Source organism: Oncorhynchus clarkii, unplaced genomic scaffold, assembly GCF_045791955.1.
Source record: "Oncorhynchus clarkii lewisi isolate Uvic-CL-2024 unplaced genomic scaffold, UVic_Ocla_1.0 unplaced_contig_3032_pilon_pilon, whole genome shotgun sequence".
NCBI classification, from domain to species: domain Eukaryota; kingdom Metazoa; phylum Chordata; class Actinopteri; order Salmoniformes; family Salmonidae; genus Oncorhynchus; species Oncorhynchus clarkii.
The window spans coordinates 9,305-64,388 of NW_027260865.1; the positions used below are offsets into that span (position 1 = coordinate 9,305).

Below are 55,084 nucleotides of genomic sequence, written 5' to 3' on the forward strand. Positions count from 1 at the left end.
ATTTAAAGACATTTAGGTAGTTTATATATTACTAAATTTAGCTAAATCTATTAGCTAGTTAATCCAGATATTTTTACTTTTACCTCGATTTGGCAGTCACTTCCAGATTAGCGTGACAATTGTAGTAGTGATGCACCGATATGACTTTTATTTTATTATTATTATTATTTTTACATTTGACCCCTTTTCTCCCAATTTCGTGGTATCCAATTGTTAGTAATTACTATCTTGTCTCATCGCTACAACTCCCGTACGGGCTCGGGAGAGACGAAGGTCGAAAGCCATGCGTCCTCCGAAACACAACCCGACCAAGCCGCACTGCTTCTTAACACAGTGCGCATCCAACCCGGAAGCCAGCCGCACCAATGTGTCGGAGGAAACACCGTGCACCTGGTGACCTTGGTTAGCGTGCACTGCGCCCAGCCCGCCACAGGAGTCGCTGGTGCGCGATGAGACAAGGATACCCCTACCGGCCTAACCCGGACGACGCTAGGCCAATTGTGCATCGCCCAACGGACCTCCCGGTCGCGACGGCTGCGACAGCCTGGGTGCGAACTCAGTCTCTGGTGGCATAGCTAGCGATGCAGTGCCCTAGGCCACCCAGGAGGCCTCGATATGACATGTTTGACCGATATTCTATATTTTCCTTGCCCAAAAATACGATAACCGATATTTAAAAGTTTAGCGGACTTTTAATCATTCTAGTACAGTTAAATAGTTAACACACACATGGACACAGCAGTCTAAGGTACTGCATCTCAGTGCTAGAGGAGTCACTACAGTCCCTGGTTCGAATCCAGGCTGTATCACATCCGGCCTTGATTGGGAGTCCCATAAGGCAGCACACAATTGGCTCAGCGTCGTCCGGGTTTGGTAGGCCGCCATTGTAAATAAAATGTGTTCTTAACTGACTTTCCTAGTTAAATAAAGGTTCAATTAATTAATTACAAAAAATATATACACTGCTCAAAAAAAATAAAGGGAACACTTAAACAACACAATGTTGTGTCAAGTCAATCACACTTCTGTGAAATCAAACTGTCCACTTAGGAAGCAACACTGATTGACAATACATTTCACATGCTGTTGTGCAAATGGAATAGACAACAGGTGGAAATTATAGGCAATTAGCAAGACACCCCTCTATTCTGCCAACAATGCCTTAGTGTTCGTCATGGAATGTTGAGTCAATAATAACCTAATTGTAAAAACCTCTTAGAAAGTTGGTTTCGTAGCATAAACTGGGAATTTTATCATTTTGACTGATTTATGATTGTCTTGTTTGTTTCATATCTGCAAATTGGTTAAAATGCTTTCAGTTCCACTTTAAATAAACTCTCTGTCTTTGACAGCAGAGAGACCAGACTCTGCAGAGGATCCAGAACCAGAGCCAGAGTCTTCCGAACCAGCAAGGCGACATCACTGTTCCTACTGTGGAAAGAGCTTTAACCAGTTAGGGGACCTAAAGAAACATGAGAGGATACATACAGGAGAGAAGCCTCACAAATGCTCCCAGTGTGGACAGTGTTTTACCTGGTTAGCACATCTGAAAGAACATACAATTGTACACACGGGAGAAAAACCTTTCCACTGCTCTCAGTGTGAAAAGCGATTTACCAAGTTAGGGATCCTAAAACAGCACGTGAAAACGCACACAGAAAAAAAGCCCTACCATTGCTCCCAGTGTGAAAAAAGATTTTCCTTAGCAAAGTACCTGAAAGTGCATGAAAAAATACATACAGGAGAAAAACCTGGAGAGAAGCTTTTCCTCTGCTCCCTGTGTGGAAAGAGTTTTACCCAGTCAACCCACCTGAAATCCCACACAAGAACGCACACGGGGGAGAAGCCTTATCAATGCTCCGTTTGTGGAAAGAATTTTTCTCAATCAAGTTGTCTGAATAAACATAAGAGAATACACACCGGAGAGAAGCCTTACCACTGCTCCCTGTGCGGAAAGAATTTTACCCGGTTAGATTACCTGAAATCACATAACAGAACACACACAGTAGAGATGCCTTTAAACACAGGAGAGAAGTCATCATTGTAAATAAGATTTTTTTTTTCTTAATTAACTTGCCTGGTAAAAAAACAAAACATTTTTAAACATTAAAAAAAATATGAATATGAAGTGCATGTAGTTCAGTGATGTTCAGAATGAACCGTTTATATACTGTTTATGCCATTTGATGAAAGTGTAGTTTGTATTTTTTTAAATCTCAAGACATTGAATATGAAATACATTGGTTTGATTATAGACTACCAATATGTCTGTTTGAATGTGTATGCTCTCTGTGATTACATGGTCATTTTTCAACTCCGGCTCTGTGTGTTGGGTGTGTGTCATTACTCACACTTGGAGTATGTTCGTAGATGGTTACAAATGAACTAAACCCCGCCCTTATCAGAAACGCAGTCAAATGACTTTGCGAGTCAGTTTATCAATGAAAGACCACACAATTAATTATTGACTCAAATGGTTTTGTACAACATCACAGATAAGCCCAGCATTATCTTTCAACTGACAAAAGTCACGGTTCTTGTTTTTTTTTCTTCTTCTTCTTCTTGCTAGCTTTAGCTCGAAGCTCGGTGGCTTTTAAAGGCTAGCTAGCTTTAGCTCGAAGCTCGGTGGCTTTTAAAGGCTAGCTAGCTTTAGCTCAAAGCTTGGTGGCTTTTAAAGGCTAGCTAGCTTTAGCTCAAAGCTCCGTGGCTTTTAAAGGCTAGCTAGCTTTAGCTCAAAGCTTGGTGGCTTTTAATATAAGATCCCTGTCTAATGCTACTTGTTGGTGACCCATGGCCCTTAACTAGCCTGGTGAAGGCTAGCTAGCTGGAGCGGTGGTCAGGTAACATTAGCTGGAGCGGTGGCCAGGTAACATTAGCTGGAGCGGTGGTCAGGTAACATTAGCTGGAGCGGTGGTCAGGTAACATTAGCTGGAGCGGTGGTCAGGTAACATTAGCTGGAGTCAGACAGCTTTTACTTTGACAAACTGCAATTTTATGCTTTTTTTTCACCTTTGGGATTTGCCCTTTTTGCCATCTATATCACTTGAATACCGTGCTTCTACATCGATCTGCATTGCTTGCTGTTTGGGGTTTTAGGCTGGGTTTCTGTACAGCACTTTGTAACATCGGCTGATGTAAAAAGGGCTTTATAAATACATATTTGATTGATTGGAACCTGTTTACACCTCACCTGGATTACAATGCTTTCTGTTACCTCTTACGGATAGTAAGAGTCTGGAATCTGTGTGGATAACAATGGACATTTCCATGGTAAAACAACGTTCTGAGAACCATATGTTTCTAAGAGCGTGGTTGCCTTATGGTTATTTTGCATTCAACCTTTCCACAACGTTCAAATCAAATCAAATTGTATTTGTCACATACACATGGTTAGCAGATGTTAATGCGAGTGTAGCGAAATGCTTGTGCTTCTAGTTCCGACAATGCAGTAATAACCAACAAGTAAACTAACTAACAATTCCAAAACTACTGTCTTATACACAGTGTAAGGGGATAAAGAATATGTACATAAAGATATATGGATGAGTGATGGTACAGAGCAGCATAGGCAAGATACAGTAGATGGTATCGAGTACAGTATATACATATGAGATGAGTATGTAAACAAAGTGGCATAGTTAAAGTGGCTAGTGATACATGTATTACATAAGGATACAGTAGATGGTATCGAGTACAGTATATACATATGAGATGAGTATGTAAACAAAGTGACATAGTTAAAGTGGCTAGTGATACATGTATTACATAAGGATACAGTAGATGGTATCGAGTACAGTATATACATATGAGATGAGTATGTAAACAAAGTGGCATAGTTAAAGTGGCCAGTGATACATGTATTACATAAGGATACAGTAGATGGTATCGAGTACAGTATATACATATGAGATGAGTATGTAAACAAAGTGGCATAGTTAAAGTGGCTAGTGATACATGTATTACATAAGGATACAGTCGATGATATAGAGTACAGTATATACATATGAGATGAGTATGTAAACAAAGTGGCATAGTTAAAGAGTACAGTATATACATATGAGATGAGTATGTAAACAAAGTGGCATAGTTAAAGTGGCTAGTGATACATGTATTACGTTCTGGGAATGGTGCAGTATAGTTGATTAGCTTTGGAACATTCTCCGCGTATTTACAGGAACGTGACGAAATACTTTTCTCGGTATTTCATTACTGTAATAGAAAGTCTCCTAAAAGTTCAAACATTATATTGAATTAAATATTTGTTCACGTTCTAGAAACGCATTTGGGAATGTTTTCAAATAGTTCCCGAGAACGTTAACATTATTTTGTGGGAATTTCAATACTTCAACAAGAACAGCTAGTCAACATGACCAAAACATTGTACATCTTTTTTTTGAACGCTTTCCGTATATATTAGCCACTGTGTTTAACACACTTCCAACGTATATATTAGTTACCCCATTAATTTCACATTTACGTTTGTTAGCTAGCTGGCTGTATACATGAGCAGACTCGAATGCTAACTAGCTCACATCCGACCGACCACGAGCTCACTAAACTACCCCTTTTAGCGGTCGCTATCACGTTTAAGGTAAGGACCAAATGCAGGCTGTCGAAGTAACAATGTTTATTTCAGCAACATGGGCAGGCAAACGACAGGTCAAGGCAGGCAGGGGTCGATAATCCAGAGTAGTGTGGCAAAGGTGCAGGCAGGGTCAGTGCGGGTGAAAACAGGAACAATAGGGGCAGAGGGAAAACCACTGGTAAGCTTGAAGAAACAATAAGAACTGGTCAACTTAGAATTATGTGGTCACTCCCAGTAAGGTCAATTTAGAATTATGTGGTCACTCCCAGTAAGGTCAATTTAGAATTATGTGGTCACTCCCAGTAAGGTCAATTTAGAATTATGTGGTCACTCCCAGTAAGGTCAATTTAGAATTATGTGGTCACTCCCAGTAAGGTCAATTTAGAATTATGTGGTCACTCCCAGTAAGGTCAACTTAGAATTATGTGGTAATTCTATGGGACCTACTGAATGATAATAGAGACAGTCAGACTTTTCTATCACACATTTTTTACTGTGTTTTTTTTATTTAAATATGACGCTCAGAAAAGAGTGTTATTGAAATATGACAACAGGAGACATTCCAGACCAGCAATTAATCTCAGATTTTAAAAAAAAGGGTCCGCTTCAAGGGTCCATTGAAAAACTGTTATCATAAAGTGGGTCAATTTAGAAGTGGAGCGCCTGGGACAATCCCAAATCATCCCCCTAAAACCTATACGCCCTAAACACTTATGGAGATCTGAGATGATCCACTTTGACCCCCCCACAGGTTACAGTTACACCATATTGCTTATATAGATCAAATCTCCCTCAGATGTCCACAAGGGCACAGGTTTTAGGGGATGATACTCTACTCTACTTTTAAGATGACCCCCTCCCCACCTCTACACAAACTGTTTTTATTTTTGTCAAGACCCTTTTTAAAATGGCCCCTCCTATGCACTTGTGGAGAGGAGGGTCTCAGCTGAAGTCTAAGAATACTGATGTGTTTCTGTCCAGTTGTACCTCAAACAGGCCTGCAGGAGCACACGGACAGTCTGTGAGTGGAACTGTGAAGACTGTCGAGGTGGGAGAGTCAACAGGCCTGCAGGAGCACACGGACCATCTGTGAGTGGAACTGTGAAGACTGTCGAGGTGGGAGAGTCAACAGGCCTGCAGGAGCACACGGACCATCTGTGAGTGGAACTGTGAAGACTGTTGAGGTGGGAGAATCAACAGGCCTGCAGGAGCACACGGACAGTCTGTGAGTGGAACTGTGAAGACTGTCGAGGTGGGAGAATCAACAGGCCTGCAGGAGCACACGGACAGTCTGTGATTGGAACTGTGAAGACTGTCGAGGTGGGAGAATCAACAGGCCTGCAGGAGCACACGGACCATCTGTGAGTGGAACTGTGAAGACTGTCGAGGTGAGAGAGTCAACTGTTAACTCGTAATTGTTTATTCCACTTTGCTTTGGCAATGCTAACATCAGTAACCTCTACATAATGTACCATCAAATACATATAGAATTATATTCCTGACTCTGACATTGCTCATCCTAATATTTCTATATTTCTTAATTCCATTATTTTACTTTTTAGATGTGCATGTGTTGCTATGTATTGTTAGATATTACTGCACTGTTGAGCTAGGAACATAAGCATTTCACTATGTATTGTTAGATATTACTGCACTGTTGAGCTAGGAACATAAGCATTTCACTATGTATTGTTAGATATTACTGCACTGTTGAGCTAGGAACATAAGCATTTCACTATGTATTGTTAGATATTACTGCACTGTTGAGCTAGGAACATAAGCATTTGGCTACACCAGAAAAAAACATCTGATAAATGTGTGCATTTGACTAATAAAATTAGATTTAATTTGTTGTTGCTGGAGTGTTTTGGTCAGTTTAGCACAGAAAATGCCACCCTCGTCAACCTGTCACCTAATCATGCCTAATGACCTTATTGGCTGTAAGAGAAAACATAACACCTGGTTGTTTTTAAATTACTTATTTTGAAATTGTTTGCCAGAATTAACAATGTTATGAATATTTGTCGAAACTGCGTTACCCACTCCAGTCAACAGATGGCGATGTGAGTCTTTCATGTGGTGCTTCTTGCGTGACGTATAATCTAGTGGACGGGACTGGACGCTTCTTCAATGACCAACAAGGCTACTTATTCAACCATTTCGGTAGCTTGCTAGTCAACATAAAATCGAATCATTGAAGCTCTTTAGACCATTCTTGTGTATATTCATCAGTGTTTAAAAGACAATTATGTGTACGTATTAACGTAACATTAATTTGCGTGTAAAATTTACCAATTTGTCAAAAAAAAGTATACCAGCTAACTAGCTAGCTAGCTAACATCCCCGACCATGAGTTCACTAAGCTACTCCCCCCGTGCTAAAGAACAGAAGGTCTGCTGGATGGAGAAAGAAGCTCTGGGTCTGAACATTGTCGTAAAAGAAGAGGATATTACAGTAAAAGAAGAGGAAGAAGCTTTCAGAGTGAAAAGGGAAGAAGAAGAAGAGGCTATCACATTGAAAGAAGAAAATTATGTTACAGTGAAAGACGAGAACGAACCTTTTGGAGTGAAAGAGGAAGAGGGGATAGAGGCTGTCACAGTGAAAGAGGAAGAGGGGATAGAGGCTGTCACAGTGAAAGAGGAAGAGGGGATAGAGGCTGTCACAGTGGAAGAGGAAGAGGGGATAGAGGCTGTCACAGTGAAAGAGGAAGAGGGGATAGAGGCTGTCACAGTGAAAGAGGAAGAGGGGATAGAGGCTGTCACAGTGGTAGAAGATTTCAGAATAAAAAAGGAGGAAGAGGATGTTACAGTCCAAGAAGTGAACGAGCCTTTTGGGGTGAAAAGGGAAGAGGGGGTAGAGGCTGACACAATGGAAGAGGAGGTGGTAGACGCTTTCAGAATTAAAAAGGAGGAAGAGGAGGCTATCACATTGAAAGAAGAAGAGGATGTTATTACAGTGAAAGAAGAGAAAGAACCCTTTGGAGTAAAAGAGGAAGAGGAGGCTATCACATTAAATGAAAAGGAGGATGTTCTAATGGAAGAAGAGGAAGAACCTGTTGGAGTGGAAGAGAAGATTATCTCAAACGAGGAAGACGTTTTGGGAGTAAAAGAAGACGGGGATGAGGAGGACGAGCCTGAAGATCCGAATAACACCAGTGAGTACCGTCTTAAAATAGGGGCACAAGCTATACAGTTATTGACCTAATGTGGGGTTTTAAAGGGGCATTCTACTGAAGTTACTACACATTAATATGTTATTCAGTACTGTAGGAATTGTTGAAGGAGCTCTCTGTGATTGTTCCATACATTTTGGGGATTTTTTAAAGTAATGACATATATGCCTTGCTCGAACTTAGACCCCTTTATTCATTATTTCATGTATTAATAAGATTGGGTCTCTGGCATACCATAGCGAATGCGTTGGATTACTTACGACCAAATCTGTATCCGTATAGCAGCACGTATTCCATGTCAAAATTAATTTCCCATAGTCAGTATGCAATGTTTATTTTAAAGGTAGTCCCGTACGTCACGAGCGGAGCCCAGGAAATAATTCAAATCAAATGTATTTATATAGCCTTTCGTACATCAGCTGATATCTCAAAGTGCTGTACTACATCCAATTGTTAGATGCGACCACCTCCCCGTGGTCTACGTTTGGGCTATAAAGCCATATCCATTGATTCTTGGAGACTATCATTTATTAATGCCCAATACATTTAGTTCAACTGTCGGACCCCGTCTGAGGGGAATATTACGTAGCGAGATAGAGTTAGCGAGCTAACTTTGGTCAATTTTGAATTTAACTCATTGAATTGTTTTGCCCTTTGATTGTTAGTGTCTATGGGTTATTGTGTGTAGATTGATGAGGACAATAAATCATTTCATCAATTTTAGAATGAGTCTGTAACGTAACAAAATGTGGGAAAATGGAAGGGGTCTGAATACTTTCCGAATGCGCTGTAGTCTGGAAATAAGACAGTATTTAGTTATATTTTCTGAGGTTTAGAGACAAAAGCACTGGTTGTCCCTGCTGTTTGGCATAGTTTCTAGCAGGGCACACTGGTTGTCCCTGCTGTTTGGCATAGTTTCTAGCAGGGCACACTGGTTGTCCCTTCTGTTTGGCATAGTTTATAGCAGGGCACACTGGTTGTCCCTTCTGTTGGCATAGTTTCTAGCAGGGCACACTGGTTGTCCCTTCTGTTTGGCATAGTTTATAGCCAAGCACACTGGTTGTCCCTTCTGTTTGGCATAGTTTCTAGCCAAGCACACTGGTTGTTCCTTCTGTTTGGCATAGTTTATAGCCAAGCACACTGGTTGTCCCTTCTGTTTGGCATAGTTTATAGCCAAGCACACTGGTTGTCCCTGCTGTTGGCATAGTTTATAGCCAAGCACACTGGTTGTCCCTTCTGTTTGGCATAGTTTATAGCCAAGCACACTGGTTGTCCCTTCTGTTTGGCATAGTTTCTAGCCAAGCACACTGGTTGTCCCTTCTGTTTGGCATAGTTTCTAGCCAAGCACACTGGTTGTCCCTTCTGTTTGGCATAGTTTATAGCCAAGCACACTGGTTGTCCCTTCTGTTTGGCATAGTTTATAGCCAAGCACACTGGTTGTCCCTTCTGTTTGGCATAGTTTATAGCCAAGCACACTGGTTGTCCCTTCTGTTTGGCATAGTTTATAGCCTAGCACACTGGTTGTCCCTTCTGTTTGGCATAGTTTCTAGCAGGGCACACTGGTTGTCCCTGCGTTGGCATAGTTTCTAGCAGGGCACACTGGTTGTCCCTTCTGTTTGGCATAGTTTATAGCCAAGCACACTGGTTGTCCCTGCTGTTGGCATAGTTTCTAGCCAAGCACACTGGTTGTCCCTGCTGTTGGCATAGTTTATAGCCAAGCACACTGGTTGTCCCTGCTGTTGGCATAGTTTATAGCCAAGCACACTGGTTGTCCCTTCTGTTTGGCATAGTTTATAGCCAAGCACACTGGTTGTCCCTTCTGTTTGGCATAGTTTCTAGCAGGGCACACTGGCTGTTTGTTCTAAACAGACATGTTTGCTCTGCAGGCTGTCTAACGTGCTTCTCCCTTGCTAGCTTGTTAACACAATCACATTAAACTCTGAAGCTGGAATGACAGCAAACCAGATGCAATTTCGCTGAACTTTTTTTCTATTGAAATTTCTTTAAATGGTTCCATAATAGTGATGATGATGCTTGGTTTCGAGTGGCTCAGAAAAGGTTGCTCTCATCCGGTGATGTTTATTCTCTAAGGCAGGGTGTAGATCGCATTTCAAAATTGCAATATTGTCGAAGAGGCAGATAGTTTATACAAATGTTGCAAACCAAATGTTAGACTAAAAGCATGAAGTGAAAATGTCTAGATAATTTTTTTCCAGTGGAGATTAGTTTATGAATTGCCTGCCTGGGCTGTGGGACAGTGGAGATTAGTTTATGAATTGCCTGCCTGGGCTGTGGGACAGTGGATGAATAGAATGGAAAGATATCAACAGTCAAAAAGATATCAAAATGAACAGACTAGGTTTATACTAGGCTGTTTCAGTAGACATTTCAGTGAAAGAAGAGGAATAAGCTTTCAGAGTGAAAGAGGAGGATGTTAATGTGAAAGAAGAAGAGGAGGTTGGATGCAGTTTTTGTAGTGAAAGGAGGAGGGGAGGATGACTGACAAAGAAGTTTTGGAATTGAAGGAGGGGGAGATTGTCACATTAGAGGAGACTGGAGATTTAATGAACACCAGTGAGTACTGTCTTAAAAACATGCGCACAAACGCTACTGTTGTTGAACTGTGTGGCTTTAAAAGGGCATTCTACACACATTTTATTTGATCACATATACATATTTGTAGATGTTATCCCAGGTGTAGAAATGCTTATGTTTCCAGCGCCAACAGTGCAGTAATACCTAGCAAAACTTAATACCAAACAATACACACAAATCCAAAACATTTGGAGAGAGAAATTAAGAAGTATCAGAACGAGCAATTGCCAGAGTCCAGAATATAAATATATATAATGGTGTTTATGGACAGTATCTGAATAAAAACGGTGGGTACAGCGTTAGTTATATAGGATGAGCCATAACTAGAATACACTATATACATATGAAGTGGTTAAAACACTATGTAAATATTAAAGTGACCAGTGTTCAATGACTATGTACATAGGGCAGCAGTCTCTATGGTGCAGGGTAGAGTATCGGGTGGTAGCCGGGTGGTAACAGTGACTAAGTTCAGGGCAGGGTACTGGTAGGAGGCCTGCTAGTGGTGAATATTTAACTCTCTGATGGCATGGAGATAGAAGCTGTTTTTCAGTGTGTCTGTCCCAGCTTTGATGCAGCTGTACTGCCGCCGGCCTTCTAGATGGTAGAAGGGTGAACATGCTGTGGCTCGGGATCCTTGATGATTCTTGGCAATTCTTGGCCTTCCTGTGACACCAGGTGCTGTAGATGTCCTGGAGGGCAGTGTGCCCCCTGGTAATGTGTTGGGCTGACCGCACCACCCTCTGGAGAGCACTGCGATTGCAAACGGTGCAATTGCTGTACCAGGCGGTGATACAGCCCAGCAGGATGCTCTCGATGGTGCATCTGTAGAAGTTTGTCAGGGTTTTAGGGTCTTTAGCCTCCTGAGGTTGAAGAGGTGCTTTTGCGCCTTCTTCACCACACTGTCTTTGTGAATGAACCATTTTAGGTTGTCGGTGATGTGCAAGCAGAGGAACTTAACTTTTGACTGTGGCCCATTGATATGATAGGGGCATGTTCTCTCTGCTGTCGCCTGAAGTCCCCGATCAGCTCCTTGGTTTTGTTGACGTTGAGGGAGAGGTTATATTCCTGGCACCACTCCGCCAGGGCCCTCACCACCTCCCTTTAAGCTGTCTCATTGTTGCTGGTAATCAGGTCTACCACTGTTGTATTGTCAGTAAACTTGATGATTGAGTTGGAGACTAGAAGCTAATTGGTAATAATGTCAAAATATTTTTTCAGAGTGGAGCTTAGTTTATAAATTGCCTGGCTGGGCTGATGGGACAGTGGATGTGTAGAATGGAACTGTCTACAGGCATTACCTGTGGATCATCGTGATTAACTAACAGCTATCAACCATTCAGCATTCAAGATCCAAATGTACCATTTTATGAGGGATCTAGTCTGGATTAAACCTCATAGTTTAATCATGTGGCGGTTTCAGTTAGGGCTGTTTAACCAAATACTCTGTTTGTATTTGGCAGGAGAGAGGCCAGACTCTCACTCTGACAGCGGGAAGAGTCCTTCAAGGGAACCAGACCCAGAGACGCCCAAACCAGCGGGACGACACCACACCTCCCATTGTGGAAAGAGTTTTAAGAGGTTATGGACACTAAAAGAGCATGGGAGAACACACACAGGAGAAAAGCCTAACCACCGCTCAGACTTTGGGAAGAGGTTTTGCCAGATAGACAGCCTGAAACGACATAAGAGAACACACACAGGAGAAAATCCTCACCACTGCTTCCAGTGTGGCAAGAGTTTTACCCGTTTATGTTACCTGAAAATACATGAGCGAATACACTCTGGAGTGAAGCCTCATCACTGTTCCCAATGTGGACAGAGTTTTACCCATTCAGGGAGCCTGAAAAAACACGAGAAAACACACTCAGCAGAGAAGACCTACCACTGCTCCCAGTGTAGAAAAATATTTATCAGTTTATGGTACCTGAGAACGCATGAGAGGGCACACACAGGAGAGAAGCCATATCACTGTTCCTACTGTGAAAAGAGTTTTACCCAGTTAGGGAACCTAAGAACACATGAGAGGGTACACACAGGAGAGAAGCCGTACCACTGTTCCTATTGTGAAAAGAGTTTTACATGGTGGGGGTGCCTGAAAAAGCATGAGTGGATACACACGCGTGAAAAGCCCTACCAGTGCTCCTTGTGTGGAAAGAGTTTTACCCAGTTAGGAAACCTGAACCAGCATGAGAGGACACACACAGGAGGGGATAAGGCCTACCACTGCTCCCAGTGTGAAAAGAGTTTTACCCGGTTAAGGCATCTGAATAAGCACGAAAGAATACATACACAGGAGGAGAAGACATACCACTGCTCTCAATGTGGAAATACATTTTCCCAGTCAGAGGACCTGAAATCACATGAGAGAATAGAGAGGCTGTGTTCTGACTTATTTTTTGATTGAGAATGTGTTTTTGTTCATGCCACACTAAACCAAATTGTATGTATGAAAGCTTTCGAAAAAAAGAATAGGTCTACTTTTTAATTTTTTTATCGAGACCATGATCATATATTAAAAAATCTGATATTAACATTTTGTTTTGATTAGGAACTTTTGATTGATTGGATAGTATCAAGCCTTAGATGTTCATTTTATGATTTTTGGATATTTCAAAATGTAAATAATGAAGTAGATTTATTGGAAGTTGCATTTCTTTGTTTTAACCTTTAACCTCTTGAATGTCGTTTCATTTCATTCATTTGTGTACGATTCATCAAGCTAAAAGTTGTATGAAAATGTGACGACGTAGTTCTGATGACGTTAAGTTGTTGACATGAAAAACATTCACTACCTCGTGAATATTCCCATTGGTATTATTCCACCGTGTCAGAGAAAACTCAGGTGTTGATTGTAAAAAGGATTTGATTAATGCAAAATATTGTGTTTGAAAATGTTTTAATGTGGAACACCAATAAATCATTATATACATCTACATGATGTATTGTTACACCATACAGGAGCAGTATAGACCTAGTCTGGTCATTATATACATGATGTATTGTTACACCATACAGGAGCAGTATAGACCTAGTCTGTTCATTATATACATGATGTATTGTTACACCATGTAGGAGCAGTATAGACCTAGTCTGTTCATTATATACATGATGTATTGTTACACCATGTAGGAGCAGTATAGACCTAGTCTGTTCATTATATACATGATGTATTGTTACACCATGTAGGAGCAGTATAGACCTAGTCTGTTCATTATATACATGATGTATTGTGACACCATGTAGGAGCAGTATAGACCTAGTCTGTTCATTATATACATCTACATGATGTATTGTTACACCATGTAGGAGCAGCATAGACCTAGTCTGTTCATTATATACATGATGTATTGTTACACCATGTAGGAGCAGTATAGACCTAGTCTGTTCATTATATACATCTACATGATTTATTGTTACACCATGTAGGAGCAGTATAGACCTAGTCTGTTCATTATATACATGATGTATTGTTACACCATGTAGGAGCAGTATAGACCTAGTCTGTTCATTATATACATGATGTATTGTTACACCATGTAGGAGCAGCATAGACCTAGTCTGTTCATTATATACATGATGTATTGTTACACCATGTAGGAGCAGTATAGACCTAGTCTGTTCATTATATACATGATGTATTGTTACACCATGTAGGAGCAGTATAGACCTAGTCTGTTCATTATATACATGATGTATTGTTACACCATGTAGGAGCAGTATAGACCTAGTCTGTTCATTATATATATATCTACATTCAATCTGTTTTCCACTCAGGTTATGAATATGTTATTGCAACATTAAAGGTTCTAAATGATGTCACCATTGCCCTTGATTCTAAGCAATGTTGTGCTGCTATTTCTATTGACTTGGCCAAAGCTTTTGATACGGTAGACCATTCCCTTCTTGTGGGCCGGCTAAGGAGTATTGGTGTCTCTGAGGGCTCTTTGGCCTGGTTTGCTAACTACTGCTCTCAAAGAGTGTAGTGTATAAAGTCAGAACATCTGCTGTCTCTGTCACTGCCTGTCACCAAGGGAGTACCCCAAGGCTCAATCCTAGGCCCCACACTCTTCTCAATTTACATCAACAACAAAGCTCAGGCAGTAGAATGCTCTCTCACCCATTTATATACAGATGATAGTCTTATACTCAGCTGGCCCCTCCCCGGATTTTGTGTTAAACACTCTACAACAAAGCTTTCTTAATGTCCAACAAGCTTTCTCTGCCCTTAACCTTGTTCTGTACACCTCCAAAACAAAGGTCATGTGGTTTGGTAGGAAGAATTCCCCTCCCCACCGGTGTGATTAAATAACCTCTGAGGGTTTAGAGCTTGATGTAGTCACCTCATACAAGTACTTGGGAGTATGGCTAGACGGTACACTTTCCTTCTCTCAGCACATATCAAAGCTGCAGGCTAAGGTTAAATCTAGACTTGGTTTCATCTATTGTAATCGCTCCTCTTGCACCCCAGCTGCCAAACTAACCCTGATTCAGATGACCATCCTACCCATGCTAGATTACAGAGACATCATTTATAGATCGACAGGTAAGGGCACTCTCAAGCGGCTAGATGTTTTTTACCATTCGGCCATCAGATTTGCCACCAATGCTCCTTATAGGACACATCACTGCACTCTATACTCCTCTGTAAGCTGGTCATCTCTGTATACCTGTCGCAAGACCCACTGGTTGATGCTTATTTATAAAACCCTCTTAGGCCTCACTCACCCCTATCTGACATACCTACTGCAGCCCTCATCCTCCACATACAACACCCGTTCTGCCAGTCACATTCTGTTAAAGGTCCTCAAAGCACACACATCCCTGGGTCGCTCCTCTTTTCAGTTCGCTGCAGCTAGCGACTGGAATGAGCTGCAACAAACACTCAAACTGGACAGTTTTATCTCCATCTCTTCATTCAAAGACTCCGTCATGGACACTCTTACTGACAGGTTTATCTCCATCTCTTCATTCACAGACTCCATCATAGACACTCTTACTGACAGTTATGGCTGCTTCACATGATGTATTGTTGGCTCTACCTTCTTGCCCTTTGTGCTGTTGTCTGTGCCCAATAATGTTTCTACCATGTTTTGTGCTGCTACCATGTTGCTGTCCTGTGGTGTTGCTACCATGCTGTGTTGTCATGTGCTGCTGCCTTGCTATGTTGTTCTTAGGTCTCTATGTAGTTTTGTGGTGTCTCTCTTGTCCTGATGTGTTTTGTCCTATTTTTTTTTATTTAATTTATTTTTAATCCCAGACCCCATCCCTGCAGAAGGCCTTTTGGTAGGCCGTCATTGTAAATAATAATTTGTTATTAAAACTTCTTAGTGATCGGCGTCCTGTTAACGGGACAGTTGTAAATCATGCAGCGCCTTGTGTCACGATCGCAGATTTTAGAGAAACAACAAATGTCGGTACATATAAGTGTCTTATTTCGGCTGAAAGCTTAAATTCTCGTTAATATAACTGCACTGTCCAATTTACAGTAGCTGCAAAAAAAATGCCATGCTATTGTTTGAGGAGAGCTCCTAACAACAAAACACTTTTTTTTCACCGCGATAGGTTTGATAAATTCCCCTCTGAAGGTGAAATGTGTTCTTTCATTCTGAAATCTTGCTCTGATTTAACATCCAAAGGGTCCCAGAGAAAACATGAAGTGTCCTTTTTCATACCCTAAAAAGGTCCATATAGCACAATCAATTTTGTATTTCCACTCGTTCAATTTGCAAAGAAAGGAATCTGAAAATTTAACCCTAAACGTTGTTTCAACCAGTCAGGTCACATTTTGTATGTACTCCTCAGAGATCCTAGAACGTAACCAGACTCCAGTATATCATTAGGGGTGTAGGATATTCTATAGGATACAACATTTTGGTCAGAGAGCGACGCCTTCATGTCATGCCGATGACGCGGCCGGTCTTCATTTGATCAAATTAAATCAAATGTATTTATATAGCCGTTCTTACATGCGCTGATTTATCAAAGTGCTGTACAGAAACGCAGCCTAAAACCCCAAACAGCAAGCAATGCAGGTGTAGAAGCACGGTGGCTAGGAAAAACTCCCTAGAAAGGCCAAAACCTATGAAGAAACCTAGAGAGGAACCAGGCTATGAGGGGTGGCCAGTCCTCTTCTGGCTGTGCCGGGTGGAGATTATAACAGAACATGGCCAAGATGTTCAAATGTTCATAAATGACCAGCATGGTCAAATAATAATAATCACAGTAGTTGTCGTGGGTGCAACAAGTCAGCACCTCAGGAGTAAATGTCCGTTGGCTTTTCATAGCCGATCATTGAGAGTATCTCTACCGCTCCTGCTGTCTCTAGAGAGTTGAAAACAGCAGGTCTGGGACAGGTAGCACGTCCCGTGAACAGGTCAGGGTTCCATAGCCGCAGGCAGAACAATTGAAACTGGAGCAGCAGTTTTAGTGCTTTATCCGGGTAGACGGAAAGTAGTGCATTGCAGTAGTCTAACCTGGATGAATGGATACATTTTTCTGCAACATTTTTGGACAGAAAGTGTCTGATTTTTTGCAATGTTACATAGATGGAAAAAAGCTGTCCTTGAAACAGTCTTGATATGTTCGTCAAAAGAGAGATCAGGGTCCAGAGTAACGCCGAGGTCCTTCACAGTTTTATTTGAGACGACTGTACAACCATCAAGATTAATTGTCAGATTCAACAGAAGATCTCTTTGTTTCTTGGGACCTAGAACAAGCATCTCTGTTAGCTAGATAGCCAATGATTAACCTTGTGCGACAGGATGCCTTTTCCTTTTGGACAAACATTATAAGAATATTGGCTATCTAGCTAGCTTTGTTTGACCCCGATTGGTGCTTATTTGACAAAGGTACACACCCTGATCTCTCTTTTGACAAACATATCAAGACTGTTTCAAGGACAGCTTTTTTTTTTCCATCTACGTAACATTGCAAAAATCAGAAACTTTGAAAACTGGTTGTTTTGCAAATGTTGAACTTATAAAATGGCTACTAATACTAGAAAAGCTCAATCAAAGTCCAAGTATAGAGATTTGACGATGTTCTCGGCTCTAGGAAGAGTCTTGGTGGTTCCAAACTTCTTCCATTTATGAATGATGGAGGCCACTTTGTTCTTAAGGACCTTTTTTTTTTGTTACCCATCTGTGCTTCGACACAATCCCCTCGACCTCATGGCTTGTTTTTTTTTTTTGCTGAACTGTCAACTGTGGGACCTTATATAGACAGGGGTGTGTCTTTCCAAATCATGTCCAATCAATTCAATTTACCACAGGTGGAATCCAATCAAGTTGTAGAAACATCTCAAGGATGATCAATGGAAACAGGATGCAACCTGAGCTCAGTTGTGAGTCTCATAGCAAAGGGTCTGAATACTTATGTAAATAAGGTATTTATGTTGTTTTAAAATATGCCTAAAAACCTGTTTTTTTTAGGTCCTCATTATGGGGTATGACACATTACTATGGTATAATCAAGCATGACCCAATACTATGGCAACACTAAGCATTAACTATTACTATGACGTCAACAAGCATGACGGATTACTATGGCAACACCAAGCGTGGAAGATTACTATGGCAACACCAAGAGTGACAGATTACTATGGCAACACCAAGCGTGGCAGATTACTATGGCAACACCAAGCATGACAGATTACTATGGCAACACCAAGCATGACAGATTACTATGGCAACACCAAACATGACAGATTACTAGTGCTCAGGAAGAATCATTATGCTTATATGGGGAAACAGGAGTGAAAAATGTAGAGGAGAGGTGATTAAGGGAGTGGGAACAGGTGTGGAGGGAAGGGGTGTGGCCTTTGGTAATTGGAGGCAATTAGTGTCATGTATGTAGGAGTGCCATAACCCTTCACAACAGTAAGTGTTGAAGATAATGGACCTATGTAATTAGTGCTGCACTCTCATGGAAGCCAATTGAGATTATATATTATATTATAACATTGGCTTAGCTAGGTTTTTTTTAACAATTACTATTCTAGTTTATAATGTACATACTCATATTCAGATCTAAGTCTAGAAATATTGTCTGTACATTTTTATGGCATTGTTTTCGTTTGTTTCTAAACTCCGTTACCCACTGGTCAGCAGCAGGCGATGTGAGTCTTTCAGGTGGCGCTTCTTGGGTGACGTATAATCTAGTGGACGGGACACATCTTCAACAACAACAACAACAAAGCTACCGATTCAACCCCTTCGGCAGCTTGCTAGCCAACATAAAACCGAAACATTGAAGTTCTTTTTAAACACAATCCTGTTAACGTATATACCAGTTAACTTAAAAGTAATTTGCTTGTTCAATTTGTTGACATTTTTACTCAGCCTAGCACTAAGCTAGTCGCTAATGCAAACTAGCTAACAACCCCAACCATGAGCTCACTAAACTATTCCTCCCCTGCTAAAGAAGATGATGTCTGCTGGGCGGAGAGAGAAGCTCTGGGGCTGAACATTGTCGTGAAAGAGGAGGATATTACAGTAAAAGGAGAGGAAGAAGCTTCCAGAACGATAAAGGAGGAAGATCATGTTACATTTGGAGTGGAAGAGGGGATAGAGGCTGTCACAGTGGAAGAGGAGTGGGTAGAAGATTTCAGAATAAAAAAGGAAGAGGAGGAGGATGTTATAGTGAAAGAAGAGGAAGAACCTTCTAGCGTGGAAGAGGAGGCTATCTCAATAAAAGAGGAGGAAGACGTTTTGGGAGTGAAAGAGGAGGAGGAGACTGAAAAAGATCTGATTAACACCAGTAAGTATAGCTTATTTTTGTCCTGCAGATGCGCACAAAACACCCAGATCTCCAAAACACCCATGTTTGTAAAGTATGTTTAATAATATACTATCATATACAAAAGTATGTGGACACCCCTTCAAATTAGTGGATTCAGCTATTTCAGCCACACCTGTTGCTGACAGGTGTATAAAATCGAGCACACCGCCATGCAATCTCCATAGACAAACGTTGGGAGTAGAATGGCCTTATTGAAGAGCTCAGTGACTTTCAACATGGCACCGTCATAGGATGGCACCTTTCCAACAAGTCAGTTCGAAAAATGTCTGCCCTGCCAGAGATGCCCCGGTCTACTGTAAGTGCTGTTATGTATTTTTATTTCATTGGGGATCCCCATTAGCTGCTGCCCAGGCAGCGGCTACTCTTCCTGGGGTTTATTATGGATCCCCATTAGCTGCTGCCCAGGCAGAGGCTACTCTTCCTGGGGTTTATTAGGGATCCCCATTAGCTGCTGCCCAGGCAGAGGCTACTCTTCCTGGGGTTTATTATGGATCCCGATTAGCTGCTGCCCAGGCAGAGGCTACTCTTCCTGGGGTTTATTATGGATCCCCATTAGCTGCTGCCCAGGCAGAGGCTACTCTTCCTGGGGTTTATTATGGATCCCCATTAGCTGCTGCCCAGGCAGAGGCTACTCTTCCTGGGGTTTATTATGGATCCCCATTAGCTGCTGCCCAGGCAGAGGCTACTCTTCCTGGGGTTTATTATGGATCCCCATTAGCTGCTGCCCAGGCAGAGGCTACTCTTCCTGGGGTTTATTATGGATCCCCATTAGCTGCTGCCCAGGCAGAGGCTACTCTTCCTGGGGTTTATTATGGATCCCCATTAGCTGCTGCCCAGGCAGAGGCTACTCTTCCTGGGCTTTATTATGGATCCCCATTAGTTCCTGCCAAGGCAGCGGCTACTCTTCCTGGGGTTTATTAGGGATCCCCATTAGTTCCTGCCAAGGCAGCGGCTACTCTTCCTGGGGTTTATTAGGGATCCCCATTAGTTCCTGCCAAGGCAGCAGCTACTCTCCCTGGGGTTTATTAGGGATCCCCATTAGTTCCTGCCAAGGCAGCGGCTACTCTTCCTGGGGTTTATTAGGGATCCCCATTAGTTCCTGCCCAGGCAGCAGCTACTCTTCCTGGGGTTTATTATGGATCCCCATTAGTTCCTGCCAAGGCAGCGGCTACTCTTCCTGGGGTTTATTAGGGATCCCCATTAGTTCCTGCCAAGGCAGCGGCTACTCTTCCTGGGGTTTATTAGGGATCCCCATTAGTTCCTGCCAAGGCAGCGGCTACTCTTCCTGGGGTTTATTAGGGATCCCCATTAGTTCCTGCCAAGGCAGCAGCTACTCTCCCTGGGGTTTATTAGGGATCCCCATTAGTTCCTGCCAAGGCAGCGGCTACTCTTCCTGGAGTTTTTTAGGGATCCCCATTAGTTCCTGCCCAGGCAGCGGCTACTCTTCCTGGGGTTTATTATGGATCCCCATTAGTTCCTGCCAAGGCAGTGGCTGCTCTTCCTGGGATATATTATGGATCCCCATTAGTTCCTGCCAAGGCAGCGGCTACTCTTCCTGGGGTTTATTAGGGATCCCCATTAGTTCCTGCCAAGGCAGCGGCTACTCTTCCTGGGGTTTATTAGGGATCCCCATTAGTTCCTGCCAAGGCAGCAGCTACTCTTCCTGGGGTTTATTATGGATCCCCATTAGTTCCTGCCAAGGCAGCGGCTACTCTTCCTCGGGTTTATTAGGGATCCCTATTAGTTCCTGCCAAGGCAACAGCTACTCTTCCTGGGATATATTATGGATCCCCATTAGTTCCTGCCCAGGCAGCGGCTACTCTTCCTGGGGTTTATTATGGATCCCCATTAGTTCCTGCCAAGGCAGCGGCTACTCTTCCTGCGGTTTATTAGGGATCCCCATTAGTTCCTGCCAAGGCAACAGCTACTCTTCCTGGGTTTTTATTAGGGATCCCCATTAGTTCCTGCCAAGGCAACAGCTACTCTTCCTGGGGTTTATTAGGGATCCCTATTAGTTATACTATAAGGTATAGGGAGACACGTAGTCCTTAATTAGGTCCTTAATATTTCAGCTATAAGGTATAGGGAGACACTAAGTCCTTAATTAGGTCCTTAATATTTCAGCTATAAGGTATAGAGAGACACTTAGTCCTTAATTAGGTCCTTAATATTTCAGCTATAAGGTATAGAGAGACACTTAGTCCTTAATTAGGTCCTTAATATTTCAGCTATAAGGTATAGGGAGGCACGTAGTCCTTAATATTTCAGCTATAAGGTATAGGGAGACACCTAGTCCTGTGATAGGTCCTTAATATTTCAGCTATAAGGTATAGGGAGACGCCTAGTCCTGTGATAGGTCCTTAATATTTCAGCTATAAGGTATAGGGAGACACGTAGTCCTTAATTAGGTCCTTAATATTTCAGCTATAAGGTATAGGGAGACACAGTCCTTAATTAGGTCCTTAATATTTCAGCTATAAGGTATAGGGAGACACATAGTCCTTAATATTTCAGCTATAAGGTATAGGGAGACACAGTCCTTAATTAGGTCCTTAATATTTCAGCTATAAGGTATAGGGAGACACAGTCCTTAATTAGGTCCTTAATATTTCAGCTATAAGGTATAGGGAGACACATAGTCCTTAATTAGGTCCTTAATATTTCAGCTATAAGGTATAGGGAGACACATAGTCCTTCATTATGTCCTTAATATTTCAGCTATAAGGTATAGGGAGACACACAGTCCTTCATTAGGTCCTTAATATTTCAGCTATAAGGGAGACACAGTCCTTAATTAGGTCCTTAATATTTCAGCTATAAGGTATAGGGAGACACGTAGTCCTGTGATAGGTCCTTAATATTTCAGCTATAAGGTATAGGGAGACACGTAGTCCTTCATTAGGTCCTTAATATTTCAGCTATAAGGGAGACATGTAGTCCTTAATTAGGTCCTTAATATTTCAGCTATAAGGTATAGGGAGACACGTAGTCCTGTGATAGGTCCTTAATATTTCAGCTATAAGGTATAGGGAGACACACAGTCCTTCATTAGGTCCTTAATATTTCAGCTATAAGGTATAGGGAGACACTTAGTCATTCCTTCATTAGGTCCTTAATATTTCAGCTATAAGGTATAGGGAGACACATAGTCATTCCTTCATTAGGTCCTTAATATTTCAGCTATAAGGGAGACACGTAGTCCTTGATTAGGTCCTTAATATTTCAGCTATAAGGTATAGGGAGACATGTAGTCCTTGATTAGGTCCTTAATATTTCAGCTATAAGGTATAGGGAGACACAGTCCTTAATTAGGTCCTTAATATTTCAGCTATAAGGTATAGGGAGACACATAGTCCTTAATATTTCAGCTATAAGGTATAGGGAGACACGTAGTCCTTAATTAGGTCCTTCATATTTCAGCTATAAGGTATAGGGAGACACGTAGTCCTTAATTAGGTCCTTAATATTTCAGCTATAAGGTATAGGGAGACACAGTCCTTAATTAGGACCTTAATATTTCAGCTATAAGGTATAGGGAGACACGTAGTCCTGTGATAGGTCCTTAATATTTCAGCTATAAGGTATAGGGAGACACAGTCCTTAATTAGGTCCTTAATATTTCAGCTATAAGGTATAGGGAGACACAGTCCTTAATTAGGTCCTTAATATTTCAGCTATAAGGTATAGGGAGACACAGTCCTTAATTAGGTCCTTAATATTTCAGCTATAAGGTATAGGGAGACACACAGTCCTTCATTAGGTCCTTAATATTTCAGCTATAAGGGAGACACAGTCCCTAATTAGGTCCTTAATATTTCAGCTATAAGGTATAGGGAGACACAGTCCTTAATTAGGTCCTTAATATTTCAGCTATAAGGTATAGGGAGACACACAGTCCTTCATTAGGTCCTTAATATTTCAGCTATAAGGGAGACACAGTCCTTAATTAGGTCCTTAATATTTCAGCTATAAGGTATAGGGAGACACGTAGTCCTGTGATAGGTCCTTAATATTTCAGCTATACGGTATAGGGAGACACACAGTCCTTCATTAGGTCCTTAATATTTCAGCTATAAGGTATAGGGAGACACTTAGTCATTCCTTCATTAGGTCCTTAATATTTCAGCTATAAGGTATAGGGAGACACATAGTCATTCCTTCATTAGGTCCTTAATATTTCAGCTATAAGGGAGACACGTAGTCCTTGATTAGGTCCTTAATATTTCAGCTATAAGGTATAGGGAGACGTAGTCCTTGATTAGGTCCTTAATATTTCAGCTATAAGGTATAGGGAGACACGTAGTCCTTAATTAGGTCCTTAATATTTCAGCTATAAGGTATAGGGAGACACGTAGTCCTTAATTAGGTCCTTAATATTTCAGCTATAAGGTATAGGGAGACACAGTCCTTAATTAGGTCCTTAATATTTCAGCTATAAGGTGTAGGGAGACACAGTCCTTAATTAAGTCCTTAATATTTCAGCTATAAGGTATAGGGAGACACGTAGTCCTTTAATTAGGTCCTTAATATTTCAGCTATAAGGTATAGGGGGGCAAGTCAATCTAATGGCTCTTGTGAAAAGAAGAGCTAAATGACTAAAATGTCAGACTGTTCTGATTGAAATCTCTCCACATTTTATGTCCTTTATTATTACAACTAATGTCTGATTTCGTGACATTTAGTTGAAATCTTGACTTTCAGTTTATTTTCAAATGAGGAAGAGGACAGAATCAAGACAACCAATTATAATTTTGATTTGGATTAAACAACCTAAAATGCTGACCTCAGGTTATTGAGGGATCTATTCTGGATTAAACCTCAGAGGAAGACAGTTTTATCATGTGCAGGTGTTATTCAGGTCCCCGTTTAGTATTTACCTAAATACACTGTTTGTCTTTTGCAGGAGAGAGACCACACTCTCACTCTGACAGCAGGAAGAGTACTTCAAGGGAACAAGCCCTAGAGACGCCCAAACCAGTGAGACCACACCAGTGTCCCCACTGTGTAAAGAGTTTTAAGTGGTTATGTTACCTAAAAGAACATGAAAGAATACACACCGGAGAAAAGCCTTTCCAATGTTCCCAGTGTGATAAAAGTTTTACCCAATTAGGGAGCCTGAAAATACACGAGAGATCGCACACAAGAGAGAAACCTTACCACTGTTCCCACTGTGAAAATACTTTTTTCTCATCAGGAGACCTGCTAAAGCATAAAAGAACACACACTGCAGAGAGGCCCTACCGATGTTCCCAGTGTGGAAAGAGTTTTATCCAGTTAGGGAACCTGAAAAGGCATTTGAGAACACACACAGGGGAGAAGCCCTACCACTGCTCATACTGTGAAAAGATATTTACCCAGCTAGTGAACCTAAAAAGGCATGAGAGGACACACAAAGGTGAAAAACCTTTCCAATGTTCCCAGTGTGAAAAGAGTTTTACAGAGTTTGGGAGCATGAAAAGACACGAGAGAATACATACAGGGGAGAAGCCTTACCACTGCTCCCAGTGTGAAATGAGATTTTCCTCATCATGGTGCCTAAAATCACACAAGAGGACACACTCAGGAGAGAAGCTTTTCCAATGCTCTCAGTGTGTAAAGAGTTATACCCGGTTAGGGGACCTGAAAAGACATGAGAGGACACACACAGGATGAGCCTCATCACCGCTCCCAGTGTTGCAAGAGTTTTATCTGGTTAGGGAGCCTGAATAATACACTCTGAAGAGAAGCTTTACCACTGCTCCCACTGTGCATTTAAACTTACATGGTTAAAGCAACTGAAAGAGCATGTAAGTCCACACCTGAGAGAAACGTTATCAATGCTCCCAGTGTGGAAAGAGATATGAAGTCAAATTATAAAAATCAGACTCAAAAATAAATGTGTTTTTTTATTTCAACACATGACCTGAATATGGAGTATGTCAGAAAGAATGTAGATGTTCTGTGATTAAATTGCCCATTTTAAACTCACACTCAGTGTGTATCTGTGTGTGTCATTCCTGGAGCCCTACAGAGGGGTATACTATGACACGAGATAGAGGAGATGGTGGAATATAGGCGATGGAGATAGATGGTGGAATAGAGGAGATGGAGATAGATGGTGGAATGGAGATAGATGGAGGAGATATGAGATGGAGATAGATATAGGAGATTGGAGATATAGGAGATGTAGCTAGATATAGGAGATGGAGATAGATCGAGGGGATATAGGAGGTGGAGATAGATAGATGGGGTAGAGGAGAGGGAGATAGATGATGGGGTAGAAGAGATGGAAGTAGAGGAGATGGAGATAGATAGTGGGGTAGATAAGGTATAAGAGATAGAGAATATGTAGTTTGGAAGGTGTCCTTAATGTTATGTACACTCCCAACTGGTAAAAAAAAAATCTTAAGAATAAAACACGAGTTGATCACCTGCAGTACCACCGTGGACCACAGGTTAGTACTCTAGGTAATGCAACGAGGCTACAGTTCAATCCAAGGGAGAAGATAGGCATTTTTGACATCATACTTTTACATCAAATTGATTAAAACAAATAAACCAGATGAAATAGCGTCATGTGATTGTTCTGGGGAAAAATACAAAGTTGGGTCAACCCTTTAGACTGGTGCAAATGGTCCTGTGTGGATTGGGCCAAGATGTCAATGTTTCTAACAGAAGAAATATAAAAAGCACATGACCATGGTAGCAATTTAAAGATAACAATTTGGAGAGCATTGGGAAATGATCAGACCAAAGGTAAGGACTCAACGCTTCCCCTGACACAAGACTGAATCCAAACATTAGAGGTGACGACTCAACACTGCCCCTGACACAAGACTGAATCCTAACATTAGAGAGGTGAGAACTCAACACTTCCCCTGACACAAGACTGAATCCTAACATTAGAGGTGAGGACTCAACACTTCACCTGACACAAGACTGAATCCAAGCATTAGAGGTGACGACTCAACACTGCCCCTGACACAAGACTGAATCCTAACATTAGAGAGGTGAGAACTCAACACTTCCCCTGACACAAGACTGAATCCTAACATTAGAGGTGAGGACTCAACACTTCCCCTGACACAAGACTGAATCCAAACATTAGAGGTGACGACTCAACACTGCCCCTGACACAAGACTGAATCCAAGCATTAGAGGTGAGGACTCCACACCTCCCCTGACACAAGACTGAATCCTAACATTAGAGGTGAGGACTCAACACTTCCCCTGACACAAGACTGAATCCTAACATTAGAGGTGACGACTCAACACTGCCCCTGACACAAGACTGAATCCTAACATTAGAGGTGACGACTCAACACTTCCCCTGACACAAGACTGAATCCTAACATTAGAGGTGACGACTCAACACTGCCCCTGACACAAGACTGAATCCTAACATTAGAGAGGTGAGGACTCAACACTTCCCCTGACACAAGACTGAATCCTAACATTAGAGAGGTAAGGACTCAACACTTCCCCTGACACAAGACTGAATCCAAGCATTAGAGGTGACGACTCAACACTGCCCCTGACACAAGACTGAATCCTAACATTAGAGAGGTGAGGACTCCACACTGCCCCTGACACAATACTGAATCCTAACATTAGAGAGGTGAGGACTCAACACTGCCCCTGACACAAGACTGAATCCTAACATTAGAGAGGTGAGGACTCAACACTTCCCCTGACACAAGACTGAATCCAAGCATTAGAGGTGACGACTCAACACTGCCCCTGACACGACTGAATCCTAACATTAGAGAGGTGAGGACTCAACACTGCCCCTGACACAAGACTGAATCCAAGCATTAGAGGTGAGGACTCAACACTGCCCCTGACACAAGACTGAATCCAAGCATTAGAGGTGAGGACTCCACACCTCCCCTGACATAAGACTGAATCCTAACATTAGAGAGGTGAGGACTCAACACTGCCCCTGACACAAGACTGAATCCAAGCATTAGAGGTGACGACTCAACACTGCCCCTGACACAAGACTGAATCCAAGCATTAGAGAGGTGAGGACTCCACACCTCCCCTGACATAAGACTGAATCCTAACATTAGAGAGGTGAGGACTCAACACTGCCCCTGACACAAGACTGAATCCAAGCATTAGAGGTGACGACTCAACACTGCCCCTGACACAAGACTGAATCCTAACATTAGAGAGGTGACGACTCAACACTGCCCCTGACACAAGACTGAATCCTAACATTAGAGAGGTGAGGACTCAACGCTTCCCCTGACACAAGACTGAATCCTAACATTAGAGAGGTGACGACTCAACACTGCCCCTGACACAAGACTGAATCCTAACATTAGAGAGGTGACGACTCAACACTGCCCCTGACACAAGACTGAATCCTAACATTAGAGAGGTGAGGACTCCACACTTCCCCTGACATAAGACTGAATCCTAACATTAGAGAGGTGAGGACTCAACACTTCCCCTGACACAAGACTGAATCCTAACATTAGAGAGGTGAGGACTCCACACTTCCCCTGACATAAGACTGAATCCTAACATTAGAGAGGTGAGGACTCCACACTGGTGATTTCGTGTGCCTTTTACATTTACTGTAGTTTTTGCAGCGTTTGTCAATAACAACCTCTGAAATACTGTGGATACCAGTCAGTAGCATAAGAATATTCATGAACATTTTCGGGGTAGGTGCAACGTTAAATAAATAAAAAATAGACTGTAAGCGTTTGATTGAGAGGTCTACCTGTTGTCTCCAAGTGGCCACACAGTTCTCTAAACTGTGCACAGTTCCTAAGTGATTCCATTGCTCTTTTATGACTCAAGGAAAGAGCCTTCAACTATGAAATTGAGCTTTTTGGAGCTCTCCTAGTTGTGCCATTGAGGAACTGAAAGGTTGTAGTTTTCTGTTTGGAACACAGCCCTACGTCCCCACAAACACACAGTATCTGTTGTTTACGGAATCCCAACAAAAATTCCATTATGAAATCGTAATAAGGTGGGCCAATATTGACAACTTATTCTATTGCCAACATGACCAGCTAATATATAAAAGAGGGTCTTACAGTGTGAGGGCTTTGATTTACAGCATGCCTCTTGATTTACAGCATGCCTCTTGATTTACAGCATGCCTCTTGATTTACAGCATGCCTCTTGATTTACAGCATGCCTCATGATTTACAGCATGCCTCTTGATTTACAGCAAGCCTCTTGATTTACAGCAAGCCTCTTGATTTACAGCATGCCTCTTGATTTACAGCAAGCCTCTTGATTTACAGCAAGCCTCTTGATTTACAGCATGCCTCTTAATTTACAGCATGCCTCTTAATTTACAGCATGCCTCTTGATTTACAGCATGCCTCTTTATTTACAGCATCCCCCTCACTCAGAAAACACATAAAATGCAAACATTTACGGGACGGATCATGTAGAGTTTCCATTCAGGTCTTTCTGTCTAAACAAACACTGTTTGTCTTTGGCAGGAGAAAGACTAGACTCAGTGAAACCCCAGCCAGAGACATCCAAACCAGCTAGACGAAACCACCACTCCCAGTGTGAAAAGAGTTTAACCATTAGGGGGCCTGAAATCACATAAGAGAATAAACACAGGAGAGAAGACTTTCCAATGTTCCCAGAGAAATCATTTTATTATGGAGTTATGGAGCCTGAAAACACATGAGATGACACACACAGGAGATAAGCCTTGAAAGAATCCACACAGCAGAGAAATATATCTTTCTCCCCAAAAATATTTACCCTGAAATATCACCAGGGAAGAGTGTGGAAAGAGATTTTGCATATCACATGCAGTGTCTTCAGCAAGTATTCACACCCCTAGACTTTTTCCACATTTTGTTGTGTTACAAAGTGGGATAAACATTTATTTAATTGTCTTTTTAGTTTTCAACGAAATACTCTGTAATGTCAAAGTGGAAGAGAAAAAAATAAATGTCTTGATTAGATAAGTATTCAACCCCCTCAATCAATAAATGTCTTGATTAGATAAGTATTCAACCCCCTCAATCAATAAATGTCTTGATTAGATAAGTATTCAACCCCCTCAATCAATAAATGTCTTGATTAGATAAGTATTCAACCCCCTCAATCAATAAATGTCTTGATTAGATAAGTATTCAACCCCCTCAATCAATAAATGTCTTGATTAGATAAGTATTAAACCCCCTCAATCAATAAATGTCTTGATTAGATAAGTATTCAACCCCCTCAATCAATAAATGTCTTGATTAGATAAGTATTCAACCCCCTCAATCAATAAATGTCTTGATTAGATAAGTATTCAACCCCCTCAATCAATAAATGACAGAATCACCTTTGGCAGCGATTACACCTGTGAGTTATTCTGGGTAAGTCTCTAAGAGCTTTGCAAACCTGGATTGTACAATATTTGCACATTATATATATATTTTTTATTATTCAAGCTCTGTCAAGTCTTGCCATAGATTTTCAAAACTATAACTAGGCCACTCAGGAACATTCAATGTTGTCTTGGTAAGTAACTCCAGTGTGTCTTGGTAAGTAACTCCAGTGTATCTTGGTAAGTAAGTCCAGTGTATATTTGGTAAGTAACTCCAGTGTATCTTGGTAAGTAACTCCAGTGTGTCTTGGTAAGTAACTCCAGTGTATCTTGGTAAGTAACTCCAGTGTGTCTTGGTAAGTAACTCCAGTGTGTCTTGGTAAGTAACTCCAGTGTGTCTTGGTAAGTAACTCCAGTGTGTCTAGGTAAGTAACTCCAGTGTATCTTGGTAAGTAAGTCCAGTGTATATTTGGTAAGTAACTCCAGTGTATATTTGGTAAGTAACTCCAGTGTATCTTAGTAAGTAACTCCAGTCCCCCCCCCCCCCCCCATCCCCTCCATAATAATTAGGCAAGTTAGCTAAATATCTAATTGTTCTTGCTTTGTTGAATCCCTTTCAGGTCTAATCTGCATAGAGGAAAGCATATCTGTAAAAAGTAAGAGAACACATGTCATCTGGTTGTTTTGAAATGACTTCTTATGACATTATTTGCCAGAATAAACAATGTAGTGAATATTTTTCCTAAACTGCGTTACTCACTCCAGTCAGCAGATGGCGATGGGTGTATTTCAAGTGATGCTTCTTGCGTGACGTATAATCTAGTGGACCGGGTGCTTACTTTTTTAAACATGGCTACTGATTCAACCACCTCCGTAGCTTACTAGCAAACATAAAACCAAAACATTGGAGCTCTTTGGACCATTATATAGGTATTTAACCTCAGCGTTTTAAACACACTGTCTGCGTATAACGTTGATTCATTTCATATTGACGTTGTTAGTCAACTCTGGTTAAGATAGCACTAGCACTATAGGCTAATCGCAGTTCTGCCCCTGAGCAAGACAGTTAACCCACTGTTCCCCGGGCGCAAAAGACGTGGATGTCGATTAAATGCGGAAGACACATTTCAGTTGAAGTCATTCAGTTGTACAACTGACTAGGTATCCCCCGTTCCCTTTCAGTAATGCTTATTAGCTAGCTAACATCCCAGACCATGAGCTCAAAAAGCTACTTCCCCCTTGCTAAAGAAGAGGTCTGCTGGTCGGAGAAAGAAGCTCTGGGACTGAACATTGTCGTGAAAGAGGAAGAGGAGGAGATGACTGTCACAGTCAAAGAAGAAGATAAAGAAGCTTTTGGAATGACAGAAGAAGAGGAGAAATATATCACATTGAAAGAAGAAGACGAGAAGGCTATCACATTGAATGAAGAGAAAGATTTCACATTAAAAGAAGAGAAAGATATCACATTGAATGAAGAGAGAGATATCACATTGAATGAAGAGAAAGATATCACATTGAATGAAGAGAAAGATATCACATTGAAAGAAGAAGAGGAGAAGGCTATCACAGTGAATGAAGAGGAGAAAGAAGCTTTTGGAATGAAAGATGAAGAGGAGAAAGATATCACATTGAAAGAAGAGGAGGAGAAAGATATCACATTGAAAGAAGAAGAGGAGGAGAAAGCTATCACATTAAAAGAAGAAGAGGAGGAGAAAGCTATCACATTGAAAGAAGAAGAGGAGGAGAAAGCTATCACATTGAAAGAAGAAGAGGAGGAGAAAGCTATCACATTGAAAGAAGAAGAGGAGGAGAAAGATATCACATTGAAAAAAGAAGATGATGTAACAGTGAAAGATGAGGAAGAAGCTTTCAGGGTGGAGGGGGAGGTTGAAGTGGAGGAGACTGGAGATCTGATTAACACCAGTGAGTATTGTCTTAAAAACAAAGGAATAAAGTCTGCAGTTGTGTGGTTTTAGAAGGGTATTCTACTGAAGTTATACACTTTAATAATTATATTCTGTAGGAATTGTTAAAGCTAGAAAGACTGGGGGCAACCTAGCCCAATAATGAACTAAAGCAGTCTGTTACTCCTTACAGTCCAAGGACATGCTCTGTTAATGTAATGGAACTGAGTCATGATCAAATGACTCTTATGTGTAATGTAATGGAACTGAGTCATAATCAAATGACTCTTATGTGTAATGTAATGAAACTGAGTCATGATCAAATTACTCTTATGTGTAATGTAATGGAACTGAATCATGATCCAGGGCTAGGGGCCATTCACAAAACGTTAACAATGGATTTAATGCTCCTATTTTGGATATATTTTTTCCCATTTAAGCCAAAACATCTCTGAATATCTATTTTTGTAGTTCTTTGTTCGCTCTCAAAACTTAACATCCCATGAGAACATTTTTTTTTTTTTTTAAACAAACATGATTTGAAGCTCTATATTATTTGTTTTTAAAATCTCTATGGTGTTATTAGGTCCCTAATATTTGAGTCAGGCCTATAAGGTAAGACGGACTGATCTGATTGAAATCTCTATGGTGTTAATTAGGTCCCTAATATTTGAGTCAGGCCTATAAGGTAAGACGGACTGATTCAATAGAAATCTGGAGCTTTGAGGGTTTATGAAATAGCCTCTCTGGTAATTTAATAGGTTGTTAATAAATAAAACGTGACAATACGGTGCTGATCGTTCCATTTGGCTGCTGGGGGGTAAGGAGACCTCAGCTCCACTAAAACCCTTGACGTCTACGTGCCGTTTTCAGGGGATTGTTAAATAAATGTTTGAAACTATTTGGTTTACATATCATCATCCTCTTTTAAGCTCATAGTCATAACTTTCACATTTCTGATTATTCCACATGTATCTCTATCAGAGTTATACAGCAAGGAACTGCATGCTTTCCATGGTCAGTAAACATCGATGGATCATGTATTTTCAGATACGCGAGGGCAGCCAGAACCATTAGCTAAGCAAACCACGTGTCGTTTAGCTTGCTTCATCAGAGATTAGGCTTTTGGAAAGAGTTTGACATCGGCAAGTCCTCCTTCTGGTAAAGTTGTCAGTCAGACCAACTGTCATCACCACTATAGATGGCAAGCAAATATAGCCATCTAGTTTATCCCCTGAAAGTTAGCTAGCTAACTAGCCATACTGACGTGATCTGTTATTAGCTTGTTAACTAGCCACATTGACGTAAACTGTTATTACATATTGACATGATCTGTTATTAGCTAGCTAGCTAGCCAATTTGATGTGGTCAATAAATCAATTTAGCCTTTCATGTTTTGTCAGGAGCCATCCTGATTAAACACCATTAAGATACAGTATCTAGTTTAAACACATTTTTATGGGGATTTTTTTTTATGCTAATTAGTTTTCCGCTGGGCTGTGGAAATGGACTCAGGTGTGTTTTAAAGACAATGCTGAAAAGGGGCTAATGTGAGATCATTTCGCTAGGTAGGCCTACGTGGGTTGGAGGAAAAAATACCATAGGTCTGTCTACTCGCCACTGTTTTTAGCCGACTGTACAAAGTCTCCTCATATACATTTTTACATTTTAGCAGATGCTATTATCCAGAGCAACCTAATCTAACCTTTGTAAATCTAGATTTATTATTAATCAGAGATGTGTTGCACCACTTAATTTTCACCCTGGATTAGTTCATGTAAGGTTAAATCAACTAAACTATGGTTAGTGACACGTGTCAATGGATTCACCATAGCAACATGTTCTAATTATTTTTCTTTGGAAACAAACCAGCATGGGTCATTGCTAGCTTACTAGATAGCTAGCAAAGTGAGCTTTCACTTCGGGCTAATGATTAAAAAAAAATGTTAATGAGTTAGCTGGCTAGTTGAATTGTACATTCACGGATAAGCCACAGGAGCTAACATTGTGTATCGCACCTAAAATAAAGCACATGCATGGACATTTGATTCCTTTAAACTTCTTCAATCTGTAGCAGTCTAAATGAAACTTTTAAAACAATGGAGCAACAAGATTACATTTGATCTTGGATTAAAATTCCAAATTAAAGTTAGTCTAGCAGGATTACATATATCTAGGATTACTTCAAATCTAGGTTTTAAGTTTGGTGCAAGAAGATTACATATTAAAACCTTGATTTAACCCTGTTTGAGTTAACCCATGTTGGTGAAACCCACCTTAAATGTAATAGTGTTTTTATTTGCCAACAAAGCACTACAGCCACTCTGCTCTTTTATTGAGGGATCTAGTCTAGATTAAACCTCATAGGAAGACAGTTTTATCATGTGGAGGTTTCATTCAGGTCTCATTTTAACCAAATACTATGTTTGTCTTTGACAGAAGAGAGACCAGACTCTCACAGCGGAAAGAGTCCTTCAGAAGAAGCAGCCCCAAAGACATCCAAACCAGTAAGACCACATGACTGCTCCCAGTGTGGAAAGAGATTTATCAGGTTAGGGCACCTGAAAGAACATCAGCAAACACACACAGGAGAGAACCCTTTCTACTGCTCCCAGTGTGGAAAGAGATTTATCAGGTTAGGGCACCTGAAAGAACATCAGCAAACACACACAGGAGAGAACCCTTTCTACTGCTCCCAGTGTGGAAAGAGTTTTAGACACTCAGGCCATCTTAAAGTGCATGCAAGAAAACACACTGGAGAGATGCCACATCAATGCTCCCAGTGCGATTCTTTCTTTTACTCATCAGGGGTCCTTAAATCACATGAGAGAACACACTTAGGAGAGAGGCCATTCCAATGCTCTCAGTGTGGAAAGAGTTTTAGCCGGTCAGGGAATCTGAATATGCATTTGAGAACACACACAGGGGAGAAGCCTTTCCACTGCTCCCTGTGTGGAAAGAGTTTTACCTGGTTAGGGAACTTGAAAACGCACGAGAGAATACACACAGGAGAGAAGCCTTTCCACTGCTCCCTGTGTGGAAAAAGGTTTACCTATTTAGTGACACTGAAGAAGCATGAGTTGACACACACAGGGGAGAAGCCTTTCCAATGCTCCAAATGTGGAAAGAGTTTTACCCAGTTAGTGAATCTGAAAAGGCATGAAGGAACACACACAGGAGAGAAGCCTTTCTACTGCTCCTTGTGTGGTAAGCGTTTTACCCAGTTAGTGAACCTGAAAAGGCATGAAAGAACACACACTGGAGAGAAGCCATATCAATGCTCCCAGTGTGGAAATATATTTTTCTCATCACGTGACCTGAAATCACATGAGAAAACACACTTATCAGAGAGGCATTTCCAATGTTCTCAGTGTGGAAAGAGTTTTACCCGGTTAGGGAACCTGAATAGGCATTTGAGAACACACACAGGGGAGAAGCCCTACCACTGCTTAGACTGTGGAAAGAGCTTTACCCAGCAAGGGGACCTGAAATCACATGAGCGGACACACACAGGAGATAAGCCTTTCCAATGTTCCCAGTGTGGAAAAAGTTTTGCCTGCTCAGGGAACTTGAAAATGCACGAGAGAATACACACAGGAGAGAAGCCTTTCCACTGCTCCCTGTGTGGAAAGAGTTTTACCCAGTTAGTGAACCTGAAAAGGCATGAAGGAACACACACAGGATAGAAGCCTCTCCAATGTTCTCATTGTGGAAAGACATTTTCCCAGTAAGAGGACCTGCAATCACATGAGAGAATAGAGAGGCTGTGTGTTGACATACAGAACCAGTCAAACGTTTGGACACACCTACTCATTCAAGGATTTTCTTTATTTTTACTGGCAGAGCTTGAAAGGATCTGCAGTGAAGAATAGGAGAAACTCCCCAAGTACAGGTGTGCCAAACTTGTAGCGTCACACCCAAGAAGACTCAAGGCTGTAATTGCTGCCAAAGGTACTTCAACAAAGTACTGAGTAAAGGGTCTGAATATTTTTGTAAATGTAATATATTTTTTTGTGTGTGTAGATCGATGAGGGGAAAAGCTGGTTGAGAGAATGCCAAGAGTGTGCAAATCTGTCATCAAGGCAAAGGGTGGCTACTTTGAAGAATCTCAAATATATCATATATTTTGATTTGTTTAACACTTTTTTGGTTACTACATGATTCCATATGTGTTATTTCATAGTTTTGATGTCTTTACTATTATTCTACAATGTAGAAAATAGTAAAACATAAAGAAAAACCCTTGAATGAGTAGGTGTGTCAACATTTTTGACTGATACTGTATACAGTTGAAGTCAGAAGTTTACATACACTTAGGTTGGAATCATTAAAACTCGTTTTTCAACCACTCCACAAATATCTTGTTAACAAACTAGGCCTACCTTCAAACTCAGTGCCTTTTTGCTTGACATCATGGGAAAATCTAAATAAATCAGCCAAGATCTCAGAAAAAAACATTGTAGACCTCCACGAGTCTGGTTCATCATTGGGAGCAATTTCCTAACGCCTGAAGGTACCACATTCATCTGCACAAACAATATTACGCAAGTATAAACACCATGGAACCACGCAGCCATCATACCGCTCAGGAAGGAGACGCGTTCCGTCTCCTAGAGATGAACGTACTTTGGTGTGAAAAGTGCAAATCAATCCCAGAACAACACCAAAGGACATTGTGGAGATGCTGGAGAAACAGGTACAAAAGTATCCATATCCACAGTAAAACAAGTCCTATATCGACATAACCTGAAAGGCCGCTTATCCAATTTGAAGGCAATGCTACCAAATACTAATTGAGTGTATGTAATCTTCTGACCCACTTGGAATGTGATGAATGAAATATGAATGAAATAAAAGCTGAAGTAAATCATTCTCTCTACTATTATTCTGACATTTCACATTCTAACAATAAAGTGCTGATCCTAACTGACCTCAGACAGGGGATTTTTACTAGGATTAAATGTCAGGAATTGTGGAAAAACTGAGTTTAATGTATTTGGCTGAGGTGTATGTAAACTTCTGACTTCAACTGTATATTTTATATTTTTTTACTAAGAATGTGTTTTTTGGTTTGTATGTATGAAAGCTTACTCAAAAATATGCCTACATTTGTTGTTTTTCTTCTCAAGACATGTTTTATGTGTTTTATGTGTTATGTTTTATTATGAGTTTTGATTGATTGTCTTCATGTATAAACACTTTTAAATAAACACTTGTTTATTGTAAGATTTGGATATTTTCCAGATGAATAAAATGCGTTTCTTGATTTTAACCTTGAAAACTCTCGAAATGAGTTCCATTTCATTGAGTTAATTTGTGTAGCAGACATCAAGCTGAAAATGTAATGACTTTGCAACATTTATTATTATTATTATTATTTATTTATCTGAATAAAAGTCTAAATGGATATTTGTTTAACTGTGTTAGTCATTAGTGGACATTCATTATACATCTACATCTATTTAATGGTTTTGGAGGAGCAGTATAGACCCAGATGGTTATTACATCATGTAGGAGCAGTATAGACCCAGATGGTTGTTACATCATGTAGGAGCAGTATAGACCCAGATGGTTGTTACATCATGTAGGAGCAGTATAGACCCAGATGGTTATTACATCATGTAGGAGCAGTATAGACCCAGATGGTTATTACATCATGTAGGAGCAGTATAGACCCAGATGGTTGTTACATCATGTAGGAGCAGTATAGACCCAGATGGTTGTTACATCATGTAGGAGCAGTATAGACCCAGATGGTTGTTACATCATGTAGGAGCAGTATAGACCCAGATGGTTATTACATCATGTAGGAGCAGTATAGACCCAGATGGTTATTACATCATGTAGGAGCAGTATAGACCCAGCTGGTTATTGTTCCATCATGTAGGAGCAGTATAGACCCAGATGGTTATTACATCATGGAGGAGCAGTATAGACCCAGCTGGTTATTGTTACATCATGTAGGAGCAGTATAGACCCAGATGGTTATTACATCATGTAGGAGCAGTATAGACCCAGCTGGTTATTATTACATCATGTAGGAGCAGCATAGACCCAGCTGGTTATTGTTACATCATGTAGGAGCAGTATAGACCCAGCTGGTTATTGTTACATCATGTAGGAGCAGTATAGACCCAGATGGTTATTACATCATGTAGGAGCAGTATAGACCCAGATGGTTATTATTACATCATGTAGGAGCAGTATAGACCCAGCTGGTTATTGTTACATCATGTAGGAGCAGTATAGACCCAGATGGTTATTACATCATGTAGGAGCAGTATAGACCCAGATGGTTATTACATCATGTAGGAGCAGTATAGACCCAGATGGTTATTATTACATCATGTAGGAGCAGTATAGACCCAGCTGGTTATTACATCATGGAGGAGCAGTATAGACCCAGATGGTTATTACATCATGTAGGAGCAGTATAGACCCAGATGGTTATTATTACATCATGTAGGAGCAGTATAGACCCAGATGGTTATTACATCATGTAGGAGCAGTATAGACCCAGATGGTTATTATTACATCATGTAGGAGCAGTATAGACCCAGATGGTTATTACACCATGTAGGAGCAGTATAGACCCAGATGGTTATTGTTACATCATGTAGGAGCAGTATAGACCCAGATGGTTATTGTTACATCATGTAGGAGCAGTATAGACCCAGATGGTTATTGTTACATCATGTAGGAGCAGTATAGACCCAGATGGTTATTGTTACATCATGTAGGAGCAGTATAGACCCAGATGGTTATTGTTACATCATGTAGGAGCAGTATAGACCCAGATGGTTATTGGTACATCATGTAGGAGCAGTATAGACCCAGCTGGTTATTGGTACATCATGTAGGAGCAGTATAGACCCAGCTGGTTATTGGTACACCATGTGGGAGCAGTATAGACCCAGCTGGTTATTGTTACATCATGTAGGAGCAGTATAGACCCAGCTGGTTATTGGTACATCATGTAGGAGCAGTATAGACCCAGCTGGTTATTGTTACATCACGTAGGAGCAGTATAGACCCAGATGGTTATTGTTACATTATGTAGGAGCAGTATAGACCCAGCTGGTTATTGTTACATCATGTAGGAGCAGTATAGACCCAGATGGTTATTGTTACACCATGTAGGAGCAGTATAGACCCAGATGGTTGTTACAGCAGGATAGACCCAGATGGTTATTACATCATGTAGGAGCAGTATAGACCCAGATGGTTATTACATCATGTAGGAGCAGTATAGACCCAGATGGTTATTATTACATCATGTAGGAGCAGTATAGACCCAGCTGGTTATTATTACATCATGGAGGAGCAGTATAGACCCAGATGGTTATTACATCATGTAGGAGCAGTATAGACCCAGATGGTTATTGATACATCATGTAGGAGCAGTATAGACCCAGCTGGTTATTGGTACATCATGTAGGAGCAGTATAGACCCAGCTGGTTATTGTTACATCATGTAGGAGCAGTATAGACCCAGATGGTTATTGTTACATCATGTAGGAGCAGTATAGACCCAGCTGGTTATTGTTACATCATGTAGGAGCAGTATAGACCCAGATGGTTATTGTTACACCATGTAGGAGCAGTATAGACCCAGATGGTTGTTACATCATGTAGGAGCAGTATAGACCCAGATGGTTATTACATCATGTAGGAGCAGTATAGACCCAGATGGTTATTACATCATGTAGGAGCAGTATAGACCCAGATGGTTATTACATCATGTAGGAGCAGTATAGACCCAGATGGTTGTTACATCATGTAGGAGCAGTATAGACCCAGATGGTTGTTACATCATGTAGGAGCAGTATAGACCCAGATGGTTGTTACATCATGTAGGAGCAGTATAGACCCAGATGGTTGTTACATCATGTAGGAGCAGTATAGACCCAGATGGTTGTTACATCATGTAGGAGCAGTATAGACCCAGATGGTTATTACATCATGTAGGAGCAGTATAGACCCAGATGGTTATTACATCATGTAGGAGCAGTATAGACCCAGCTGGTTAGTGTTCCATCATGTAGGAGAAGTATAGACCCAGATGGTTATTACATCATGGAGGAGCAGTATAGACCCAGCTGGTTATTGTTACATCATGTAGGAGCAGTATAGACCCAGCTGGTTATTGTTACATCATGTAGGAGCAGTATAGACCCAGATGGTTATTACATCATGTAGGAGCAGTATAGACCCAGCTGGTTATTATTACATCATGTAGGAGCAGCATAGACCCAGCTGGTTATTGTTACATCATGTAGGAGCAGTATAGACCCAGCTGGTTATTGTTACATCATGTAGGAGCAGTATAGACCCAGATGGTTATTACATCATGTAGGAGCAGTATAGACCCAGATGGTTATTATTACATCATGTAGGAGCAGTATAGACCCAGCTGGTTATTGTTACATCATGTAGGAGCAGTATAGACCCAGATGGTTATTATTACATCATGTAGGAGCAGTATAGACCCAGATGGTTATTACATCATGGAGGAGCAGTATAGACCCAGATGGTTATTACATCATGTAGGAGCAGTATAGACCCAGATGGTTATTATTACATCATGTAGGAGCAGTATAGACCCAGATGGTTATTACATCATGTAGGAGCAGTATAGACCCAGATGGTTATTATTACATCATGTAGGAGCAGTATAGACCCAGATGGTTATTACACCATGTAGGAGCAGTATAGACCCAGATGGTTATTGTTACATCATGTAGGAGCAGTATAGACCCAGATGGTTATTGTTACATCATGTAGGAGCAGTATAGACCCAGATGGTTATTGTTACATCATGTAGGAGCAGTATAGACCCAGATGGTTATTGTTACATCATGTAGGAGCAGTATAGACCCAGATGGTTATTGTTACATCATGTAGGAGCAGTATAGACCCAGATGGTTATTGGTACATCATGTAGGAGCAGTATAGACCCAGCTGGTTATTGGTACATCATGTAGGAGCAGTATAGACCCAGCTGGTTATTGGTACACCATGTGGGAGCAGTATAGACCCAGCTGGTTATTGTTACATCATGTAGGAGCAGTATAGACCCAGCTGGTTATTGGTACATCATGTAGGAGCAGTATAGACCCAGCTGGTTATTGTTACATCATGTAGGAGCAGTATAGACCCAGATGGTTATTGTTACATCATGTAGGAGCAGTATAGACCCAGCTGGTTATTGTTACATCATGTAGGAGCAGTATAGACCCAGATGGTTATTGTTACACCATGTAGGAGCAGTATAGACCCAGATGGTTGTTACAGCAGGATAGACCCAGATGGTTATTACATCATGTAGGAGCAGTATAGACCCAGATGGTTATTACATCATGTAGGAGCAGTATAGACCCAGATGGTTATTATTACATCATGTAGGAGCAGTATAGACCCAGCTGGTTATTATTACATCATGGAGGAGCAGTATAGACCCAGATGGTTATTACATCATGTAGGAGCAGTATAGACCCAGATGGTTATTGATACATCATGTAGGAGCAGTATAGACCCAGCTGGTTATTGGTACATCATGTAGGAGCAGTATAGACCCAGCTGGTTATTGTTACATCATGTAGGAGCAGTATAGACCCAGATGGTTATTGTTACATCATGTAGGAGCAGTATAGACCCAGCTGGTTATTGTTACATCATGTAGGAGCAGTATAGACCCAGATGGTTATTGTTACACCATGTAGGAGCAGTATAGACCCAGATGGTTGTTACATCATGTAGGAGCAGTATAGACCCAGATGGTTATTACATCATGTAGGAGCAGTATAGACCCAGATGGTTATTACATCATGTAGGAGCAGTATAGACCCAGATGGTTATTATTACATCATGTAGGAGCAGTATAGACCCAGCTGGTTATTATTACATCATGGAGGAGCAGTATAGACCCAGATGGTTATTACATCATGTAGGAGCAGTATAGACCCAGATGGTTGTTACACCATGTAGGAGCAGTATAGACCCAGATGGTTGTTACATCATGTAGGAGCAGTATAGACCCAGATGGTTGTTACACCATGTAGGAGCAGTATAGACCCAGCTGGTTATTATTACATCATGGAGGAGCAGTATAGACCCAGATGGTTATTACATCATGTAGGAGCAGTATAGACCCAGATGGTTATTACATCATGGAGGAGCAGTATAGACCCAGATGGTTGTTACATCATGTAGGAGCAGTATAGACCCAGATGGTTGTTACACCATGTAGGAGCAGTATAGACCCAGATGGTTATTGTTACACCATGTAGGAGCATTATAGACCCAGATGGTTGTTACATCATGTAGGAGCAGTATAGACCCAGATGGTTGTTACACCATGTAGGAGCAGTATAGACCCAGATGGTTATTACATCATGTAGGAGCAGTATAGACCCAGATGGTTATTATTACATCATGTAGGAGCAGTATAGACCCAGATGGTTATTATTACATCATGGAGGAGCAGTATAGACCCAGATGGTTATTGTTCCATCATGTAGGAGCAGTATAGACCCAGATGGTTATTGTTCCATCATGTAGGAGCAGTATAGACCCAGCTGGTTATTGTTCCATCATGTAGGAGCAGTATAGACCCAGATGGTTATTGTTACATCATGTAGGAGCAGTATAGACCCAGATGGTTATTGTTACACCATGTAGGAGCAGTATAGACCCAGCTGGTTATTGTTCCATCATGTAGGAGCAGTATAGACCCAGCTGGTTATTGTTCCATCATGTAGGAGCAGTATAGACCCAGATGGTTATTGTTACATCATGTAGGAGCAGTATAGACCCAGATGGTTATTGTTCCATCATGTAGGAGCAGTATAGACCCAGATGGTTATTGTTACATCATGTAGGAGCAGTATAGACCCAGATGGTTATTGTTACATCATGTAGGAGCAGTATAGACCCAGCTGGTTATTGGTACACCATGTAGGAGCAGTATAGACCCAGGTGAGGGGAGTTCCTTACTAATCAGTGACCTAGACAACCAGGTGAGGGGAGTTCCTTACTAATCAGTGACCTAGACAACCAGGTGAGGGGAATTCCTTACTAATCAGTGACCTAGACAACCAGGTGAGGGGAGTTCCTTACTAATCAGTGACCTAGACAACAATGTATTTCAACCACATACAACATGCATCCCAGCCGAACTGTAATCTTATCAGAAACATGTTTGGTCGTTTTCACAGCTTTCTGTTTCCTTAAAACCGACCAAACTGATGACATTTGGAAATGTTGCACAGAAAATCTTTCTTTTTTTATTGTATATTCTCTCAAGTCTCTAAACGTCTTTGATCTGCGAAAGAAGCAGAGATTACAGAGAATTTTACCGACGTCAATTAGGTTGAAGCATTGTCGATGGATGACATTATTCTGGTGAGCAAGGGTTTATTTAGTCTTCTTGGGCAATCTGCGTTACCCACTCCAGTCAACAGATGGCGATGTGAGTCTTTAAGGTAATGCTTCTTGTATAATCTAGTGGACGGGATTCTTCTTCAACAACCTCTGTACTAGCAAACATACAACCGAAACATTGAAGCTCTTAATACCATTTTTATATGAACCTTGGTGTTTTAAACACACTGTATATTTATTTACTAGTTAATCAATTTAATTTCATATTTACGTTATCAGCTATCTGGTTTGGTATTAAGTTAGCCCAGCAGTAGGCTAGTCGCTAATGCTAAATAGCTAGCTAGCTAACGTCCCCGAACATGAGCTCACTAAAGTACTCTTCCTCTGCTAAAGAAAATGAGGTCTGCTGGACGGAGAAAGAAGCTCCAGGGCTGAACATTTACGTGAAAGGAGAAGAATTTACTGTAAAAGAAGAGGAATTGGAGGAAGCTATCACAGTGAAAGAAGAAGAACAGGACGTTACAGTGAAGGAAGAGGACGCATCAACATTGAAAGAAGAAGAGGATGTTACAGTGAAAGAAGAGGAAGAAGCTTTCAGAGTGAAAGAGGAGGGGGATGAACAGAAAGAGGAGGAGGAGGAGGAGGTGACTGTCACATTGAACGAAGAGGAAGAACTTTTTGAAATGAAGGAGGAGGGGGAGATTACTGTCACATTGGAGGAGGAGGAGACCGGAGATCTGATGAACACCAGTGAGTACTGTCTGTTGTTGAACCAATGTGTGGTTTTAAATGCACATTCTACTGATGTTCTACAGTGACCACCGTAAATGTGTTTTCATGTTAGATCAGGGGTCTCCAACCTTTTCTAGCGTGAAATTACACATGTAACGAGCTACTCATTTTTTTTGTTTCTAGCTTTCAATTAGGCACATTCTTCTTCTCATGTGGGTAAAACCACTGGGGAAGCTGCCCTTCTCCTGTCTAGGAGTGGTGCATGGGTAAAACATTTTTGGTCGATACCGATATCCAATATTTTCCTTGCCAAAAAACCTGATACCGATAAGTGATATTTAAAATTGTATCTGCCTTTTAAGCGTTCTAGTACAGTTAAATAGGTGAAACACACACACACTGACACAAAAAGTTATTTTGTTGGTATTTACGTATGTCCCCTTTACCAGTAAAAAAATCAAAACCTAATTATTTCACTTACTTGCTGTGCTGTTTCGTTGTTAATTTGTTCAGTCGTTTAATTCTCAACTAGGATTTCCTCATACATGTCAAGCAGGGAAGTTTCAGCTCTGTCTGTTCGTGGTTTATCTCTGGAGAAATTAATTTTTTAAATTAGAAGCTCAAACTGTTTGGGTATAGCCTGCAAAGTTCTGTCATACTTTCCAGGTCTATCTCTGCAGTAGATTGCAACTCCTCCCCCTTTGGCAGTTCTATCTTGATGGAAAATGTTATAGTTGGGGATGGAAATCTCAGAATTCTTGGCGGCCTTCCTAAGCCAGGATTCAGACACGGCAAGGACATCAGGGTTGGCGTTCGTTCAAGTAGGAAAAACATGTTGACTCACCCTACTTGTAGAGAAACACAAATGCCATCCTCCTCTCTTCATGTAGACTAAATCATCTAGCACTCTGTAATACAATACACATTTGTATTTTTGGTTGTCCTAGGTTACCTGTCCAGGGGGCACAATGTTTGAATGAATAGTTGGATCAGAATAAACGTTATAATCATTGGCCAGTACGGAGAATTTAAGTAAAACCACAAGGACAAATCCCTATCTCCATCCATAGCTAATTTAGGAAAGGGACCATTTTTTTGCTAGCTTGCCAGCCACTGACTGGAGGACAAGAACACAACGAGATGCAAAAAATTAATGTTGTCTGTTAATGACATATGCTCTTGATGCGATTTGATAGGTGTGATGCCAAATCCAAACTGGCTCCACTTGACACTTGTTTTTGGTTGGGCGCCAGGAGCAGTTGAACTCAGTTCAGCTCAATGCTGATTTTCTATTATTTGATACTTTTTTTAATCAAGGGTGACCAAATGCTCGCTGGCTTCACTTGCATTTTATGCTACGGAGCGGCAACAATGTCGTACTCTTTTTGACCAGACAGCATCAGATAGATGGCCTACACATACAGAGACAGAGGGGCGCTGTTTCCCTCGGATGCGTTCTCCTGTGAGATACATTCAGTCTCTTGCGAAGTGAAAGAAAATGATGAAACACAGAGGGACGAAATATAAATGTATCTTGTACACTAAGGACCTGGGGAAGAGTTGATAACATAGTGTACTACTTTCTCTTGTACTCTGTTGTCAACTCTTCCCCAAGTCCTTAGTGTACAAGAGAAAGTAGTACACTATGTTGTCAACTCTTCCCCAAGTCCTTAGTGTACAAGAGAAAGTAGTACACTATGTTGTCAACTCTTCCCCAAGTCCTTAGCGTACAAGAGAAAGTAGTACACTATGTTGTCAACTCTTCCCCAAGTCCTTAGTGTACAAGAGAAAGTAGTACACTATGTTATCAACTCTTCCCCAAGTCCTTAGTGTACAAGAGAAAGTAGTACACTATGTTGTCAACTCTTCCCCAAGTCCTTAGTGTACAAGAGAAAGTAGTACACTATGTTGTCAACTCTTCCCCAAGTCCTTAGTGTACAAGAGAAAGTAGTACACTATGTTGTCAACTCTTCCCCAAGTCCTTAGTGTACAAGAGAAAGTAGTACACTATGTTGTCAACTCTTCCCCAAGTCCTTAGCGTACAAGAGAAAGTAGTACACTATGTTATCAACTCTTCCCCAAGTCCTTAGCGTACAAGAGAAAGTAGTACACTATGTTGTCAACTCTTCCCCAAGTCCTTAGTGTACAAGAGAAAGTAGTACACTATGTTATCAACTCTTCCCCAAGTCCTTAGTGTACAAGAGAAAGTAGTACACTATGTTGTCAACTCTTCCCCAAGTCCTTAGTGTACAAGAGAAAGTAGTACACTATGTTGTCAACTCTTCCCCAAGTCCTTAGTGTACAAGAGAAAGTAGTACACTATGTTGTCAACTCTTCCCCAAGTCCTTAGTGTACAAGAGAAAGTAGTACACTATGTTATCAACTCTTCCCCAAGTCCTTAGTGTACAAGAGAAAGTAGTACACTATGTTGTCAACTCTTCCCCAAGTCCTTAGTGTACAAGAGAAAGTAGTGAACTATGATCGTCAACTCTTCCCCTGGTCCTTTATACTGTACACTGCTTTCTGTCAATATACCTGGTAAAATAATAATTATATAACAAGGTTTTCTATTTTCCTAAATAATGTTTTCTGTTTTATTTTAGGGTTAGTTTATTTTTTTACTCTCAAAATTACAATTGTTAACCTCTTGAAACTAGGGGGCACTATTTTCATTTTTGGAATAATAACATTCCCAAAGTAAACGGGCAATTTTTTCAGGACCAGATAATAGAATATGCATATAATTGACAGCTTAGGATAGAAAACACTGTAAAGTTTCCAAAACTGTAAAAAATATTATCTGTGAGTATAACAGAACTGATATTGCAGGTGAAAGCCTGAGAAAATCCAATCAGGAAGTGACTCTTATTTAGAAACCTCTGCGTTCCTATGCATCCCTATTGACCATTGAAAGGGATATCAACCAGATTCCTTTTTCTATGGCTTCCCTAATGTGTCTAGTGTCACAAGACATAGTTTCAGGCTTTTATTTTGAAAAATGAGCGTGAGCGACAACATTGCATCAGTGGTCAGCTGGTGGCTCTCAGAGTGATATGTGCGTAATAGTCAAATGCGGCTATTGTTTCTCTCGCTCCTACTAAGAAGCCATCTGTCCCGGTTGATATGTTATCGAATAGATATTTGAAAAACACCTTGAGGATTGATTATAAAAAAACGTTTGCCATGTTTCTGTCGATATTATGGATCTAATTTGGAATATTTTTCGGCATTGTCGTGACCGCAATGAGTCTGTCAATAGTTCCATCACATTAGAATACTTTTTTGGGGGGGGAATTTATTTTTGAGTGTAATTCCCCTTTAATTGTGAATCTGGCCCTTTAATTGTGAATCTGGCCCTTTAATTGTGAATCTGGCCCTTTAACTTCCCGTCTAGCGAGTGAGGAATGTGCCGGTCTAGTGATGTTTCTGTACTGCTGCTAATTTCATTATTTTATATTTTACAAACAGGATTGAAGCTTTGCGTAATTTGTTTTAAAAATCTCAATGGTGTTGTTAGGTCGCAATTGTAAATGAGAACTTGTTCTCAACTTGCCTACCTGGTTAAATAAAGGTAAAATAAAAATACAAATAAAAAGGTCCTTCATATTTTAGCTATAAGGTAAGACCGACTGATCTGATTGAAATCTCTATGATACCACATCATATACAGTGGGGCAAAAAAGTATTTAGTCAGCCACCAATTGTGCAAGTTCTCCCACTTAAAAAGATGAGAGGCCTGTAATTTTCATCATAGGTACACTTCAACTATGACAGACAAAATGAGAAAAAAACCCAGAAATTCACATTGTAGGATTTTTAATGAATTTATTTGCAAATTATGGTGGAAAATAAGTATTTGGTCAATAACAAAAGTTTATGTCAATACTTTGTTATATACCCTTTGTTGGCAATGACAGAGGTCAAATGTTTTCTGTAAGTCTTCACAAGGTTTTCACACACTTGTTGGTATTTTGGCCCATTCCTCCATGCAGATCTCCTCTAGAGCAGTGATGTTTTGGGGCTGTTGCTGGGCAACGCAGACTTTCAACTCCTTCCAAAGATTTTCTATGGGGTTGAGATCAGGAGACTGGCTAGGCCACTCCAGGACCTTGAAATGCTTCTTACGAAGCATCCTTTAATTACAACCATCTCATGTCTGATTTCATGACATTTGGTTGAAATCTTGCCTTTTCAGGGGACAGAATTAAGACCATGCAGAATCATATTGCTCATTTGATTATTCTGGATTAAACCTCAGAGAAGACAGTTTGATAATGTGGAGGTTTTATTCAGGGTTCGTATCCACAAAGCGTGCTGAACCATCGTCACTATTCACTTTAATATAACAATGAATGAGATTGTATGGAAAGATCAGCATTCCTACTATGAGACGCTCATGTGAATATGGGCCCAGGTCTCTCTGTTTACTAAATACTGTCTGTCTTTGGCAGGAGAGAGACTAGACTCTCACACTGACAGCGGGAAGAGTCCTTCAGGGGAACAAGACCCAGAGATGTCCAAACCAGCAAGAAGACACCACTGCTCCCAGTGTGGAAATAGTTTTTCTAGGTTAGGAAGCCTGAAATCACATGAAAGAATACACACAGGAGAGAAGCCCTACCAGTGCTCCCAGTGTGGAAAAAGATTTTCTGCATCCAGGGATATGAAATCACATGAGAGGACACACACAGGAGAGAAGCCCTATCAATGCTCCCAGTGTGAAATGAGATTTTCTCAGTTAGGGCATCTGCAAACTCATAATAGAATACACACAGGAGAGAAGCCCTACCAGTGCTCCCAGTGTGGAAAAAGATTTTCTGCATACAGAAATATGAAATCACATGAGAGGACACACACAGGAGAGAAGCCCTATCAATGCTCCCTGTGTGGAACGAGATTTTCTCAGTTAGGGCATCTGCAAACTCATAAAAGAATACACACAGGAGAGAAGCCCTACCAATGCTCCCAGTGTGGAAAGGGTTTTCGCTGGTCAGGGCAAAGGAAAAAGCATGAGAAAATACACACAGGAGAAAAGCTTTAACATTGATCTCAATGTGAAAAGAGATTTACTACTTCCGGGACCCTGAAAGATCATGTACGAAAACATACAGGAGAGAAACCCTACCACTGCTCCCAGTTTGAAAATAGTTTACCCAGTGATCAGACCTGAAATCACATGACACAAATACAAATACACTGCTACCAGTGTGGAAAGAGTTTAACCACATCAGGGTCCCTTAAAAACCATGAGCAAACACATTCCGTAGAAAAGATTTTCCGCTGTTCACATTGTGAAAAGAGTTTTAGGAATTTACAGTACCTGAAAAGGCATGAGAAAAGACATACACAAGAGAAGCCTTTTCACTGCTCCTACTGTGGAATGAAATTTACCTGGTTTCAGCAATTGAAAAAGCATGAGAGAATCCACAGCGGAGATAAACGTTATTAATGCTCCCAGTGTGGAAAGATATTTACCCAGTTAAGGCACCTGAAAGACCATGAGGTAACACACACAGGGGAGAGGCCATACCACTGCTCCCAGTGTGGAAAATAATATAAAACATCAAATGGACTTAAAGTTCATGAGAGAACACACATACTGCTCCCACACTTGTCTCATATTTTTGACTGAGAAATATTGCCTTTGTTTATGGCACTTGAGATCAAATTGTATAAAGCACTTTCCAAAATACATTTCGTTTTTTATTTAAACACCTGAATTGAAGATGGAGTATGTGAGTTTGAATGTAGATACTGATTACATTATAATGTTCAAACTCTGTGTTTTCTGTGTGTTTTTGTATCTGCGTCATTCCAGCACTACACATAATCGTGTGCTATATAGTATTTTCTCCATTGTTTATATTTGTGTTGGTGGCTCACTCTGACATTTGTGCTTTACAGAGTGTGACTTTAATAAGGGATTATTATGTTCACATCAGAGTGTGGCTTTAAAGGGGCAATCTGTGATTGCTACATCCATTTTCAAACTTGAAATTAAATGATATACAGTTCTGGCCAAATACACTACAACTTTTGTTTATACGGTGTGTCCGGAAAGTATTCCAACCCCTTGACGTTTTCCACATTTTGTTACATTACAGCCTTATTCTAAAATTGATTAAATAAATGTTTTCCTCATCAATCTACACACACAATACCCCATAATGACATCACAATACCCCATAATGACATCACAATACCCTATAATGACAAAGCCAAAACAAGTTTTTAGACAGGTTTGCAACTGTATTAAAAATAAAAACAGAAATACCTTATTTACATAAGTATTCAGACCCTTTGCTATGAGACTCGAAATTGAGCTCAGGTGCGTCCTGTTTCCATTGATCATCCTTGATGTTTCTACAACTTGATTGGAGTCCACCTGTGGCAAATTCAATTTGATTGGACATGATTTGGAAAGGGACACACCTAAGGTCCCACAGCTGATAGTGCATGTCAGAGTAAAAACCAAGCCATGAGGTCAAAGGAGTTGTCTATAGAGCTCCGAGACAGGATTGTGTCGAGGCACAGATCTGGGGAAAGGTACCAAAAAAATTCTAAAGCAATGAAGGTCCCCAAGAACACAGTGGCCTCCATCATTCTTAAATGGAATAAGTTTGGAACCAAGACTCATCCTAGAGCTGGCCGCCCGGCCAAACTGAGCAATCGGGGGAGAAGGGCCTTGGTCTGAGAGGTGACTGATAATCCGATGGTCACTCTGACAGAGCTCCAGAGTTCTTCTGTGGAGATGGGAGAACCTTCCAGAAGGACAACCATCTCTGCAACACTTCACCAGTCAGGCCTTTATGGTAGAGTGGCCAGACGGAAGCCACTCCTCAGTAAAAGGCACATGACAGCCCGCTTGGAATTTGCCAAAAGGACTATGACCATGAGAAACAAGATTCTCTGAATCACTACCATCCAGAAGACAAGGTCAGTACAAGGTGCATTAAAGGCCAGGAGACCATCTCAAGGTCACTAAAGGCCATCTCAAGGCCATGAGACCGTTAAACAGCCATCACTAACAGAGATTATTTGTAATTATTTCACCACCACCTTATCTTTCCTCATTTGCACACACTGTATATACATGTTTCTATTGTGTTATTAACTGTACGTGTGTTTATCCCATGTGTAACTCTGTGTTGTTGTTTTTGTGGCACTGCTTTGCTTTATCTTGGCCAGGTCGCAGTTGTAAATGAGAACTTGTTCTCAACTAGCCTACATGGTTAAATAAAGGTGTTCTCAACTGGCCACCCGGTTAAATAAAGGTGAAATAAAATAAACAAATAAGAGGCTGCAGACTAAATCATTGTCAGGTTTAATAAATGGATCACTAGTCACTTTAATGTTTACATATCTTGCATTAATCATCCCATATGGACAGTTGAAGTTAGAAGTTTACATATACCTAAGCCAAATACATTTAAACTCAGTTTTTCACAACTCCTGACATTTAATACTAGGGAAAATCCCCTGTCTTAGGTCAGTTAGGATCATCACTTTATTGTTAGAATGTGAAATGTCAGAATAATAATCGAGATAATTATTTATTTCAGCTTTTATTTCTTTCATCACATTCCCAGTGGGTCAGAAGTTTACATACATTCAATTAGTATTTTGTGGCATTGCCTTTAAATTATGTAACTTGGGTCAAACATTTCAGGTAGCCTTCCACTAGCTTCCCACATTAAGTTGGGTGAATTTTGGCCCATTCCTCCTGACAGAGCTGGTGTAACTGAGTCAGGTTTGTAGGCCTCCTTGCTCGCACATGTTTTTTCAGTTCTGCCCACAAATGTTCTGTAGGACTGAGGTCAGGGCTTTGTGATGGTCACTCCAATACTTTGACTTTGTTGACCTTAAGCCATTTTGCCACAACTTTGGAGGAATGCTGGGGTCATTGTCCATTTGGAAGACCCATTTGTGACCAAGCTTTGATGTCTTGAGATGTTGCTTCAATATATCTACATAATTTTCCAGCCTCATGATGCCATCTATTTTGTGAAGTGCACCAGTCCCTCCTGCAGCAAAGCAACCCCACAACATGATGCTGCCACCCCCTTGCTTCATGGTTGGGATGGTGTTCTTCGGCTTGCAAGCATCCCCCTTTTTCCTCCAAACATAAAGTTGGTCATTATGGCCAAACAGTTCTGTTTTTGTTTCAACAGACCAGAGGACATTTTTCCAAAAAGTACGATCTTTGTCCCCATGTGCAGTTGCAAACCGTAGTCTGGCTTTTTTATGGCTGTTTTGGAGCAGTGGCTTCTTCCTTGCTGAGCGGCCTTTCAGATTATGTCGATATAGGACTCTTTTTACTGTGGATATAGATACTTTTGTACCTGTTTCCTCCAGCATCTTCATAAGGTCCTTTTCTGTTGTTCTGGGATTGATTTGCACTTTTCACACCAAAGTACGTTCATCTCTAGGAGACGAACGCGTCCTGAGTGGTATGACGGCTGTGTGGTCCCATGGTGTTTATACTTGTGTACTATTGTTTATGCAGATGAACGTGGTACCTTCAGGTGTTTAGAAATGAACCAGACTTCTAGAGGTCTACAAAAAACATTCTGAGGCCTTGGCTGATTTCTTTTGATTTTTCTCCCATGATGTCAAGCAAAGAGGCACTGAGTTTGAAGTTAGTTCTTGAAATACATCCACAGGTTCACCTCCAATTGACTCAAATGATGTCAATTAGCCTATCAGAAGCTTCTAAAACCATGACATCATTTTCTGGAATTGTCTAAGCTGTTTAAAGGCACAGTCAACCTAGTGTAGGTAAACTTCTGATCCACTGGAATTGTGATACAGGGAATTAGAAGTGAAATAACCTGTCCGTAAACAATTGTTGGAAAAATGACTTGTGTCATTCACACTGTAGATGTCCTAACCGACTTGCCAAGACTATAGTTTGTGAACAAGAAATTTGTGGAGTGGTTGAAAAACGAGTTTTAATGACTCCAACATAAGTATGTAAACTTGAAGTCGGCTTCAACTGCATATTATACCATCTATTGCATCTTGCCTATGTCGCTCGCTCATTGCTCATCCATATATTTATATGGCTATATTCTTACTCCATCCCTTTACCTAGATTTGTGTGTATAAGGTGGTAGTTGTGGAATTGTTAGATTACTTTTTAGATATTGCTGCACTGTCGGAACTAGAAGCACAAGCATTTCGCTACACATAACATCTGCTAACCATGTGTATGTGACCAATAACATTTGATGAAACCAAGATTGAACTCTTTGTCCTGAATGCCAAGCGTCACATCTGGAGGAGACCTGGAACCATTCCTACGGTGAAGCATGGTGGTGGCAGCATCATGTCTGGAGGAGACCTGGAACCATCCCTACGGTGAAGCATGGTGGTGGCAGCATCATGTCTGGAGGAGACCTGGAACCATCCCTACGGTGAAGCATGGTGGTGGCAGCATCATGCGGTGGGGAGGTTTTTCAGCGACAGGGAAACTAGTCAGGATCGAGGGAAAGATGGACGGAGAAAAGTACAGAAAGCGTCTTGATGAAAACCTCAGACTGCTTAGGACAACGACCCTAAGTACACAGCCAAGACAACGCAGGATTGGCTTCGGGACAAGTCTCCGAATGTCCTTGAGTGGCCCAGCCAGAGCCCAGACTTGAACCCGATCGAACATCTCTGGAGCGACCTGAAAATAGCTGTGCAGGGATGCTCCCCATCCAACCTGACAGAGCTTGAGAGGGTCTGTAGAGAAGAATGGGAGAAACTCCACAAATACAAGTGTGTCAAGCTTGTAGCGTCAAACCCAATAAAACTCTAGGCTGTAATCGCTCCCAAAGGTGCCTCAAACAAAGTATTGAGTAAAAGGTCTGAATACTTATGTAAATGTGATATGTCAGGGGGGTTTTATTTGCACATTTGCAAAAATGTATATAAACCTGTTTTTGCTTTGTCAATATGGGATATTGTGTGTAGATTGAGGGGAAAATAACTCCACTTTGCTGATGCTCAACACAGGGGACCCACAAGGGTGCATGCTCAGCCCTCTCCTGTACTCCCTGTTCACCCATGAATGTGTGGCCATGCACACCTCTAACTGTATCATCACGTTTGCAGACGACACAACAATAGTAGGCCTGATTACCAACAATGACGAGACAACCTACAGGGAGGAAGTGAGAATGGTGCAAGGAAATTAACCTCTCCCTCAACGTCAACAAAACGAAGGAGCTGATCGTGGACTTCAGCAAACAGCAGAGGGAGCACGCCGCTATCTACATCGATGGGACAGTAGTGGAGAAGGTAGAAAGCTTCGAGTTCCTCGGCGTACACATCACTGACACTCTGAAATGGTCCACCCTGACAGACAGTGTGGTAAAGAAGGCGCAAAAGCCCCTCTTCAACCTCAGGAGGCTGAAATAATGTGTCTTGGCCACTAAGACCCTCACAAACTATTATAGATACACTATTGAGAGCACCCTGTCGGGCTTCATCACCACCTGGTACAGCAACGGCACCGCCCGCAACTGCAGGGCTCTCCAGAAGGTGGTACAGTCTGCCCAACACATCACTGGGGGGCACACTACCTGCCCTCCAGGACACCTACAGCACCCGATGTCACAGGAAGGACAAAAATATCACCAAGGACATCAATCACCCAACCCACGGCCTGTTCACCCCGCTATCATCCAGAAGGTGAGGTCAGCACAGGTGCATCAAAGCTGGACCGAGAGACTGAAAAACAGCTTCTATCTCAAGGTCATCAGACTGTTAAACAGCTTCTATCTCAAGGTCATCAGACTGTTAAACAGCTTCTATCTCAAGGTCATCAGACTGTTAAACAGCTTCTATCTCAAGGTCATCAGACTGTTAAACAGCTTCTATCTCAAGGTCATCAGACTGTTAAACAGCCATCACTAGCCAGCTACCACCTGGCAACTCAAACCCTTAGAGACTGTTTCCCTGTATACATAGACATGGAATCACTGGCCACTTCTAATAATGGAACACGAGTCACTTCTAATAATGGAACACGAGCCACTTCTAATAATGGAACACGAGCCACTTCTAATAATGGAACACGAGCCACTTCTAATAATGGAACACGAGCCACTTCTAATAATGGAACACGAGCCACTTCTAATAATGGAACACGAGCCACTTCTAATAATGGAACACAAGCCACTTCTAATAATGGAACATGAGCCACTTCTAATAATGGAACACGAGCCACTTCTAATAACGGAACACGAGCCACTTCTAATAACGGAACACGAGCCACTTCTAATAACGGAACACGAGCCACTTCTAATAACGGAACACGAGTCACTTCTAATAACGGAACACGAGCCACTTCTAATAACGGAACACGAGTCACTTCTAATAATGGAACACGAGTCACTTCTAATAATGGAACATGAGCCACTTCTAATAATGGAACACGAGCCACTTCTAATAACGGAACACGAGCCACTTCTAATAACGGAACACGAGCCACTTCTAATAACGGAACACGAGCCACTTCTAATAACGGAACACGAGTCACTTCTAATAACGGAACACGAGCCACTTCTAATAACGGAACACGAGTCACTTCTAATAACGGAACACGAGTCACTTCTAATAATGGAACACGAGTCACTTCTAAT

General features: G+C 41.1%; 3 protein-coding genes across 3 annotated transcripts; all 3 read left to right on the forward strand.

Annotated features, from left to right (window-relative positions):
• Positions 1–6,814: 6,814 nt before the first annotated feature.
• Positions 6,815–12,831, forward strand: LOC139401967 (zinc finger protein 436-like). The gene is made up of 2 exons (XM_071145995.1): positions 6,815–7,739; positions 11,816–12,831. The coding sequence occupies exons 1-2, from the start codon at positions 6,935–6,937 to the stop codon at positions 12,757–12,759; spliced, it is 1,749 nt and encodes a 582-aa protein (XP_071002096.1). The 5' UTR covers positions 6,815–6,934; the 3' UTR covers positions 12,760–12,831.
• Positions 12,832–18,507: 5,676 nt separating this feature from the next.
• LOC139401969 (zinc finger protein 271-like) lies at positions 18,508–35,026 on the forward strand. The gene is made up of 5 exons (XM_071145998.1): positions 18,508–19,112; positions 24,058–24,794; positions 30,648–31,359; positions 33,780–34,079; positions 34,164–35,026. Exons 1-5 carry the CDS (start codon positions 18,743–18,745, stop codon positions 35,024–35,026), a joined length of 2,982 nt encoding a protein of 993 aa, XP_071002099.1. The 5' UTR covers positions 18,508–18,742.
• A 7,800-nt stretch (positions 35,027–42,826) lies between these two features.
• Positions 42,827–48,903, forward strand: LOC139401972 (zinc finger protein 771-like). The gene is made up of 4 exons (XM_071146001.1): positions 42,827–42,835; positions 43,067–43,472; positions 47,906–48,461; positions 48,783–48,903. The coding sequence occupies exons 1-4, from the start codon at positions 42,827–42,829 to the stop codon at positions 48,901–48,903; spliced, it is 1,092 nt and encodes a 363-aa protein (XP_071002102.1).
• The last annotated feature ends 6,181 nt before the right edge of the window (positions 48,904–55,084 follow it).

Coding starts and splice junctions, on each gene's coding strand:
- LOC139401969 (XM_071145998.1), top strand. CDS start 18,743: ATGAGCTCACTAAACTATTCCTCCCCTGCTAAAGAAGATGATGTCTGC. Junction 24,795..30,647: donor TGAAAAGACATGAGAGGACA/CACACAGGATGA, acceptor CTAACATCCCAG/ACCATGAGCTCAAAAAGCTA. Junction 31,360..33,779: donor TGGAGATCTGATTAACACCA/GTGAGTATTGTC, acceptor TGTCTTTGACAG/AAGAGAGACCAGACTCTCAC.
- LOC139401967 (XM_071145995.1), top strand. CDS start 6,935: ATGAGTTCACTAAGCTACTCCCCCCGTGCTAAAGAACAGAAGGTCTGC. Junction 7,740..11,815: donor TGAAGATCCGAATAACACCA/GTGAGTACCGTC, acceptor TGTATTTGGCAG/GAGAGAGGCCAGACTCTCAC.
- LOC139401972 (XM_071146001.1), top strand. Junction 43,473..47,905: donor CGGAGATCTGATGAACACCA/GTGAGTACTGTC, acceptor TGTCTTTGGCAG/GAGAGAGACTAGACTCTCAC. Junction 48,462..48,782: donor TGGTCAGGGCAAAGGAAAAA/GCATGAGAAAAT, acceptor GTACCTGAAAAG/GCATGAGAAAAGACATACAC.